The 72089-nt window shown below is 42.8% G+C and overlaps 1 protein-coding gene across 5 annotated transcripts; it reads left to right on the forward strand.

The window, feature by feature from the left end:
- The first annotated feature begins 11551 nt into the window (after positions 1-11551).
- On the forward strand, positions 11552-36005 carry kpna5 (karyopherin alpha 5 (importin alpha 6)). 5 transcript variants are annotated; one of them, XM_037074202.1, is made up of 15 exons: positions 11552-11703; positions 14931-15064; positions 23602-23703; positions 24377-24476; positions 25026-25120; positions 26687-26818; positions 27776-27864; positions 27943-28042; positions 29375-29538; positions 30668-30746; positions 30865-30990; positions 31082-31209; positions 32149-32327; positions 33250-33299; positions 34000-36005. In XM_037074202.1, the coding sequence occupies exons 2-15, from the start codon at positions 14936-14938 to the stop codon at positions 34066-34068; spliced, it is 1542 nt and encodes a 513-aa protein (XP_036930097.1). In that variant the 5' UTR covers positions 11552-11703; positions 14931-14935; the 3' UTR covers positions 34069-36005. The 5 variants fall into 5 exon arrangements, with proteins under 5 accessions (XP_036930097.1, XP_036930098.1, XP_036930099.1 ...); XM_037074203.1 differs by having other exon boundaries at positions 33253-33299; XM_037074204.1 differs by having other exon boundaries at positions 33250-33334; positions 34000-34159.
- Positions 36006-72089: the final 36084 nt, after the last annotated feature.

A 72089-nucleotide genomic window follows, 5' to 3' on the forward strand; every position in this document is an offset into this window, starting at 1 on the left:
TTGCGTAGAGGGTCCGGGGGAGGAGATATAAGGAGGCAGCAGGAGCAGAGGCAGTCATACCTGCTCTGACCCTGGAGGGAGAAGGATCTCTGTCAGCCAGATACACAACAGCTATCTTTTGTCCATTTTGAAGTGTGCTAGGCCTGAGGAAGACCATAGCATTGGTCGAAACGTCGCCACTTAGCACACTTTCTTTATATTCTGCAGCAGCTCAAGTGCGGAGCTTTTTTCTTTGAAAACCTTGTCTTTGTTTTGCGTTTTTCCATTCTTTTCTTTATTTTTTCACTTGTTTGTTTCCTTTTCTTTTATTAATAAATATCCTCACTAAACTTAAATATAACTTAGAACTCTGATTAAAACATACAGTGCATAAGCACATAAATTAAAACATACCTACCTATAAAAACCACAAATATAAAACATATAAACTAGTAATTAATTAAATACACCGTGAGGACAAACTTTTCCAGATGGACGGTGTATGGAAGAAGGTTAGTCACAAGCGCAGAGGGCAACGCGCCTATGATCCCGGCTGGGATCACGTGACAGAGACACAGTGGGGGAAGGACAGTGCACCTTCCCGTCCATTTTCGGCACGGGCTCAGTTCCCCGCACCTAACAGGCCAGTGCCTCCTCCACTGCTGTCTCGCAACGAAGGTGCCCCTGCAAAAACGTCCGCAGCAGCAGCAGACATGAGAAGACGGCCTGCTGACCCACAGTTTGGGCAGCTCGTGCGTAAAATGCATGCTGCAATTAAGATTGTGCACCACCTGCAGAAGGTGGCCATCAAGCCGGACCAGCCGGAGCCACGCATGATCTCCAGGATGGTGAATGTGCTTACAGCACTGATTAAACCCGCAGCCCCCTCGACCCGTACCACGGATCTAATTCGGGGAAATGCCAAGAACTGGGGCCACAACACACTGTTAATTCTGGTAGAGCACTACCAAGCAGAGCTTGACAGGGTGTTAGATGACCTTTCCGCAAGCATGGTACGGAACTGGCAACCGGCCTTTGAGGTAGCCACGAGGTGGGCCAGGAGGAACCTGCCTCATATCACAAGAGCTGCTTTAGATGAGGCAGAGGCGCTGATCGCAGCCAGAGGTGAGCTGGTCGCAGAGACGGCTGTCCCGCACCAGCCACCAGTCACCAAGCACGCACCAGTCACACATCAGACACCAGCCCCTCAGCAGACGCCAGCCATTAGGCAGACACCAGTGCCACGACCGCTGATCCCACAGCAGCCACGGGCTCCACGGGGGAGGGACACACGTAGCACGCCCAGCAGGGTGGAGAAGCCTTCTAGGCCCGAGCGGAGCCTTCCACCCCGGGAGCACCCACGAGGAGCTGGAAAGGGAGAAGCAAGGGGTTGTGGGATGAAAAAGAGTCCTCAGAGGGAGGAAGAAGGAGATGCAGACTGGAGCCCTCTGCTGGCAGTTAGGGGTATTCCTCTGGACAGGGAGGAGGAGAGTCCTCAGGTGGAAGACTCACAGGAGGCAGTCCGGAGCCCTCTGCTGGTAGATAGGGAGATTGCCAGGAAGAAGTCAGCAGACGGAAACAGGCATGGGTCAACAATCTTGACACCGGTCCCTGTGGCCTCAAATGTGGCCCAGGGGGAGAAAACAGTTGAGAGCGAAAGAGCGCTCAGACACCAGGATGGAGATTCAGGAGACAGCCTGACTCCCACACTCACTCCACAGCAGGCTAGAGTACTTAGTCGCATCAATACAGAACGCAAAAGGCTCAGACAGAGGACAAAAGAGCTCAGAACGGACAGAAGTCCACGATCTGGCATCCGTCTGGGTGGCCGGCCTTTGCGATAATTGCATTTGGAGGGGAGTATAGAGAGAGAGGAACAGTGGAGGCACATAGATGCCATTTCTGACTTCATTTCATCTTTCATTTTTCATTGTTCACGCCTAACCTCAACCTTTGATCTTTTCCTTCTATTCTAACCTCACCCTGAGGTGACCCCTGACCTCAACCTCAGTCTAGCCTTCGCCTAACCCCAACCACTCTTAAACCCCCCTAGAAATATCATATCATACAATTCATTATATATAGATACCTACTTATTATATACCCCTCAGAGATCATTAATTAGTTAATTAATTCTATAAATTTTAGTTAAAAAGAGATTAATTCATACAGCCTTAAGGCTGTTAGTATAGGACTAATTATATAAATAAATAATTAATAGATGAATAAATAGATAATTGGGAATTCATAGTTAGTTTAGGCATTTCCTACACAATTGGATCATTAAAAACAACACACACATCAACACTCACCTTTAAAGGACCATAACACTCAAAATACTTACCTGACAAAGAAAAACACACACTATATGCTCACCTTTAAAGGACCATTACACCAAAAATACTTACCTGACACACATATTAATTCATTAATACATAAATAAATAGATAATTATATAAATGAATAATTCATAGAGACACAATCGGACACACTCACTTTATTTGATCATTTCATACACAATTGGCTCATTAAAAACAACACATATGCAGATTCAAATTTAAAGGACCATTACACCAAACATACTTACCTGAAACATACACACACATAGTATATTCACATTTAAAGGACAGTTACACATAGCATACTTACCTGAAAAGAAAAATTACATTACAATACTTACCTTTAAAGGACACTTACACATTTAATACTTACCTGAAAAAGAAAAAAACATTAAAATACTCACCTGTAAAGGAAAAAACCTAACTAAATACTTACCTGTACATACTTACCTGAATGACGAACACAGCCTAACTATATATCTAACTAAATACTTACCTGGACTAACTAAACCTAACCTAAATACTTACCTGAAGCACCTGTAAAGATTATTAAAGAATATATTTGTCTAGAAATAAATAGGATCTCTGAGGGACACAGCTTTAAAACCAGTTTATTTCCAGCACTTTTTTAATCGGTTTACACGTTTATGTTCATTTATACATTTTCTAAGTTAAGCAAGACACTTTATTTTTTATATATTTTTATTTTTTTAACATTTGAGCAATAAAAAACGGTGGAAACACACAGAGTTCAGTCGGTAGATGCCCAGACATGTTGGAAGCCTTCACAGAGGAGACGTAGCAAGGGGGAGGGCTTACTTGCGTAGAGGGTCCGGGGGAGGAGATATAAGGAGGCAGCAGGAGCAGAGGCAGTCATACCTGCTCTGACCCTGGAGGGAGAAGGATCTCTGTCAGCCAGATACACAACAGCTATCTTTTGTCCATTTTGAAGTGTGCTAGGCCTGAGGAAGACCATAGCATTGGTCGAAACGTCGCCACTTAGCACACTTTCTTTATATTCTGCAGCAGCTCAAGTGCGGAGCTTTTTTCTTTGAAAACCTTGTCTTTGTTTTGCGTTTTTCCATTCTTTTCTTTATTTTTTCACTTGTTTGTTTCCTTTTCTTTTATTAATAAATATCCTCACTAAACTTAAATATAACTTAGAACTCTGATTAAAACATACAGTGCATAAGCACATAAATTAAAATATACCTACCTATAAAAACCACAAATATAAAACATATAAACTAGTAATTAATTAAATACACCGTGAGGACAAACTTTTCCAGATGGACGGTGTATGGAAGAAGGTTAGTCACAAGCGCAGAGGGCAACGCGCCTATGATCCCGGCTGGGATCACGTGACAGAGACACAGTGGGGGAAGGACAGTGCACCTTCCCGTCCATTTTCGGCACGGGCTCAGTTCCCCGCACCTAACAGGCCAGTGCCTCCTCCACTGCTGTCTCGCAACGAAGGTGCCCCTGCAAAAACGTCCGCAGCAGCAGCAGACATGAGAAGACGGCCTGCTGACCCACAGTTTGGGCAGCTCGTGCGTAAAATGCATGCTGCAATTAAGATTGTGCACCACCTGCAGAAGGTGGCCATCAAGCCGGACCAGCCGGAGCCACGCATGATCTCCAGGATGGTGAATGTGCTTACAGCACTGATTAAACCCGCAGCCCCCTCGACCCGTACCACGGATCTAATTCGGGGAAATGCCAAGAACTGGGGCCACAACACACTGTTAATTCTGGTAGAGCACTACCAAGCAGAGCTTGACAGGGTGTTAGATGACCTTTCCGCAAGCATGGTACGGAACTGGCAACCGGCCTTTGAGGTAGCCACGAGGTGGGCCAGGAGGAACCTGCCTCATATCACAAGAGCTGCTTTAGATGAGGCAGAGGCGCTGATCGCAGCCAGAGGTGAGCTGGTCGCAGAGACGGCTGTCCCGCACCAGCCACCAGTCACCAAGCACGCACCAGTCACACATCAGACACCAGCCCCTCAGCAGACGCCAGCCATTAGGCAGACACCAGTGCCACGACCGCTGATCCCACAGCAGCCACGGGCTCCACGGGGGAGGGACACACGTAGCACGCCCAGCAGGGTGGAGAAGCCTTCTAGGCCCGAGCGGAGCCTTCCACCCCGGGAGCACCCACGAGGAGCTGGAAAGGGAGAAGCAAGGGGTTGTGGGATGAAAAAGAGTCCTCAGAGGGAGGAAGAAGGAGATGCAGACTGGAGCCCTCTGCTGGCAGTTAGGGGTATTCCTCTGGACAGGGAGGAGGAGAGTCCTCAGGTGGAAGACTCACAGGAGGCAGTCCGGAGCCCTCTGCTGGTAGATAGGGAGATTGCCAGGAAGAAGTCAGCAGACGGAAACAGGCATGGGTCAACAATCTTGACACCGGTCCCTGTGGCCTCAAATGTGGCCCAGGGGGAGAAAACAGTTGAGAGCGAAAGAGCGCTCAGACACCAGGATGGAGATTCAGGAGACAGCCTGACTCCCACACTCACTCCACAGCAGGCTAGAGTACTTAGTCGCATCAATACAGAACGCAAAAGGCTCAGACAGAGGACAAAAGAGCTCAGAACGGACAGAAGTCCACGATCTGGCATCCGTCTGGGTGGCCGGCCTTTGCGATAATTGCATTTGGAGGGGAGTATAGAGAGAGAGAGGAACAGTGGAGGCACATAGATGCCATTTCTGACTTCATTTCATCTTTCATTTTTCATTGTTCACGCCTAACCTCAACCTTTGATCTTTTCCTTCTATTCTAACCTCACCCTGAGGTGACCCCTGACCTCAACCTCAGTCTAGCCTTCGCCTAACCCCAACCACTCTTAAACCCCCCTAGAAATATCATATCATACAATTCATTATATATAGATACCTACTTATTATATACCCCTCAGAGATCATTAATTAGTTAATTAATTCTATAAATTTTAGTTAAAAAGAGATTAATTCATACAGCCTTAAGGCTGTTAGTATAGGACTAATTATATAAATAAATAATTAATAGATGAATAAATAGATAATTGGGAATTCATAGTTAGTTTAGGCATTTCCTACACAATTGGATCATTAAAAACAACACACACATCAACACTCACCTTTAAAGGACCATAACACTCAAAATACTTACCTGACAAAGAAAAACACACACTATATGCTCACCTTTAAAGGACCATTACACCAAAAATACTTACCTGACACACATATTAATTCATTAATACATAAATAAATAGATAATTATATAAATGAATAATTCATAGAGACACAATCGGACACACTCACTTTATTTGATCATTTCATACACAATTGGCTCATTAAAAACAACACATATGCAGATTCAAATTTAAAGGACCATTACACCAAACATACTTACCTGAAACATACACACACATAGTGTATTCACATTTAAAGGACAGTTACACATAGCATACTTACCTGAAAAGAAAAATTACATTACAATACTTACCTTTAAAGGACACTTACACATTTAATACTTACCTGAAAAAGAAAAAAACATTAAAATACTCACCTGTAAAGGAAAAAACCTAACTAAATACTTACCTGTACATACTTACCTGAATGACGAACACAGCCTAACTATATATCTAACTAAATACTTACCTGGACTAACTAAACCTAACCTAAATACTTACCTGAAGCACCTGTAAAGATTATTAAAGAATATATTTGTCTAGAAATAAATAGGATCTCTGAGGGACACAGCTTTAAAACCAGTTTATTTCCAGCACTTTTTTAATCGGTTTACACGTTTATGTTCATTTATACATTTTCTAAGTTAAGCAAGACACTTTATTTTTTATATATTTTTATTTTTTTAACATTTGAGCAATAAAAAACGGTGGAAACACACAGAGTTCAGTCGGTAGATGCCCAGACATGTTGGAAGCCTTCACAGAGGAGACGTAGCAAGGGGGAGGGCTTACTTGCGTAGAGGGTCCGGGGGAGGAGATATAAGGAGGCAGCAGGAGCAGAGGCAGTCATACCTGCTCTGACCCTGGAGGGAGAAGGATCTCTGTCAGCCAGATACACAACAGCTATCTTTTGTCCATTTTGAAGTGTGCTAGGCCTGAGGAAGACCATAGCATTGGTCGAAACGTCGCCACTTAGCACACTTTCTTTATATTCTGCAGCAGCTCAAGTGCGGAGCTTTTTTCTTTGAAAACCTTGTCTTTGTTTTGCGTTTTTCCATTCTTTTCTTTATTTTTTCACTTGTTTGTTTCCTTTTCTTTTATTAATAAATATCCTCACTAAACTTAAATATAACTTAGAACTCTGATTAAAACATACAGTGCATAAGCACATAAATTAAAACATACCTACCTATAAAAACCACAAATATAAAACATATAAACTAGTAATTAATTAAATACACCGTGAGGACAAACTTTTCCAGATGGACGGTGTATGGAAGAAGGTTAGTCACAAGCGCAGAGGGCAACGCGCCTATGATCCCGGCTGGGATCACGTGACAGAGACACAGTGGGGGAAGGACAGTGCACCTTCCCGTCCATTTTCGGCACGGGCTCAGTTCCCCGCGCTTAATAAACAATTTGCCATGATTAATGCGGTCAAAGGCTTTGGATGCATCTAGAAAGCACATAAACATTGTTGAATTGTGCCTTTTTATATTTAGAGACAAGTCGTTTTAACACTAGATTGTATACTAGCTATAGCAATTGGTCTGGAGTTATTCATGCTTGATGCTGTGCAGGTTTTGTCTTTGATGACTGGCTAGCAGTACACATAGCATAGAGTCAGGTAATATGCCATGAAACAGCAATCCAGAGAAACACATAGCAAGTAACACTGAGGGTGTGTGGATTGCACATTTAAAGTGCTCAGCTGTTATTTTGTCAGGACCACATGCTTTGTTCGCAGCCAGTTTCCCAATTGCGCAATAGACTTAATTTGGTCTGATAACAACACCATCATTATTAACCACATCACCAGCCTTAAACTCAACACTCATGACATAGTTAAAAATTCCCCTAAAATGTGTTCTCCACAGCTCAGCACTATTTTCATCCCCAAAGATCCCATCAATACTAAATGGCAGAGGCATCTTACTGTTGTTGGAAACTTTAACTTCTTTCCAGAACTCATAGGCTGTGTCTCAGTTCAGGGGCAGCATCCTTCGGAGTGCGTATTTTAAGTGCAATTACGTCACTACGTTTCACGCAAAGCCTGTCCCAATTCAAAGTGTGCTCCAAATGCTCCCCACAACTGCCTCCTTCTTTTGCCAGTTCCTGGAGGACACACCACTACTATCCCTCGTGGCTACAAATTGCCCAAGATTCATTGCGCGACCAATGAGTATAAATAAATAAATAAATAAATAAATAAATAAAGCTGTATTGGAACTCTTTTGTCTTGTGAGGTAAACATATTTTACATTTCATTGTGTTTTTAGGGAGCAAACAGAGCTTCATCTCTCTGAGGTCAGAACAATATTTGTTCACAGGGCAAAACATTTCGCGGCTGGATGGAAGAAAAGCAATAATATATAATAATAAATAATAAAAAGCCGATTTATCAGTCCTGATGTCACTTTTTGTAAATCTTTGCATCCCTGGGTTAATGATGTTGTGTTTACCCTTTCTCTTGCTTTGAGGAGGAGGGAGGATGAAGGAGTACATGAGGCTGCAGAGGAGAGGTGTCTTCTCTGCTCCAGAGGACAATCTTTACATTGTTTCTGTTATTTCATTAATGTATGGGTTCTTTTTAAATTATTTGTTAACAATTGATCATTTTATATCATTCATGAAATAAATTATGGTTTTATTGTTACATGTTGTCTATTCCATTCAGTATTTACAACTTTACAACAGTACAATTTATAACAGCAAACAGTATCAAGTGCTACTTTTCAGAGACAACAAGGGATTGAATGTTTTCTTTTATCATCAAGGTTTTAACATTGACAACTACTGACAAAATTACAGCATAAATAACTATTTACAGATTATTATTCCCCAATAACAAAAACAATTATTATTAAAAACAATATTAAAACAGTTACAGATGATGCACAGTAACAGACTGAGCAGGAGTCCCTGCAGTGGTGCTGGGCTGGATGGTGTCAGTGGTCCATCATCTGGCTCCGTACTCAGGGTGTTTGGGGATCCAGTCTCCTCTATCCACCACATCGTCCATCAACTGGGTCTGCAGTTCTGACTCGATCCACGGCTGCCATGTCACTAAGAATGTTTTAAGAAAGAGGCAAGAATTATAATTTATTATTATTAATAATAATAATAATAATAATAATAATAATAATAATAATAATAATAATAATAATAATAATAATAAATTACAACAAACAAAACTATCTACCAAAACTTTTAAATTCTACGCATTTAAAATTAAAATAAAATCATATGTGATCAGCAGTTAACGTAATGTATCGGTATGTTAATTGCCCCAAACTGTTAGCTAGCTTATAATGATAATATTGATAACATTACTGTGGGATCAATAACAGGTTTACCTCTCCATGGTCGTCTCAGCCCGAGATAAACCAGCTGCTTCTCCTCTTTCTCCACAAGCAGGAGGATTAAAAAGGAAATCAGGAATTCCTGCAACTCGAACAGATCTGACAGTCAAACTTTACTGTGCTTCGAAGGCTAGGCTGTCCCATTTAACAACCGGCTGACGCGGCCTGCAGGTCTCTCTGAAGGACCCTGCCTTTGCTGGCGGCGAAGGATGGGTCCTTGAAGGATGCTGCCCCTGAATTGAGACACAGCTGTAGACATCATTCTGTAGCATTTTTCTACCCATGGAATTTGCCCTCAACATCTGCTCATTCCTTTTGATGAAATGTACAGCATATTTAAACTTGGCATTTGCCTTTTCCTTTTGTTCAAACTCTGGGCCATGCCTTATTTTTCCAGCTAATACCCAGCTGTGCACAGCTTCTTTAGCCCCTGTATGAAGCTCATATACATATTCATTCCACTCTGGCCTAATGATTTGTTTCCTTTTTTCTTTTATAAAATAGTTACTGTCCTTATCCAAGCAGTTTAAATTTTTTTTTTTGCTCATTGTTCTTGCAATTAATGTTGTTACACAAGATAGCGTCAATTGGTATGTCAATATTACTGAGACTTCGATCAGTCAGGGAGTTATACTTCCAGACATCATATTCTGTGAGTCTTGCCCAATCAACTTTCCTTTGTTCATGAGTCTCATAGCTGGACACCTCAGGCAAACTATCAAGGTCTAATATCATGGAGAGAGATATGTGATCTGTTGTGGCCAGACTATATAGAATCTCAGTCTCCATTAAGTGATCATGAGCATCAGCTGTACATATACAATGATCCAGCCAGGATGTTGTATGCCATGCTTCACTAATATAAGTATAGCTATTAGATGGTAGCATCACTTTGCTTGTTAGGACTAACTTGTTGTTTACACAGAAGTGATTCAGGTGTCTCCCAAATAAGGACCCATCATCTGAAATATCAGAATTCATATCATCCAACACAAATATGCATGTACATTTCACTTTCTTTAATAAAAGTGCTGATAAAGCCCAGCTAATTGAGGTATTCATTTTCATTTTAATAGTTTTCATAGGGAGTGTAAACATTTAAAATAATGAAGGTGCTCTTTTTGTATGATTGCTGTAGCCCAGTCAACACTATCGGTGGGTAATATTTCTTCCGCCAGAATATTGCCACCCCTCCGGGTATTCTACCACGTATTATTCCCATACTCAAATCTGTAGTGGACTCCCCTGCACCACAGAAGGTATCATGCACAGAATTAAGTTTATCTAGATCTTGTTTAGGTAACACAGTCTCTTGTATACATAGAAAGTCAGTGCTTACAAACACTTTGTCAACAACAATGCGTTGCAATTTGTCCCCGGCCGCCTGTCCAAGGTGTAAGCCACACGTGTTTTATGACACAACTTTCATGAAGGTAATAGTCCAGACTACACAGCAGTAGTTGCCCCAGCATTAGACACACAGTCATTCTTTGTCGCAGTGAGAGTTTTTATATCCACTGGTTTGCGCGCTTCATAAAGGCACCTATTATTGCATTCAGCAATGGCTTTGCATGAGTTATATCGCCTCTGGACACTGTCTATTTTTTGGCAGGTCACATCATGATGTAGATTGTCTTTCAGGTAGCCAGTGCTTCCGAATTTACATCAGGCGAGAAATTTGTGGCGAAGACTTTAGTAGTCTTTACAACCTGTATGGATGCCCCTGCACTGGTTCCAACAATGCCACTTTCTTCTCCATCCTGGGGGCATTCAATCTCAGCTTGCGCTGGATATCCCTGTGAAGACGTTGTAGACACCCATGCTTGACTACACAGTCACCCGAGCCTTCCACCGCTGCATTGGTACGCAGCACCGCGGTGGTTCCAGGCTCCTACCCTGCATTATCCAAAACCTGGCCTGCTTGCAAACTTTTGTGACTTCCTCACCTTTTTCCTATTAGGCACAGTCGTTGATATAATCCTGAGACAACCATATGGAGCTCCTCATATATGTCTGTTTGCACAGAACCTGTTTCATGGTTGATATATCCCTACCCAAGCGATCTATTTTCCCCAGTAAACGGGAGACATCAAGGCTGTTAAAAGTCACAGGTGGAAGTTCGTCCAAGTGATGAGATACAAAACGAGGAATGCTTTCGCAAGCCTCACTAAGCACTTTCAAACAACATTTAGCGTTGTTTGTGTCCTTTTGATGCCTTTTATGTGCAACAAAGCGTTGGGTGGTATGTGGACAGAGTTCAAACAAAATTTTCCTTGAATTCTCAATCCATTCTGACCCAAAGTGATTCACAGTCAGCAAAACGACATCATCCTGACTGAGAGTTTTCATTTTAATCATGAGAAAATTTAACAATTCATCTTCCGCCACAGTTTTACCATCAGCTATGATGTGAATCTCCAGTTTTATTCTACTTTTTCTCAGAGGAGCAGCACCTTTACCTGCAGTCTCTGCCATGACACCTCCTCGTTCAAAGTAGAAATGATGGAAACTCACCCATCACTCATATCCAGATAGTAACTGGCGCATGCAAGATAAAAAAAAACAAACAAACAAACAAAAAAAACATCGATGTTACCTCCAGGGCTCCGCAGAGGCGGATACAGGAGAAGAGGAAAAATGAAGCAAGGGAGGAGGAGGAGCAGGAGTATATGAGAGCATAGACATAACATTATGTCTATGATATGAGAGGAGGAGGGGGAGGATACACCCTACAGCTGAAGGAAGTAACGTCAGATGTTGACGTGAAGGGTTTCCTGCCTGGGAAAGTTTCTATAGGACGCCATTTTGCCTGAAAGAGAGGGAGAGCACCAAAGGTTGCAGCCGTGCGCATTTTGAGGTACGACCCAGCTGAGTCTCCGTGGTGAACAATCATTGATGTGAGGACGATTCATGGGGACGGACGGTGTTGTTAATTTAACCGAATACAGCTCAGATACTCGACATGTCCCCGCGTTAGCCGCCGAGTTAGCCGTGAAGCTAGTGACCAGGGATAGCTCCAACACATTCAGAGGTTTTGTTTAAACTCTGAAAAAGCAAGGAGCTGTTGGGTGGATAGTGTGTCAGCTGTGTGCATTCAGTCTTCATTTGGAGAGTACAGGCCGAGGCCATGATGTGTTTGAACGTGTGACTTAAGCAGGCGGGCTGTGATCCTGATGTGAGTGTTATTGATGATGAGCTACAATGTTAGCGGGGACCGCTCCAGCTTAGAGACTGTTAGATCGTGTTAGTTTGAGCCATCGACACAGAGACGACTGCTGTAAAGCTGCTCAACACAGTCCAGACATGTTTAAGGGCGTTTCGCCTCCAGTTTGGGTTGTGTTCACACAGCAGCATTTACAAGCGGACCAAAATGTGTGATGCGCGAGGAAACTACTCTCTAATTGGTTCGAATTTCGAAAACGACGCAGCAATTCCGCTGAATGTAGCACCGGACAGACAGGAAATCAGGCACTGAAACATCAACATGACATCCGGTTACTTTTCAAAATGAAAAACTCCGTGTTGACACCAGCACACACATCTCAAAAAAAGAGACAGTTTTATTTGTTGTTATGACACATACCAATAGCTCGAGAGTGATCACGAGATACTGCGCTGTGCCGGACTCAAAACGCAACTGGTGGTGGTTGCAGGGAGGCGGAGGAAAACCAGATCGGAGACGTGTGCAGCGGACACGTATCCAGTGGAAATTTGAGGTTAAGCACTGATGTTTTCTGTAGTTGGGTTGGATCAAAGTTGGATAATGTGCTCACCACAAACAAACTTTACCAGAGTTTGTTTGGAAGGGTGCGGACCAGAACAACCGGACCGAGACGTTGCTGAAGAGGTGGTTTCGGTCCGGTTGTTGTGGTCCGCACCTGAGTGCGATTGATGTGTTCACACCTTCCCAAACGAACTGTACCAAGGGAGTAAACGCTTCAGGGTTCAATTCAACCGAATTAAACAAGGCAGGAGTGAAAATGCCTAAGAGCACGTCCTTAGCCGCCGGTCATCGTCTACAACCCAAACAACTCCTCACCGCTCAGAGGAATTGACTTCATTATCTGTTGAACAGTTTCCAAGCTGTGCCGCTGGTCAGAACCCGCCAGAATGATGTTATAATGGACAAGACAGAGCAGTGGATTATCTCTGCTCCTAGCTAAGCTTAAGGGGATTTATTTCTGATTTAAACAATGTAAAGCACTTAATCTTACTGTGAGATTGAACAAAATCCCTCTTTATTTCTCGATGATCATCAGTCAGCGTTAATTGGTCCCTGAACTGTTTATCAGGCAGAAACGGGCCAGTGACTAAAGTGCCACAGGGATCCATCTTGGGCCTAGTCCTGTTGTTCATTAATTTACATAATAAAAGTTGATGTTCTATATTCTGTCCTGATTGTAATGTGATTTTGTTAGAAATGAAATATAAATACTCATAATATCATTAGTGTGCACACCATTTTTTTAAAACACTGCCCATGTCATACTGTCACAGTGCAATATCTCATATTATCCACCGTCACATTCTGTGTAAGACCTGCTGATCTTCCCAGCCACACAGATGTGCTGTTCATCTGTTGTTAGAAGTCAACATCTTTGGCATTTAATGGCTGTAGGCTATAATGGCTATAGTGTTGGTAAGGTGTGGAGAAATGTGACTATGGTACACTGTAGTTGGTATCATAGTTTCTAGAGGTGGAACGGTTCACAAAATCCACGGTTCGGTTCATATCACGGTTTCATGGTTGCGGTTTTCGGTTCGGTATACACTGATAGTTAGGAAAATCAATTATGTCTTGTATCGTCAGGTTAAAACTGAAAGAATGAGGCAGTCTGACATTTGATGCATCATTGTGACAGTCTTAAGTTAAAAGTAGGTAGATTCCGGCACTGCAAGAGAGGCGATATTGCTAGTTCCAACATGCTTTTCACTTATTTGGCAAAGAAAGTTATCTTTAACAAATGCTAAGTACAAATAGTTATTCACTGTCACTAATGTAATGTAATGGGCAGTCATAGTCAGGAAACTTTCAGTAGCCCTGGAGTAGAGCTGGTAAATGGTTCCTTTTAAGGATTCACGTCATTATGAGTCACTCACTAAACTGAACCAGGTTGTGCAAGTCACTTGAGTCAGTATTGCCTAATCACCATGGAAACTCAGTCCTAGCCCATTGTCTCTTAACCACTAACGTAGTAAAAACCACAATGCAATAAAATATACATGATTGGAAAAATAAAAGAGATACTAAAATAAAATAAAACAAAATAAATAAATAAAAGAGTACTGATGTAGGAATGGTGTAAATGGATAAAGTTCCCAAATAGAGATGATAATAGCCAGCTTACAATATACTACTTAATATTTATATATAATATTTATATATAAATGATTTTATTTTGCAAAAATTGATCGACCTAATTTCATTTTATCATGCTATCTATACACCAAACCTACAGTAGCCTCTGGCTACCTGCAGAGCATTGTGTAATATTATGTTATTTCAGAAGCGGAAGAATGGCTTCTGTTGTACACTGACCGGTATATGCTTTTCACGCTGGCTGGAGGAAGTTTAACCCAGAGACTTCACTCGCTTGTCTGCTACTCATTCAAAACGTAGCCGTCTGTTTGCGCTCTCCTGCTCTGACTCAATGACTTGATGAACCGTTCCACCCCTAATAGTTTCTATTTGTTTTTAGTCTATTTTGTGGTGACTGTGATGACCTACTCAAAGACTGCAGATCTTCCCTTGTCTGAGATTGTTGTAACTGTTTCTTGACTAACAAATGTAATAATAATTTGATAATAAAAATCAAATGATCTGCAGGTCTGCAACTCCCAGGATTTATATCCCTGTAGAGACTACTTTGCCTCATACCTGAATGCAAACTGTTACGTATCCTCTTTAGTATTCATGTCTGTGTTTTTTGCACAGTTTAGTGTTTGGTGCAGTGGTAAATAGAGCTGTGCTGCAGAAAAGATTAGATGGATCATAGTCATTTATTCTCAACGGTAAATGATGTATGCACTTAATGAGTGAATACGTTTTGATCTAAACTGCCTGCATTTACTTTGACTTTTCAGACACGATGGCAAGTCCGGGGAAAGACAACTACAGGATGAAGAGCTATAAGAACAAAGCGTTGAATCCTCAGGAGATGCGTCGAAGGAGAGAGGAGGAAGGAATTCAGCTCCGCAAACAGAAAAGAGAGGAGCAGGTAAACACTTACTCTTTTTGTGTGTGTGTGTAATATGTTGTATTGATTTTACAAAAAAATAACAACGAACCATACAGCCCAGATACCGCACATCACGCAACATAAAAAAAAAAGGTTTACATGGGCACTATACTGGGAAAAGAGAGAGAAAATAAAAGCATTGTCTGACTTACTGGCAAAATATGATCGCCCTTTCAGCAGCAAATCAACAAGATCACCAGGAAGGTAATTCAGGAAAGGTTGCCAGACACTATAAAACAAATCATCATTGCCCTTCACGCACAGAGGTGTTCCATAGGAAAAATCTTGAATGTTTCCCTGTACCACTGTGTGACTGATGTTTTTTTTTTTCTTTCTTTTTTTTCATTGAAATAGAACACATCTCCTTGCCAAAAGAAGTTTACCCATTAATGTCAGCTTTCCTGCAGATAATAAGAGCTGCCCCATAGGTATATTCAGAGGAGATAAGACTGGTTCCAGCTTTACTGTTTTGTGCTGAGATCCTTAGTGATAATTGTCCAACTAGTGCAATGCCCATAGGAAATATGTATTCCTATAGAAAAGTGGGAGGTTAAGTAGCTTTTTCATGGATGGGCAAATGAGGCTATGTTTGAAGGTGGGACATCAGGGGTATTTAGGTTTGTTGTGAAATCCGATATTCCAGGGCATAATTGGCCGTTTTTGACTATTTTTGATTTACCATTATATTTGCTTAAAAACTATCTATTTGGTGTCATTATTTTCAGCACAACCTCACATGTGACTGTACAGTTATTTTTTTATTTTGACATGCTGTATTAACACAATGGACCTAAAAGCCCCCCAAAAAACATAAAATCCGAGTAGAAAAAGTTAGATTTTTTTTTACTGTGAAAACCACAAGTATGTTCACCAAACCATTTTTTATTACTTACAATGCAAATATAAATTGTTGTGTGCTAAATATGTGCATAAACTTTACAAAGTTATATGTAACTACATTTAAATGCAGGCAGCTGAATAAAGAGCTGCACTGCCTACTCCACATCCAGCAGTCTCTTCATTGTTTTGACACATTAAACAAAAAACGACTCCACTAGACACGAAACACACTACACAACACACTAACTATACACTCCAAACACGCTAAATGTCACAAATCTCTCAACTCTCAATATCGCTGTCTCTATCGCTGTCTCTACACCGACCGTCATTGCCTGTCCACCTCCATCCCTCCCACAACTTCCCAAACTTGCTGCTTGGACACTTTCGTGACAGCAATGTTTGTGAAAAAGTGTGGCGGACATTATTTACCCCAAGTCCAGTTTTTGACATGCTGGTGCGTCCGGTCCGTCGATTAGGGACTTTGGCCATGTGGGTGGCCTAGCGGCTAGCAGCTAGCTACTCAGGAACAGATTCCGATTCCACTGTGTTGTCTGTGCGTCTCCGGATCTCCTCAGACCCGAACAGACTCAATCCGAACTCATTTAGTCTAATCCACAGCAGACAGTTTAGATGCACAGAACAGAAAGAGACTGAACCGCCGGCAAATTCCTGGTCCAGCTCCCGCCGCTGCAGGTATAAATTTGCTTGTTTCTTACGGTGGGGGGTGGCGGTGGGCTCTGCAGTGGTTGGCTCTGGTGTGCACATGACTGTGGTGGCTACGGTTAGCAATGCTTGTCTGTGTACTATCCTATACTGGCTTTCTCTGAGTCTATTACGTAAGGGATAATGCCCGACGAGGTGTCCATAATCAGGAATTAATGGACGGTGTGGAGGCCTAAGAACCATCCGACTCACAGTGGACGGTTGCCTCCGCGAAGTCAATTAATTCCTGATTATGCACACCTCAAAGGGCGTTATCCCACTTATACCATGGTCACTTGCCAAAGAAAAGAAATTTGGACCATTAATTTATATTTTCATGTGTTTTACAATCAAAATATTAAGTTTTTTACAAGCTATAACTATGTTTCCCTGGTAACGCCTGAGGGTTTACCAGTAACAATCATTACCCTCTCATAAGTTTCTTATGCAACGGAAACTGTTCACTCCTCCAGTAAATAGAACAGACCTTAGATACGTCTTGGCAATGGGAGATATTCTAGTCTGCTCAGTGATGAGCCAGAAAGCTAATGCAATGTTAGGAAGAGTCAAAGTCAATAACATTGTGTATGGTTGACAAACAGTAAATATAATTTGACAGTATGTTTAACAACATGACTAGCTAGCTAACCAATGTTGGGCCTCATGCCCTCTTGCACATGTCTCAAACAAAGAGACCAAGAGAGGCCTGTAGGTGAAGCCAGAAGCCTAAACTACTCGGACCTCAGCCACGAGGTCTACAGAACAAAGAACATGGAAAAAGGCCGACCAGGTGTGAAAAACGTGACCAGGTTGACCTGCCCCCAAGATGTTCACCCGGTCCCTATTGGCTGTGAACCTGGAATGGAAGCTCTGCCAGGATCACAATGACGTCACTCCCGGTTTAAAAGTTGTGAACCTAAAGTTCTTTGCAGTCCAAGGGAGCACTATGTTGTGGTGAGACCCCCGGTTTCACCCAACCACTACCATAAGGGTGTAACCTCGAGGAACATTTTCCACCCACGCTACCTCAACAAGCGGCAACCAAGTAAGAGGCTTTTGTTTGGGCAGAAACAGATTATATAGCGTGGTTTTTCTTTGTTCTTTTTATTTTGTTGTGAAAGGACTGCCGAGCCCGATTGATGGTTACCTGTGCTGTGTGCTAACTGTGTTTGCTACGCTTGCTAGGAGCTCATTCAGGCTAACCCAGCCTGTACAGTCTTGCCGCTGTGTGTGACCACAATACATCGTATTCCGGCTCGATCAGCGGACGATAAACGAACCTTGATTCGCTTGCCGGCCACTGTTCGAGGGAGAGACGACCGCTGTGCACCACATGGTTGTTGTTTGTTTCTTTGTTGTCTGCTAAGCTCCACTTAGCTTCTTTCCTCTTTGACTAACACACACACACACACACCGAGATACACTTAACCTTATGGATGATCTGTTGTAAACTTAGATAATAACCCCGCTATAACATAAGATGTGTGTCCAGCATATCCCCTTTATTGACTTTAAACATGGATTCCTTTCGGTAGGACGGCTACCTTTGTGGAACTGTGGGTATTATCCCTCTAAATTCACCTCTCATGTGACCAAACCGAACACGAACCCAAAGACGGCGTAACCACGCCTTTGTTCAAACCTCGCACGCACATGTTGTGATCACCCTTGGTCGATACAGTCACTGCCGCCATTTTTGAATTCCAGGTATATGAATCACTGAATCTGAATTCATCGCCTCGGAATCCACGTTCTCACGTGACACAAAGTCATGTCCGGTGTTTCCGGTAGTCTCTCCGACGAGACTTCCTGAGTCATGCCCACTAAACTGTAGTCCGGCAAATATGACTTCCCAAGCCATGTTCGGCCATCTTTGTAGTCTTTATTGGGGATTCCCTGACAGACACACACATTCACACACACACATACATACACACACACACATGCGCCTCCACCCAGTTACATGTTTGGCTTGCTTATGTTTTGATGTTACTAGTTGTTAAAGGAAACTGTTGTTTGTTAAAGTAGGTGGTTCGTTTTGTGGAGGAAAGCTTTAATAAACACTGTTGATTTTAACTGAGCAGCATCTGTGATTATTTTGCACAATCCCCTATTGTTATAACTGCTGGTTGAGATGGTCACTGCTCGGATTCACGCCTTTCCTCTTGTCTAATTATTGATATTTTCATAATATTGACAAGTTGACTAATTTTCAAGCTATGAGACTAAAAAGGTAAATCATTTGGTTATTGATCCCTGATTTCAGGGTGGTGCCCCATGTTCATTAATGACTCATGGTAACCAAGGTGTCATTAATCAACTGTGATAATTTTAATTAATTAATAATGTATTAATTAATAATCAATAATCAATGTCGATTCCCAACACCAGTCATGTCATTGTTCCCAAGTCAATATCAAGATTTTCACGAACAAATGATCAGCCGTGTTTAAAGTTACTGTGGCTGCAGCTTGAAGTAGCGAGTTGAACACGGACAGGATGTGAGATTATGCTTTAGAGGGGAAGAGTACTTTTTGCAGTTTGTGTTACAGTCGCCACCCTGTGGTGTTCAGAGGATAAGGCACTGAAGGACTGCACAGAGTGTTGGGAATAAAATATTGAAGATTTTTTTTCATGTGTGTAGGCCAGCTAGCGCATTAATTTAGAGCAGTGAACAAACAGTTTGACTGGAGCTACTTAGTAGGTGTCCATATATCAGGGGTTAATGGACACCCTGCTGCTCATCAGAAGCAAGTATTCCCCCAGACCATGGTATAAAAGTAAATATTTTCTTTACAGATTCAAAGGTGTCTGACCATGCATTGGCATCAAGGTCAACCTCCAAGTCCTTCCTCCATGACTCCATATACCTGCTTGCAATGACAGGATAAACAGAATATAGTTTTGCATAAAACAGGGAAATACATTTTCTGCTGTTCATGGCAGTTAAATTAAAATTAAGAAGGAAGCTATCAACTGGGCTAACTATTGGTTGGTCTGTTGGGAATGTAAGATTAGTTTTTACAAAGTGTCTCACCTGGAGAAAACCAAAAAAGTGATTGTGTGGTATTCTGTATTTAGTCTGAAGCTGTGTGAATAATGAAAAATTGTCATTTTCAAATAAGTCAGCTATAAATGTCAGGTCTCTTGAGTACCAGTCACTGAAAATACTTTTCCCTACACCAGGAGGAAAGGTTTTATTGTCTGGTCCCCAAAGTCGCCCAATGGAATGGCTTCCGACTTGCTTTAATTAATTTTGTACCCTGAAATCTGACCAAACTGACTAATGATTGATAACAAGTTAGGAATAGAACTCTCTGGGTTAGTAATAAACAGCAAAACATCATCAGCATAGAGTGAAATTCTATACTCATTGACTCCCAATAAAACCCCAGACATACCATGGTGGCTCCTAATAGTTGGCGAATCGCTCCAGTGAATAGTGGTGTAGAGGGGGCAGCCCTGTCGTGTACCTCTACTCAAGGCAAAAATATCAGACATAGAGCCATTTACAAGAACTCTAGCAGTAGGAGAGCTATATAAAAGTTTAACCCCTTCAATAATCCCTCCGGGATCAATAAAGTATCTATCTATCTATCTAAAATTTGAGCCTAAGCCAAATCTATAGAGAACATCAAAAAGATACTCCCACTCTACGTGAACAAATGCTTTTTCAGCGTTTAATGAAACGGCCAGGACGTTTTTCTTTGTTCTATGTGAAAATTGTATTACATTCAGGAGCCTGCAAACACAGACCTGAATGGACTCTTTCTCTAGATTGAAATTATTTTATATTTTTCAATTTGAAGTTTAATTAGTAAAGATAAAACAAAGGTTACAATGGAAGATAGAATTCCTGCTTTTGTTATTGCGTCCTTAAAACACCCATATAGAGAGCTTAAGTCCCGCCCCCCTCATGGGACATTATTTCAGAAAAACATTGTCTGATAGTGACCGTTGAGAGACAAATAATTAATTGATCCTGTGTGAATTGTGTCTTGAATCACACATGATGTTTGTCAAACTAGTGAAATATCAGATGGTGAAAATAGGTCACTATAAATTCTACTCAGCCAACAGTCTTGTTAGTGACGTTGTCTTGTTGAGTGCTCACCAAAACCCATAACTTAAACATTGTAGATCTTCTCCTGTATATTAGCAGCTCACAGAACTGAACCAGAACTAACTCTCCTTCACAGAACTGCAGTTGTCAATATGAGCAGATTCTTTGTGATGTTCATCTTTTTACAACCTTTTCTGAGCCCACTGGACTCCATGTTGGTGTTGGTGATGTGTGTTGATGAGACGATGTAGTTAACTGAGTGCTTTAACTCAAAACTACAGTAAGTTTTACTGTAATTACAATAAACTGTCTCTTTACTAACTTGGAAAATTATCTTTTAAATTCACAAACATCTGATGTGTGATTCATAACACATTTCAAGCAGGAACATTTATTTGTCTCACTCCATTAACTGCTAGGGGTGGGACGATACAGGTAACTCACGATATGATACTGTGACGATATTTGGCCCACGATAATGATAACATCACAATACACGACATCTGCAAAATTCGATATATTGCAAGAAATTTCATTAACGATTTATCACGATATGTGTCTGAAAAAGAAAAAATACCCATAAGAAGGAAAACGTCTTATGCATTTATGCCAAAACTTCGTACAATGTACAAATGAATAGACACTGTACAGCTGGACACATTAAAGTGCATGAACATTAATAACGTCTTATGTAAACCAGGACAGTGCTTTCTGATACTGAAAAGTCAGTAGCAGCTTGTTTTATGTAAACTTGGGCCTGTTTTAGTTCAACAATAGCTGAACAAGATAAGAATAAAATAGAAATTAGAGTTTGAAGGACGTAGGTTTGTGCATCCCAGTTTTCGTCCATGAATTGGGCAGTAATAGTTACAAAGGATTCGGTGGCCCTTTAAGTCCAGCCATCGCAGGTCCATCCTCAACTTTTGCTCTGGTCTCCGCATACAATGCAGGGATGACTTTTTCGGTGAAGTGTCGAGGACTCAGTACCTCGTATCTCAGTTCCAGTGTAGCGAGCATTCATCGAAAAGCATCATTTTTGACCACACCATAAGGGTGAAGGTCCTTGCAAATAAATTTGGACTTGGTGATACTCTGGCGACCCAAAGGGAAACTTTATTTTTAAAGCAGTAGTGATTGTCGGCTGACTTGGTTTGCCTTTTTTATCACCTGAGAGTAGTTCACCGTGAGAGCGAACAAGGTGGCTTTGCAGATTCATAGTGTTGCTGTTATATTTTACCTTCGCAAAACAGTTCTTGCATATTGCATATTCTTTATCCAGTGTTCTCCCGTCATCTGTCTTGTAAAAGCTAAAGTGGGTCCACACTTTAGAGTGGAAACTTGTTCTTCTTCTGTTGTTAACTCATCTTCTTCACCAGCAGCTGCTTACGCCTACTTGACCCTCATTTACAGGATTAGCGCCCCCACAAACAGGACAGGAGAGATTAAGTACTGATGGTGACAACTGGGTAAATCCATAATGTGTGTTGTAATAAAATATCGATATTTGCCGTCAGTGTAACAATTATTTATAGTGACAGAGAGCATAACAATATATTGCAATATCGATTTTTTTTCTCACCTCTATTAACTACCATAAAGATATTTTACAATCCGGGAAGCCAGAAGTGGCATGACTTCGGCTCTCTATTGGCTCACCATTTAAATTAGTGTCTCAAAACATCAACAGTTGGAGTCTAGATTTAGAGCATGTGGGTTCTTGCAATATAGTGGTGTAAGGAAAACTTATTTTGTAGCTAACCCTGAAGTCAGCATGGCTTTGGTTCCTCTGTGGGATTTTTGATTTTTGCAGAAAATAATCTCTGTCTCAAACAAAAGTTTGGGCAAGGATAAAGTTTACAACTCTCCAGATCCCCAAAGACAAAGGTGGGTTAGCCCTACCAAACCTCCTAGAATATTACTACGCTGCACAGATCTGACCTTTGGTGTGTTGGTATCATTCTGAATATACTGCAAAGTGGAAAGATATTGAATTAAAAACAGAGGGATGTCATACCCAAATCATGCTAGCAAACAGGGACATGTTTAAGAAAAATGAGAATACACTTGATTCAATCACTAGCTGAATGATGGAACTGTTACACTATGTAATGCATGTAGAAATAATACTGGGATTTCAGCATTGTACCAGGGTCTTGTGAAGAACAGAGGAACCCCCACACTGTATATTCGAGACAGATGGATAAAGGAGAGTAAAATACCCCTAACTGAAGAGGACTGGTTCAATATATGTGATGTGCAGCGAACCACCACCAGCTCCAGGATGTGAAAAGAATTTTGCTGGAAAAATATATTCAGGTTCTTCATTACTCCTAAAACAAAAAGCTAATTTTCATACACACAACAAATGTGGTGGAGACGGTGTGGGGAGCAGAACGCAGATAATACTCATGTATTTTGGGAATGTACTAAAATGCGAAATTATTGGAATTATATATGGGTGGAATTGAAAAAAATACTGGGATATGAGCTACCAAAGTCATGTGAGATTTTATACCTGTGTAACCTGACAAGTGAAAATGTGCAAAGTGAGGAAGATACCTGGTCAAAATATGGGTAGCTGTGGCTAAGAAGGCGATCACAAGGAAGTGGTGCAAAAGAAAATGTAATGACTCTGACAGTCTATATTAGGAGTAAATATTAAGTATCTGCTTATTCCAGTCTTTTGGAAAGCCACATCAGTGGATTTGACTGCCTGCTGTTCACATGAAACTACCTTTTTATTTGACCAAGTGTCTGGAGTCAGTAAAAAAGTCTTAAAATGCTTGACCTCATGTTTTCATTGTTTAAGTCATTAAATGCTCAGTTACAGTAAAATCTGCGTTTTTGGCATTTGTGCTGGTGTGCTAGATTCCATAAGCAGGTAAATCATGTGCCTGTCTGCCCACAGCTGTTCAAGAGGAGAAATGTATGCGTACCTTCAAGTGATGAATCGATGCTGGAATGTCCAATCCAGGATCCAGACATCAGCTCCACAGTACCTGTTGCAGGTGTAAGTGTTGGTTTACTGTTTTGCTCTTTCATTAAAGGGATGTTTCACCCTAGAATCAAAACAAAACAAGTAATGTCATAGCCTTTTCATTGATATCTACCTACAGGTAAGAGGATGAGCTGTCACTTTGAATGTACTTCTCTGGCCAGAGCCCTGTGCTATGAAGTTAGTTTGACACAGCCAAACTTTCTTTCTGTGAGCTTGGTCGACCAAACCTAAAACCCAAATGTTTTGTGGAGTTCTTGGTGTGTCATTTGACTCATCTTCCCCACAGAATGCAAATAAACAAGTATTTTCAATAAATACCAGAATCAAGACTTATTGCTGCAAACAGCAACACTATCACTGCAAATAAAGTTAGCAGTTAGCAGAAAATTACTTAATGTGTAAAGTTAATAGGCTTTAGGCTATTTTCTCAGTGTGTACCGTTTATTTCAATCTTGAATACTGCAACAAAAACAGCAGCAATTGAGAGCCTCGTTCATGACAAGGCAAACTCTGTCATTAGACTCAACACACCTTCCTAATACACTAATCTCGCTTCGTAGTACACCCCTCTGGTAAAGCTCAGATATCTGTCTATGGTCACTTGTTTTCTATGAATATGACTGGCTTTGATCTAGACGTAATTATTCTAACTTTACATATTTTTCTCATGTTGACATTTGTGCAGGATGGGGTCATAACCCCAGACATGATTCAGATGATCTTCTCTGAGGACCCAGACCAGCAGCTCATTGCTACACAGAAGTTTAGAAAGTTACTCTCCAAAGGTTTGTGTTGCATCCTGAGAATTCAAATATTTACATTGGAGTTATTGGATCAGAAATTGAGAATTCATTTCTCTTTTTCATGATTCCTATCCAAGAAAATCCATGCCATGATGAACCGGAAAAAGTTGGCATGAAATTACCCTATAGCAGTTTAACCAAAAGATTGCCAACTTCTGAAACTTGTTCTGGTCACATCCGTGGATTAGACAAAATGTTTTCTTTTAAAGCACCACTTGAGATTGAACAGTTAATTAAAACCATTAAAGACACATTTTAATCAGGATATCTTGATTTGAGGAGCACAAAATTTGGGTGCAAGTGATTGGACACTGTTAAGGAAGGTTCACGTGGGTGGGCAAGTGGGATCACTTCACTGTAATGGTTTGTGTCAGTTACAAGTTATTTATCACACCATCTCATGAATACGAAGGTAAACTGGCTTCTAATGTCAGTGTGCTTATTAGTTGATCAGAACCTTTAAATCCCTTTCATGCTTTGAACCAGGTTAAATTCTATGAGAGATGATTTCTGCTCTGTTCTTCTGCGCAGAGCCGAACCCGCCCATAGATGAGGTTATTTCCACTCCCGGTGTCGTGAATCGTTTTGTGGAGTTCCTGAAGCGAAGTGAAAACTGCACACTGCAGGTAAGAGCTTTCTAGTAGTGTCTGTCAAATGAACAAGTTATGTGGTCCTGCACACACGATGAGTGACAGGTCATGCTAAATAAGGCTTCTGAAAAAAGCACTTTAAACAACTTTTCGGCTTTCATAAGAAGGATTATTTTAATCTCCTTAAAAGCTTTTTGACAAGAAATTGTTTATTTATTACAGACATCTGAAAAAAATCAAGATGTTATTACTCCATTTATAGTGTATTGAAAATATCTTATTTTTAACTGTGCTTTTTACTGGCTGCAATATTAAATGAAGTGTTTTTATTTCATGGTTCGATATTTGTATTGTGGTGACAGCAAGGTTTTTATCTACAACTGCAAAAATATGGCTTTGGTCTTCAAAGTATAATGTGTTCATGGGTACTTACTGGTCAACTGGTCAGTTGACTCTCAAAGTCTCAAGTATTTATCGCCTCCAGCTCCTAACAGATCTGACGTCAACACGACTTTCGGGTGAACTTACTAATTTACTCGCCCTTTCAGCCGCGGGCTATGATGTATGTTGAAGATGAACATTGTTCAGTCAGAGTTTGAAAGAGAGACTGAAGTTCAGAACTGTGTCAGCTGCCCGCACATCTGCATCTCTCAACAGAGATGAGAAAAAAGCTTGATCACAGAGGGTGTCTCATTCAGAATATTATTGATAAAGACTTAATTAGACGAGTTTAATGTTTTCAGAATGTAGTCTGATGAGGTATGTGATCTGCTGCGTTCTAGATTTCCCTGTTGTTGCGGCATGTTCATGATGACAAATGTGACACACAAGAAAAAACTAATCAGAATAGGCTTCTGGCAGTGTTGGTAGAGTCGATCACCTATTTGAGCTGATTGACGTGTTAAGAAATCTGTAAAAGGGGTGTGTACGCAGAGCAGTTGCCCTGCTCATCAGAATGCACAGATTTGATTGGCTGAGTAGCAGCAGGCGTGATGATTTATAACAAACCCAATTTGTCTGTCACAGTACCGCTAAATAAGTATCGTAAAGGCAGGAAATAGAAACTCAATGATTGGGTCTGGATAGGACACCGGTTTGGACGCAGACCACTGTCTGCCTTGCAGTGATCTCTGATCTAAAAGATTCCTGTTTAGAATAACTGACCACTACTTAGTAAATAATGTTTTGAATTTCTCTGAAATGTCACTTGGATCCTTACATGCTCTATGATGTTTGATCCCTTTATAATAAATGTCATGTCATTGTCCGTAACCGCTTATCCCTTTCCATGGGGTCACGGGGTGTTGCTGCTGGAGCCAATCCCAGCCTTGTCTCAGGGCGAGGGCAGGGTACTCCCTGGACAAGTCGCCAGCTCATCGCAGGGCCCTCACTAATGAGCAATGTGGGGTTCAGTATCTTGCTCAAAGACACTTCGACATGCAGCTCAGCCTTGCCCTGAGCCGGGATTTGAACTAGCGACCTTTCGATCACTAGTTGACCTGCTCTACGTAAAGATGACCTTTTTAGCTTGGTGGGTGGAACTGTCATACTGTGCATACACTGAAATGTCATTTTTGTGTGTTGTTTGTGTGTTTGCAACAGTTTGAGGCAGCCTGGGCTCTAACCAACATAGCTTCTGGAACTTTTCTGCACACCAAGGTGGTGATTGAAACAGGAGCTGTTCCCATTTTCATTGAGCTGCTGAACTCTGAGTATGAGGATGTCCAGGAACAGGTGAGAGCCTACAAGAAAAGAAGTTAAACATGGGCTCAAGTGCCATTATAGGCCATTAACCGTTAAAACCCCAATTAGGGGACCTTGGGGTTTTAAGGGTTAAGACATGCAGAAGAACCACAGAACCACTACTGCACTAATTATGAAAGAATATAGTCATATTTTACATCAAATTAAACTGCAGAAGCTGGGCTACAACATGTAAAAAACATGTCTACATGACCCAAACACAGCCCAAACACTAATCAAATAAACAACTAAACATCAAATTTCCTGAATCACCCTAACCCTAACCCTAGACAATTGGCTTAGGGCTTAAAAGGTTACGCAGTGCCATTTCAGTAAGTTCAGGCCTCAGAATGCAAGATTACTATTACCAGCTGCAACACAGTCAATATGTTGACGTTTTGACCCATGATGACTGCATTTTTAAACAACTGGCTTCGAATTCGACCTTCATTTTGATCTCAGCTACACACCTGTACAGTTTTGTGACTCCATTCTACGGTCTAGTACAAAGTAAACCATCCTAGACATTTTGCAAAAGATTAGGTCAAGGATAGATATACTCTTGTGACAAAGATACATACGCGACGGAGGTCAGGATATTTCACAGTCTGCAATAAACCTTATCATCGAAAATGACTTCAGTGTACTGAAACAGTAAATGTCACTGGGGATTTAATAGTTAACCACCTCAGCATGCTACTTTTTCATCATTTAAATTCCTTGTGTATTCAGAAAGTCCGTCCAACAATCAGACTACAAAATAAAAGCTACATCTTTTTTAAAACATAACAAAAACAAAACATGTATCCATCTGCAGTGCCAGAGCTTTAAGATAAGTAATCTATTGATTCTGCTGCTCTGTGTATATGTGTGTATGTATATATAAATTACTACATGTAGTGTATTTATACACCAGGTCTGTAACTGCTTGTTTATGAAATGTTCCAGGCGGTATGGGCTTTGGGGAACATAGCAGGAGATAATGCTGAGTGCAGAGACTATGTGCTGAACTGTAGCATCCTGCCGTCTCTTCAACAGTAAGTGTCCTCTATCTCTCTGTCTCAATGTGTCAACTATTGTGTGATAACAACTGAATGCTGTGCTGTCATGTTCAGGCTACTTGCTAAGTCGAACCGTCTCACAACGACCCGCAATGCGGTCTGGGCCTTGTCCAACCTCTGCAGAGGGAAAAACCCACCACCAGATTTTGCCAAGGTGAGTGTACGTCATAAGCAGAAGGGTGACTCACAGCAAGAAGGTCCTGCGTTGAGCACGGCCCTTCAGTGTGTGTTAGCACATACATCCACCCACTTGATTGTGTGGGTTTAATGCAGAGAAACCAGGTATACTAGGCTGTACATTGTATTATTGTATGCGAGGTTCCCGCGGATCCTTAAAAAGTCTTAAAAAGCATTGAATTCATTAATCTAAATATAAGGCATTAATTGGTATTAAAATGTCTTAAATTAATCTTTAAAAGGCTTAAAAACATGGATTAAAGTTCTCCATCATTCAAACTTCACAGAGGCGACTTATGAGATCAATGTAGATCGGAGTAGAACAAGTGTTGGCTGATCTTTATTGACAGATTGTTTATAGTCTGGACTTTGTCTGGAGTGTATCTGTGTAAACGGCTTCATTCAGCATCTGTCCCTCCCCTCTGGCACCGTGAGTTACCATGGTTACAGGAATGCCCTGAAACTTAATGATGATCAATAAGAAGTTTTTGGTTAGTTTGACTGTACAAAATCATGAATGTTGTCTGATTGTAGCTCATACAGAAATCTAGTATTATAACATTTTGAACAAATGTAAAGCCTCAGAACTTCTTTGCTGTTGCTGTTTGTACGATGTATTTTTCTGTTCAACAATAAGAGGCTCACTTTAAACAATATTATTATTATTAATGTTATTATCATTATTATTAATAATAATAACAAACAATAATACTAATAATTATTATGATTATTATTATTGTTATTGTTATTGTTATTATTATGATTATTATTAATGGTAATGATGAGAAGAATAAGTAGAAAAATAGCATGCTGAAAAGTTCTGTCTGTGGTTGATTATATGAAAGAGTAAAAATTGAGAGAAGCTCGGCAAAAAAAAAAAAATGGCACAGTTTGATTTCATGGATTGAAAATTACACTGAAAAGACAAAAAACAGTGCTAAGGAAGCAGTACAAAGAAATAATGCAGAATTGCAACAGGTGGAGGAGGAACTAAAGAAAGCCTGCATCTCCATGCCATAGCTGGAATGTGTCATGTTTTTCAAGTGAAACTTTTTTCACTGGACCCAAAAGTCATGTTTTTATGTTGAAATATGTTTTTTCCATTTGTGTTGATTGTGTCATTGGTCTTACAAAATTCTTAAATTTAACTTGGATTAAGCTGTAGGAACCCTGTGTATGTGATCAGTAGACTAGTCTTCTGAGCAAATTTGAATGCTGGAAACTGTTTGCCCTCTTTCTTGGTGTTCATCCAGCTCTGATATTGAACTGTCCCTATGTCTTTGCTGTCCTTGTCTCTGGTGTGCATTAGGTGTCTCCTTGTCTCAGTGTGCTGTCCAGGCTTCTGTTCAGCAGTGATCCAGATGTTCTGGCTGATGCTTGCTGGGCTCTGTCGTACCTATCTGACGGCCCTAATGAAAAGATCCAGACAGTCATTGATTCAGGGGTCTGCCGCAGACTAGTGGAGCTGCTCATGTAAGTAACTGCCTGATCCAAATTATAGGGGAGATGCATCATATGTCAGTTCACAGGCTGACATGCATGTGACAATACATGGCAGTGTCCTGTTTCAGAAAAATTGCAGTAGAAGGAAAAAGGGAAACTGTGTTTTAGTTGTCAGTTTTACATTTGGGTTAATTCCTTCGGTATGTCTTTTCATGTTGTAGTGTAAAGCAGAGTGTTAGTGCCGCGGTTGTAACTTTCGGACTGATAGGGAACGGTGATTTAACCTGAGATGGCACTTTATTTAAAGGACGATTATGTTGTATTATATAAATGAGCCTATAGTGGCTGTAGGGGTCATGCAGACTTTGCATCTTCTTGTATTGAACCATTAACTGGTTATACATTTCCTTCGAAGCACCATAGTCTGCTGTTATCATGTTCTAGACTTAATGTGATTTATTCGTCATCATACAACACAGGGTTGCATCACAACATCTCTGTTTGTTACTCCTCATGCTACAGACATGCCTGGGTGATTAAAATGATATGAAAATGATGATGTTGATGATAAAATGGTCATCATCTTCTTCTTCTTAAAAGTTCAATGTCAGGCTAACACTGTCTATCCACTCTGATTGTGTGTGAGCACCAAGCATTGATGATGTAAACCTGGTGATTAGCCAGGAGCAGGCTAAAGTCCAAGATGGATTAGTATGGCTCATATCCCAACTTGCTTCCTCTCCTCTCTGGTGTGGTGTTGGATGGTTGAAAGATATTGTGGGCAGTCATCATCTCCAAGTCCACGGCTCTTACTACATAATCCCCACTTTCATCTCAAAGTTTTAAGGACCTACCAGTCGTTGCATCTGCATGTGCCACCACTGCCAGGTCAGGAAGCTGCCCTGATGTAGATCATATGCAGTTAGCCACTACTCATCCAGTCAATTTGAGTTGAACAGAGAGACTATTTAAAAAGGAAAAGCCTGAATATTGTCTGCACTGTTTTGAACAGTTTTGGAGATACTGAATATCTGTATTTGTACAGTTACAGTATCTCCATGTTTTGACAGGAAAACTGTCAAATTCTAAGAAATTGAAGCACCAAATTCTTACTATCACCTATATGAAATTATAAAATTGTGAACGTTCTTTTTTTCAGGCACAGTGACTATAAGGTAGTGTCTCCTGCATTACGTGCGGTGGGCAACATCGTAACAGGAGATGACATCCAGACTCAGGTAGGGGCTCACTTGGTCACAGTAGGAACTGATTCCCTTACATTATGTCTTCAGTGACTATTGTATATTAAATGTGAATCTTGTCATCTGACATGCAGTTATATGGTTTTCATCCCAGGTAATCTTGACCTGTTCAGCACTACCATGTTTACTCCACCTCCTCAGCAGTCCCAAGGAGTCCATCAAAAAGGAAGCATGCTGGACAGTGTCCAACATCACAGCAGGAAACAGGGCACAGATCCAGGTACAGGCTGCTCCACCGGCTGCACTGGGTCATCTGGAGACGGGCTGCTGTTCTGTGTCTGTTTCACTGACAAAATGTCTTCTCTTGATAGAATGTGATTGATGCCAACATCTTCCCAGTACTTATTGAGATCCTTCAGAAGGCAGAATTTCGTACAAGGAAGGAAGCGGCATGGGCCATCACTAACGCCACCTCTGGGGGCACTCCTGCACAGATAAGGTACATTTAGCAGATGTGAAGTCTCTGTTTTCCCCCATAGTAGCCTGAATGTATGACAACGAAGAAAATTTGACCATACCCCATCCTACAAAGTGGACACTGATACTCCAGACATGAACCACGTTTCTATCCAGATTAGCGGGTCTACATTGGGTTTTTTTTTAAACATGGTTCGACTCGCCCCCTTCGACCCATTCCCACTCCTTACAGGTAAGACAGCCCGTCTGTGATTGTTATCTGAAATATTACATTGTACATCACTCACGTCATGTTTCACATCACAAATGTGCTGGAAACAGTTGTAACAGAAGAGAAAACAATAATAGACCCATTGTGAAAGAAGCGTTTGTAAATTGGTGGATAAATTATTTGGAGTGTTACAGCCACCGCAAAATGACTTGTTGTACTGTCATAATTTGAGCCATTCAATCCAATGTTTGAAAGGTCTGGAAGAGCTACACTTCCAACATTAAGCCCTCTTTTTTGGCTTCAAAATACCACTGGAGTCTTCATAGGAGTTAACTGGAGTCCACCTCTAACACTATGTCCCATAATAAAATATTCTTAATACATGCATCCCATATTCCTTCCTTATTTAAGCACTACCACCAGATGTTGATTACACGTCATCACCTTCGTGTGGTGGACTTTGGCATGTTCACCATACAAGCTGAGTTAATTAAAAACCTGTGTCTACTGCAGAGTCAGCAGACCTGGGTGTGATGTTTACACATTCCTATTGCACACTAAAGCCAGATCTTAGTGGGTTAAGTGGGATTTTTAACCAGTGGAATGGGTATAATAGTTAGATCTGCCCGGCGGTTATGTTTTGAAACTGAACAGGGTTGCGGCCCATCAGGTTTGAAGGTTAAAAAGCATAAAAGCAGTTTATTTAAAACAAACTGACATACTATGATTTTACTTTCCCTGTGTGAGCAGATACCTGGTGTCTCTGAATGCCATCAAACCTATGTGTGACCTTCTTACCGTGATGGACTCAAAGATCGTGCAGGTGTCTCTGAATGGTCTAGAGAATATCCTCAGGCTGGGAGAACAGGAGGCCAAACAGAATGGGACGGGGATCAACCCATACTGTGCTCTCATCGAAGAAGCTTACGGTACAGCTCAGCAACACAAAACACAGCTATTACCCATGGTGTGATTCTTCCGGATTCTTCTCGTAAATCATGCAAATCCGTATTTTTTTTTGGGGGGGGGCTGTTGCGCAAGGCACGGGTCAGATTTGGTAAACATAATGACGGGCCACCACTGTCAACATTTTTTGTGCCTCTAATTCATGTCTTCATGTCACTCGGCAAGTAGTCCATTCATTTGTCACGACGGAACGTCATTCAAAGCAGAGCTCCACCAAAGAGCCTGCAGTCGTTGCAGAACATTATCTGATGTGTCACTGTTTCCCCAGTATGCATTCTGCTGCTGGATTTTCAGCACTGCAGCAAAAAAAAAAGAAAAAAGACATGATTTTTGTAGGTTTAATATAACGGGCGAATGGCGAATCTAAGTTGCACACAGTCAAAGCACTACACCCTAATGTGTCTTGAAATCGATTATTATTGTCATTACTGCTATTTGTATAATTTCTACAAGTCACTGTTTAAGTTGAGTGACTGAAATCCTCGTCATCCTATTCAAAGCTTGCAACAGGCGACTCATCGAACCGGAGTGAAGTTAGTTTCAGGTTGGATATTCGGCAGCTATTCACTCGGGTCCAGCCGCGACTTTACTGAGGTTCGCCCAGAGTAAGCAGCAGGATGGTTAGCTCACCTCCCAGAGCCTCGCGCTGAATTGCTGTAAAGTGATTTAGGAACTGTCATTAAATTATTTTGCATAAATATTTTAATCCAAAATAATTGTAGTTTTTTCGATATCTTCCATGTCATGTGGCCCAGTGACTCCAAACCAGCAGCAGATTGCATTAGTAAACTGGACAAATGAGGCACACCTATCGTTATTGTACTTTAGTGCTTCCTCTAATATATATGAATATTAATATGCTGAAATTATGATTTTTTTTCTCAGTAGCTTCCATGTCATGTGGCCCTCTGACTTCTGAAAGAGATTCTGAAAATGTGAGGAGAAGCAAGAGGGAAGTCAGATGTCAGAGGTAGTGGGGGAGGGACTGGATGGGGACACTTTACACAAAGACTGATTTATGAATAGTAGACAGGCAGGCATTGTATTTCCTGAGCTATTTCAGAGTTAAGATTTTTATGTCTGGATTTTTACTCGTACTTTTTAATAACTATGATCGGCACGTCATAGAATTCAACACAAGCATGTTGTACCTTTTCTTTAATAAAATATTCCATGGTATGTTCATAATAAGTCAAGGACTAAAATACATTAACTCCATAATGGCACTAGATTGATTTATGGTTGACAATAAGTTGTTAATTTTAGAAAAAACTATTTACAGAAAAGCTTTAGAATCTAGGTTTATATTTATGGTTTTGGCCACAAGACTAAAAAAACTTTTTATAGAACAAGTTAGCTCAACTCATCTCAAGCTAACTTTAATAAACTTGGGCATATTAACATGCATCTCTGATGAACAGCTGCTGCAACCCAGTCCAAACAAACGCTCAGTTAATGCCCCGGTCCTTACACCCAGCCTATGAATTCTGCGTTGAATAAGTTGACAAATTATTGTTCAAAACTGAGGTCTAGAGTTGCAGCAGCCGTGTTTGTGTGCAGGGTCTCTCTGCAGTTTAGTTCTATAACTTATAGTTAGAAATAGATTGAGCTGTGTGCATGTGTTTCACCTTTCAGGCCTGGACAAGATTGAGTTCCTGCAGAGCCATGAGAACCAGGAGATCTACCAGAAGGCCTTTGACCTAATTGAACATTACTTTGGCGTTGAAGAGGAGGATGCCAGCCTGGCTCCACAGGTGGACCAGAGTCAAGGCCAGTTCGTCTTCCAGCAACAGGAAGGACCCATGGAGGGGTTCCAGCTTTAACCCCCACCTTACATCCACAGCCGGTCCTCTTCCTGGTCTCTGAGACTCTGCCAGAGACAGCAGCCTGCTCGCCGCCTTTCATTTCATGTCTGCTGGGCCAGCTCCATCAGCGCCGTCCCAAACCTCCACCTGTACTTTGTCTTCACAGCAACACCGACCCTGGAGAGACAGGGAGAGATTTGTGAATATGGATGAAAAGTTGGAGCACATATGGCACATCGATGCTGTTGGAGCATGAACGGAGGGGCTTTCCATCCCACTGATTGGATGTCTAGGTCACGTACAGTCAGTTCATGTTCAAGAAAGAACCCTTGTTTCTTTCGTGACACAGTATGATGTTCCTTCGACTTCCAGTGAGATTATTTTTATCATTCTAAACGATGTTAATGATATTTGTCTCACAATTAGAAACTGGTGTTACTAAGTCTGCAATCTGCTTTCACTATGAAACTACCTCTTCAGTCTTCAGAGAGAAACAGAAGGAAAGAATAGTCTAAATGATTTTTTAAATTCTATATTAAATAACGTGATTGGTATTCAGACGTGGCTGCAGTAGTTGAGCTGTGTGAGGTGTGCAGGCAGGAGAGAATGTAAATACTGTACTAATGTACGTCCTGGTGTTGCCATACTTAAAGTCTGATGCAGCTGCACGTGCTCTCTGGGCTTTTCTTCATCTCCTGTCCATTTAAGAGGACTTGATGAGCGCCTGGAGACCTAGCTTTTTTATTTATTTGGTTTGTGATCTCTGTGGAGGAACTCCTCTTTCTCTTTTCTAACTGAAGGCAAGTGCTTCCTGGATCATGTCACCAGCTGACTTGCCAAAGTTGGTTTGAATTCTGTCACAGTGTTTGTTATTCACTAGTGTTTTTGCTGCTTATTTTGAATGTTCTATATTTCAGATAAGCGGTATCAGGCTAGACAGCGATCATTACATGATGCAGTGTGTGCAACAATCTTGCTAGTAATGAGATTTATTTCTTCTTTCCTAGGTTGTGTCTCTGAACTAGCAACAAAATGTCTCAAATTATTTTTTCTGCCTGCGATCATTTCCTTGATGTGATGGGATTAGTCAACTGACTAGGGGGTTTGTATATTATATATACATGTAAGAAAGTGTAAAGAAAGTATTTAATTGGCTGTGGGAAGGTGTGATATGCAACTATGTTTTGAGACTGATGCAGCAGTAGTATTTTCTGTCCTTCCCTCCTTCTCCTTCATGACTGTTCTGATTTATCTTGAGGAGGTTTGTTTCCTCTCAGGTTTTGACTTCTGTGTCTTGATTTTTATTTTCCATGTTTTGATTTTGTGGTTGAGGTCTATAATGGAAGCACATTGATTTGTTTCCCGACTTTTGACTCTAACCCCTGAACCATGATTTGATGTAGATCAATACATGTATATTTGAGTACAGTGATCGGTGGCGAACCAAACAAGAAATCAATCCATATTTACATGAAAATGGAAAATACTTGTAATGCAGAAATTACATCAAGCACATTAAATCATGTATAGTTTTCTAAAATTTCTGGTTTGTATGATTCCATTTAGTTTTTTAGGTTTCTTAGTGTTCGGTTGTTTTCTTCTGTTTGGGAAAGAATTTGCTGCGTTTTTGTGGCTTTCGTTAGAAACTCCAGCAGCCTGTGTACAGGAACAAATCACTGTAATCAGCCACAGTCTCTGGTTCCTCACACTGACTGGAGCACAGATATGACAGTGCAAGTGATGCCTGGCTCCCCTGTGTGGGGACACATACATACATTGTGTAACAAGAATGAATAAATTAATGTGTTGGATACAAACCATGCACAGTTGACTGACTGCATTTTAGTCTTCTCTTAAGGAAAGTTCTCAGACTGAATCACTTTACACTTTAATTGAAATGACTGAAATGTGTGTGTGTGTGTGTGGGGGGAAGATCTGCAGATCAGGATCAGACTGACCTGAGATTTTAAACATGGCTGCTGCATGGTTCAAGTGTGTGCAATGTCACATTTGTTTAGACTACAATGATACTGTTAATAAATTATTTCATAAATGTTTTAAGAATTCCGCTAGCATTGTCAACCATAGACACCATAGTCACGTGCGCACCAGAGTCAATACTTTAAGAAACAAGCAGATTTATACCTGCAGCAGCAAGCTGGACCGGGATTGAGCCGCGGTTCGGTCTTGTTCTGTGCATCTAAACTGACTGTTGTGGATTAATGAGACTTAACGAGTCCGGACCGTGACTGTTTGGGTCTGAGAAAATCCAGATATGCAAGGACAACAAAGTGGAATCGGAATATGTGGATGTTCGTGTGTAGCTAGCTGCTAGCCCACCCACAAGGCCCACCTCCCGAGTCGACGGACCGGACGCACCGGCATGTCCGAAACCGGACGGGTAAATAATGTCCGCAACACTTTTTCGCAAACATTGCCATCACATTTGCTTTGTGCCTGGTGCAGGAAGCAATGGTAAAAACATGTTTTTGTCACGAAAGTGTGTGCAAGCAGCAAGTTTGGTTGCTGAGGAACAAGGGAAGACAGCGACGGAGATCGCGAGTTTTGAGAGTTGAGAGATTTGTGACATATAGCATGTTAGTGTATAGTTAATATGTTATATAGTGTTAAGTGTGTAGTGTAGTCATTTTTTGCATTGTGAGTCAAAACAAGGAGGAGATGTGGTGAATGTGGAAAGGCAGGAATGAGCCCTGAGCCAGAGACATTAAACATATTTGTGGTTCTCACTGTAAAAAACCTTTTTCTACTGTTATTTTATGTTATTTTGTGAATTTAGGTCCATAGTGTTAATACAGTATGTCAAAATGAAAAAAATAACTACAGTCACACAAGTGAGGTTGTGCTGAAAATAATAACACCAAACAAGGCAAGGTAAATAGTTTTTAAGGTGAAATATAATGTTATAATCAAAAGTAGTCAAAAACAGCCAATTATATCCCTGATGTCCCACCTTCAAACACAACCTCATCCATGATAAAGCTATTTAACCTCCCACTTTTCTATAGGAATACATGCTTCCTACGGGCAATTCACTACTTAAAGTTAAAATTGGTTCCATCTTAACCACACAGTAAACTCTCTCATCTCTCAGCTAACTCATCTCACAGGGCCAGTTGTTCAAAACGTTTAATCTGGATCAAAATTATCTGGATTTGGAAATCCCATTTTTTGCTATTCAGGATCAGGTAATCCATCTTACTTTTATGCCAGTTTTTCAAAGCAACGTTGGATGGGATCACCCTGATCCAGATACAGTTTTCAAGATGACCAAATCCGGATTACCAGTGCTCTAAACCAACCGACTGGATGGCATAATATTTTGAGACAGTGCCTATCCACTCCTACCATGGCCAATGACTCCTTTTCTTGCAGCAACCACACCTGCATAGGAATGCTTCAACACTGCTCATTGCAAAACAAGATGTGCAATTGAGCGTTTAAATGGAGTTCTGAAGAGATGCTTTGCGTGGAACCACAGGGAGCATGCAACGTAATACTTGCATGTATTGTCCTGCACAACATCGCTACCAGGCTCAGTGTCCCTCTCTGTGATGATGCACCTGAGCCTGTTGAAGAACTAGATCAACCTCTGGTGTTCAGTCAGAATGAGGGACTGACTGGACATGTAGTAATGGATGCAACTGTTAGAAATTATTTTTGACAGGTTCATCTCTGATGATACTGTATCTGCTTTATTACTGTAACGGTTAAACAAGTCAAGTGCAAAATATAAATATGTATAAGTATTTTCTTCCTGAAATCCACTTTGCAATGCTACCCCCTGTTGGGATCAGGATAATCTTGTTTTTTGGATCAAAGTTATCCAAATCCTACTGAAACGTTTTGAACAACACAAACTGAAGGTTTGATCCAGATTAAAACTAGAATTGGATTCCGTGATCTAATCTGATTTCAGAATCCTTCTTTCCCTTTTGAGCAACCCATTTTCAAGATCTGATCCAATCTCATAACCAAAATCCGATCAGATTACCTTTCAACAACTGGCCCAGACAGTTTTTGGAAATCACTTGCACTCCAAACCATCAGGTTAGTACAGTAACATGAAAGGTTAGAGTAATAGAAGTGTCACATGACCCTGTTCTGAATGGAAGTTTGATAAACAACATCAAACTGTCTTTGAGCATTTAGTTCTATGCACCAATAAAAGGAAATGTTAATGTAATAATAATGTAAATTTATCAGTGTTTTTTTTTATGTTTATCAAACCCAATCAGAATCAGAATCAGAAAAGCTTTATTGCCAAGTACGATTTTACACATACGAGGAATTTGTTGTGGTGATGTTGGTGCATGCATCAAATAACTATTAAGTGAAAATATAACAAATTAACAATATAAACTATTTAAAGAGTAGAAAATATAACAAATTAACAATATAAACTATTTTAAAAAGTAGAAAATATAACTATACAATATAAATATATATACACAATCTGTTTTTTGGGTAAAAGGATAAAAGGAGCAGACCAGCTGGCAGTGAACAATTACAGAAATGATGTGCAAATGAAAATGTGCAAATGAATAGGTAGTTCAAGCTGAGCGTTAATGTAACGCATAGAGTTATGGTGCTGTCAGTGTGACAGTAGAGTCAGTGGTAGAGGTGGAGTGTGAGGAGTGTCAGGGGGGATTCAGGCCTTGTTGATAAGGCTGACAGCAGACGGGAAGAAACTGTTCTTGTGGCGTGAGGTTTTGGTCCTGATGGACCGCAGCCTCCTGCCAGAGGGGAGTGTCTCAAAGAGTTTGTGACCGGGATGGGAGGGATCAGCAACAATCTTTCCTGCACACCTCAGGGTCCTGGAGGTGTACAGGTCCTGAAGAGACGGGAGGTTGCAGCCAATCACCTTCTCTGCTGACCGAATGACACGCTGCAGCCTGCCCTTGTCCTTGGCGGTGGCAGCAGCGTACCAGATGGTGATGGAGGAGGTGAGGATGGACTCAATGATGGCTGTGTAAAAGTGCACCATCATTGTCTTTGGCAGACTGAATTTCTGCAGCTGCCGCAGGAAGTACATCCTCTGCTGTGCTTTCTTGATGAGGGAGCTAATGTTCAGCTCCCACTTGAGGTCCTGGGAGATGATTGTTCCCAGGAAGCGGAAAGACTCCACAGTGTCAATAGTGGAGTCACAGAGGGTGATGGGGGCAGGTGAGGCTGAGTTCTTCCTGTAGTCCACAACCATCTCCACTGTCTTTAGAGCATTGAGCTCAAGGCTGTTCTGGTTGCACCAGGTCACCAGGTGGTCAACCTCCCACCTGTAGGCGGACTCGTCACCATCAGAGATGAGTCCAATGAGGGTGGTGTCGTCTGCAAACTTCAGGAGCTTGACGGACTGGTGACTGGAGGTGCAGCTGTTGGTGTACAGGGAGAAGAGCAGAGGAGAAAGAACACAGCCCTGGGGGGATCCGGTACTGATAGTCTGTGCATCGGAGATGTGTTTTCCCAGCTTTACACACTGTTTCCTGTCAGACAGGAAGTCAGTAATCCACCTGCAGGTGGAGTCAGGCACGTTCAGCTGGGAGAGCTTCTCCTGTAGCAGAGCTGGGATGATGGTGTTGAAAGCAGAGCTGAAATCCACAAACAGGATCCTGGCGTAGGTTCCTGTAGAGTCCAGGTGCTGGAGGATATAGTGGAGGGCCAGGTTGACAGCATCGTCTACAGACCTGTTGGCTCTGTAGGCAAACTGCAGGGGGTCCAGGAGAGGGTCGGTGATATCCTTGAGGTGTGAGAGCACAAGGCGCTCGAAGGACTTCATGACCACAGAGGTCGGGGCGACGGGTCTGAAGTCATTAAGTCCGGTGGTCCTTGGCTTCTTGGGGACAGGGATGATGGTTGAGGTCTTGAAGCAGGCTGGCACATGACAGGTCTCCAGTGAGGTGTTAAAAATGTCTGTGAACACTGGGGACAGCTGATCAGCGCAGTGCTTCAGGGAGGATGGGGAGACCGAATCCGGTCCAGCAGCTTTCCGGGGGTTCTGTCTCTTGAAGAGTTTGTTGACGTCCCTCTCATGGATGGAAAGAGTCGTCACTGAGGAGGGGGGGCCCATTAAGGTGGGCATTGGTGGAGGTGACTGGAGTTGGAGCTGGAGCTGTTGGGAGGTGTCGTGGGGGATGGTTTCAGGACTGTCCCTTTGTCTTTCAAAGCGGCAGTAGAACTCGTTCAGGTCGTTGGCTAGGCGTCGGTCGTTAATGTAGTGGGGGGCTTTAGGCTTGTAGTTGGTGATCTGCCTGAGCCCTTTCCAGACAGGCGCAGAGTCGTTAGCTGAGAACTGGTGTTGGAGCTTCTCAGAGTACTGTCATTTAGCCTCTTTCACCGCCTTGCTAAACTTGTACTTCGCCTCTTTGAATCTGTCTTTGTCCCCACTCCTGAAGGCCCAATGATTACACAAAGTAACTGACATTTATTCAGACTGGGACTTTAACAACAGTCTAGGTCATCTTCACACACACTGGGTTTTCCTGTTGCAAGAAATCAAACAGAGGTGACTGCAGAGTAACAGCTTCCAAGTATAATATGTATTAATTCTGCATTAAAATGTTCAGACAACTCAACCTCTGAGCTATATGTTGTGTTCTTACATTATCGTCAGTGTTGAATGTATGTTCAAACTAGGGCTTTTTCACTTTTTAAAAAAAATCAAGTTTGAACGAATTCGAAAGGACACGGAATTTATTCGCATGAATTCGAATAAATCCCCCTGGTGAGTTTGCCGAGTAGTAGTCCATCAGTCGAGGTTGTATACTCCACTGCTGACGTTAGCTTACGTGGTTGTAAGATAGCAGGTGAGTCCGCAGATTTGTTGTTGTTGTGGAGTAAGACAGCTGCTTTGTACAAAGTCGACGAACAGCTTCGTTAGTTACTTTTCCATCTACGGTGTAGAACAGTAAATACTTCCGTACACTACATCTCAGATGCTTTGATGTTGCAATTGTCCATGCAGGACGACTTTGTTTGCTAGTGTCCTCCATTTTCATAGCAAACAACATAATACTCCTAGCTGAATTGACAGGTCAAGAGTTAATAGTGTATGCAATAGGTCAAGCTTAATTAAGGGCGCCCTCTGCTGGATCACAAGTCGAATTACTTCAAGCGGTCAAGCAGCCCAGTCAGACTTTGTCACTGTACACTTCACCAGTTCCAGAAAGACTTCGACAGCAGAATCTGCTACAACTATCTGAAAGTATAGATTTAACAAGTGTTGGTTTAAAAAAACAGAATTCAGTTGATTAAAAGTGCACTGTGAAAATTGGTAGAGTTGTTGTGAACAGCAGCAGCACTGACCAGGTAACATTTGTGGTGATTTAGAACATTTACCTCGGCTCATGGCCCCAAACACATCGTCTCATCAGATACTGGCCAACATGTTTCAAAATACAGCATTTGAATTCAAATGTATTATTCTTAATGTTTAGCCTAGGCTTTGGGTCTGTAATATGACTTTGACTTCAGTTTCAAGAGTTTGTGTTTTGTGCTTCCATAGCGTCTCTCTTGTGTGCTTGTCTGGCCGAACATTTCTGTACACAAATCTTTTACAACATATATAATTTTAGTTGTATTAATAATTCTATGTTTTATTTCTTCTCAAAGATTTTAAGTGACACAAAATGTTTTTGCAATTATGTGTAGAAGGAAATATGTTGGTTAAAACAGAAACATATTTTGGTGTAGCTCTTGTTCATTGAACAAGAAAGTGATGAAATGTATGAACAAAATTAGTCTACATTACTCTATTACTTTTAGCTCATTAAACTATCATAATGTATGCACAAGATGTATGGTGTCAGTTGGACTTCAACTAATTAGACCAAGTTCCCTTTTAAACTTTTAGTCAAATAAACTCACAAAATGTTGAATTACGATAAAAATATGATGTCAAGTCTACAACAGAAGACTTTTGTGTCAAGTGAACTTAAAGTTGTCATGTCATCATAACAGTTTGGAACATTTGATAATAGAATGTTGTGCGTGAATCTATTATCTATTATCTATTAGGGTCGACACATCAGGAGCAGTTTGAGGTTCAGTGTCTTGCTCAAATACGCTTCGACATGCAGACCAGGGGAATCAAACCAGCAACCTTCAGATAACAAGATGGTGGCTCTACCCCTGACCCACAGCCACCCTTCTGTGTCAAAAGATCTCAAAACAAAATATCCAGTTTTAAAAAACAAAAATCTTGTGCTGCTCGTTTGGCTTGTAACATCAATATTTTAACTGAAATGTATACTGTACATGTACCAAAACGTCTAAGACAGGGATGTAATTGGTGCATTCCTTTATGTGTGAATGAATTTCTTGCCTGAAAAATGAGACATTTATCAGCATCAGCAACAGTATTACACACTATACTGCCAAAAGTGTTCACTCACCATCCAAATAATTGAAATCAGGTGTTCCAATCACTTCCATGGCCACAGGTGTATAAAAGTTAGCACCTAGGTATGCAGACTGTTTCTACAAACATTTGTGAAAAAATGGGTCGCTCTCAGGAGCTCAGTGAATTTCAGTGAGGTACTGTGATAGGGTGCCACCTGTGCAGTCCAGTTGTGAAATTTTCTCACTCCTAAATATTCCACAGTCAACTGTCAGTGGCACCAAGCTGCTATCCTTGCAAAGGAAAGGAGTAACCAGTTTCCTCCCCTGCCGACTTTCATCAAACCTGCACTGCAAGAACAGCTTTGTTCAGCTTTGGAGCCACAACTTTCTCCTGCAACCACCAGCAGGGCTGTACAGTGCGACATATATGTCACACGTGCTACATCAAACATGCCTGTGCTAAGAATTAATCTGCCCTGTACCATGGGTGCTACAGGGCAGATTTAGCCACAAAAAAAAAAAAAATCTTGCTCGGAATCTTGTTTTGAAAAAAAAAAAAGATCCTTCTGTGTAGAACCAAAGTAGAAAGATGATACTACGGATATCTTCCTGGTAGTTGTAGTCAACTGTGGTCAGTGATTAATGTTATGTCTTGTATATTGGATGCCAATTCCCACAATTCCTCACGATTGCAGCTTTTACTCCTGCTCTGTCCCATGTGGCTGGTTTGGCACACAGTGGCTAACACTAACGGTACTCCCAGTACTCGAGTCAGCAACATGAAGACATTTTTCCAACCTGTTCGCATTGAGAACACAAAACGAACTGAAGAGACCCCAGGCACCCCGGACAACACAGACAGTAACGTAAATGAAGTTTTCGAGGACCGACCAACACTGAATGACAACACACCAATGACAAAAGTGAAAGCTAAAACATACAGCTACAACACTGAGTGAGAGCAGGAGTTCGCCAGGCTCAAGTTCGATGCCACAAAGCAAGTAATGTATTTCTCCTTCTGTCAGACAGCACCGCTTAAAATAATAAAGGATCATCCCTATGTTAACGGCAACCAAATACTAAAAAAAGACAACGTGCAAAAACACAACCTATCCCACCATCACATCCTGGCTCGAGATGCCTATCTTGCTCAGCAAAACCCAGAGCAGCCCGGTACCATTCGCCACTCCATCGCCACCAGTGTCGCCCAGGCAGGCAAAGCGGCCCTTGAAGAAGTAAGTTAAACGTATTATAGGCAGCTATATTCTTTGTTTGTCTGTGTGTGTCTGTCTGTGTGATCCATTCATTCAAAGATATAGCATTCATTCATTCATTCATTCATTCATTCATTCATTCATTCATTCATTCATTCATTCATTTTTTTGATTACTTTTTTTTTCAGATAGAAATGAAAATGAATGTGGCCTACTGTGTGGCGAAAGAGGAGCTGGCTTTTATAAAATTTAGGCCTTTGTAAAAAGAATGGAGCAAACATTACACCATCCTACGATAATCATGTCCGTTGTGCCGAGATTATCTCCACCATAGCTGAAGACATGAAGTCCACTCTGGCAGAAAAGGTCACAAGGAGCCGTTCTGTTTCTGTCATGATTGTTGGGGACACTGACACATTCAACAACGAGTGTGAGATGGTGTACGTGCGCATCATCGAAGATGGAAAGCCTACCAACAGACTGGTCGGGCAGCAGGAGCTGGAACATGCACATGCTCTAGGTGAGTATAGAGTGATACATAGAGCAAGTTAGCTGAGTGGCTTTATCTGTCAGCTCAAGACCAGGCTCACCTGCACTGTAAAAAAAAGAAAAAAAAAAGAGTACATTTTAGATCCTGAAAGGTATCTTCCTTGTACTTCTGATTAATATCATCCTTCTTATTCAAGGAGTGTTGGAAGCAACTAAGCGTGCTTTTGAGGCACTTGGGGAGGACACTCGATGGAGAGACTGGTCGGGTTTGGAGCTGATGGGGCGAGCGAGGGAGGAGCTTCGGGACCATATCGTTGCGTTCCACTGCATGCCTCACAGGTAGCCTACATTAAAATTATTATTAAATTATCTTTATTTTATTATAGTTGTTTATGCACAGACCTAATATTTGATATACAGTAGCCTACATAATGTGGTGGTATATATATATATATATATATATATATATATATATATATATATATATATATATATATATATATATATATATATATACACATATAAACACACACACATACATTTTATTACATCTTTTTATGATCAATTAATTGTACTCTGTCATTTAGATTGGAACTCGCTATGCTGACTGTCCAAAAGAATGAGCCCTGGGTGGATAAACTCTACGATCTCCTACACCTTCTCTGGCAGACTTGTCACTACAGTCCAAGGTCTCAGAGGGAGCTGAAGGCAGTGTGTGAAATGCTAGGTGTGAATGTCAGCAATCCTTCCAGTGTGAAAGGTAATTGTTTATCACTGTGGAGAAGGGTTGGAATTGTCAGAGTTCCTACTCCTTATCGGACAGGATGACATGACAATTTCTGACATCCTCAATATAAAGATTTCATTTTCATTCAAAGGGACACGCTGGATTCTGCATGTTGAACAAGCCTTGCATGTTCTGCTCAAAGAAGTTGGAGAAGAGCAGGAAGAAAGCGAGCAGTATGCTGCTACACTGCAGCATATGTCTACTGAGATTAAGGGCAGGGCCAAGAAGGTAATACATTCCCTTTAGTCCCTTTAATCATGTTGCTCTGAGAAATCATCTCTCTGGGCAAATTGAATTGTAGACAACTGGACTTGTATTTGTATTTGTTACAAGTCCAGTTGCCTACAATTCAATTTGCCCAGAGAGAACAATAACCTGGATGAACGAGAATATCCATAGAAATTTGAGAAATCATGTCTGTAGTAATTTTGCTGCAATCTCTGAAATTACTTTTACATCAAAATGGAGATGGAGAGTGCACCGTTTTGTGCCTTCAGCCATTTAATGGCTGATGTCTTTACTGTGCTTGGGAGCCTAAGCAGGACCCTTTAGGCCAATGACCAATACTACCCAAGGCTACTGCTGAACTTGAGAGAACAGGTGGGTGCTACTTATATGTTTGTGATGAGATCTGCCCCCTTCCTTCCCCCTAACCCTCCCCCTGACTTTATCTTAAACATGTTCAGTGTAATAAACAGCATGATGTTTGATGAACTGAATTACTATTATTATTATTATTATTATTATTATTATTATTATTATTATTATTATTATTATTATTATTATTATTATTATTATTATTAAGTGTCTGAACTGGAAGGGTTGAAGCTGAGGCCTAAGCCAGGAGGGATGTTGAGTTTCTGAGCAGGCAGTCAGCAGGAGAGAGTGTTACCTTTCAGGTGTAGTTGATGTCTGAGAGCCGATGAAGGGTCTCTGGCAACAAATGACCTCGGCCAGACCCCTGACCGAGGAGCAGGCAGTGGACTTGGCGTGGGACTCGGCCGGGCCCCCGATCGAGGTGCAGGCACTGGGCTTGGCGTAGAACTCGGCCGGGCCTCCGACCGAGGTGCAGACACAAGACTTGGCATGGGACTCGGCCGGGCCTCCGACCGAGGTGCAGGAGCAGGCGCAGGAGCTGGCGTGGGACTCGGTCGGGCCTCCGACCGAGGTGCAGGAGCAGGCGCAGGAGCTGGCGTGGGACTCGGTCGGGCCTCCGACCGAGGTGCAGGAGCAGGCGCTGGACCTGGCGTGGGCCTCGGCCGGTCCTCCGACCGAGGAGCAGGAACAGGCGCAGGAGCTGGCGTGGGACTCGGTCGGGCCTCCGACCGAGGTGCAGGAGCAGGCGCAGGACCTGGCATGGGACTCGGTCGGGCCTCCGACCGAGGTGCAGGTGCAGGAGCAGGCGCTGGACCTGGCGTGGGCCTCGGCCGGTCCTCCGACCGAGGAGCAGGAACAGGTGCTGGACCTGGCGTGGGCCTCGGCCGGTCCTCCGACCGAGGAGCAGGAACAGGCGCTGGACCTGGCGTGGGCCTCGGCCGGTCCTCCGACCGAGGAGCAGGAACAGGCGCTGGACCTGGCGTGGGCCTCGGCCGGTCCTCCGACCGAGGAGCAGGAACAGGCGCTGGACCTGGCGTGGGCCTCGGCCGGTCCTCCGACCGAGGAGCAGGAACAGGCGCTGGACCTGGCGTGGACCTCGGCCGGTCCTCCGACCGAGGTCTGGACTGGGAGCTCGGCTGTGGCTGAGGCTGAGGCCTGGGCCGAGAGCTCGGCTGTGGCTGAAGCTGCGGCCTGGGCTGAGAGCTCGGCTGTGGCTACGGCTGGGACTGCGGCCTGGGCTGGGTGCTTAGCTGTGGCTGAGGCCTGGGCTGGAAGCTCGGCTGTGGCTACGGCTGTGACTGCGGCCTGGGCTGGGAGTTCGGCTGCGGCTGTGGCTTTGGCTGCCGCTGTGGCTGAGGCCTGGGCTGGGAGCTCGGCTGTGGCTGTGGCTGCGGCTGCGGCTGGGAGCTTGGCTGTGGCTGCGGCCTGGGCTGTGAGCTTAGCTGTGGCTGAGGCCTGGGCTGGAAGCTCGGCTGTGGCTGTGGCTGTAGCTTCTGAGCCTGACTTCAAGGAGCCAGGACGTGGACGTGCTCGTCGCTTTCTTGGTGGGGGCACTTTGTAGGCCAGCCGGGTTCCACAAAAAGGGGAATCTGAGGGCTTGTCCGGGATTAGGACAGAAACCTGGGCTGATAGCTGGGCTGAGGCATGGCCTTGGGCTGGTAGCTTGGCTGTGGCTGAGGCATGAGCTGAATCATAGGCCTGAAAGAAAAGTTTGCTAGCCGCGATCTGATGAGCCCGGCTAGCAGGATTCGTTACAAAATCCTGGTACCACCGGATTATCTGCATCCCCTTCACTGCTGGGTCCATGTTATTAGGTCCAGTCATTCTGTCAGGTTGGGGAAAAAGGGAAAACTATGGAAGGGAAAAGGTGGACACAAACGCAGTAGACACGTGAGGCAGAGATGGGGATGAACAAAAGGCGAGCTTTATTAAAAGCTGATTACAAAAACAAAACAGACCAAAACAGGGCAAAAAAGCAAAGTAACAACTTAAAGGGCAATAGGGGCTGGGTCACCTGCACTGGGGATGGAGAGAGGAAGAGGGGTAGCCGTAATTTTTGTTGACTGCTTTTGTTCTGTTCTTTCATTTGGATACACATTACGCAAATAATAAGTGTACACGTTTTTCCATCTGTGCGCGTGTGTAACATTGAAAGCCGTTGAAGTCTCGTTTGTTATTAAATCCGTTGAAACTTACCTGGACTCAACGTGCTTCTCTGGATCAGCAACAGCGTGTCACAAATATACAGGACCTATTCTACCTCTCAAGCGACTTTAAGGGACTGGAAAGTCGCAACATTTGTCAACAAAAAGGCATCAACGAAAGTGATCGCTCGCAGCGCAAAGGAATCTGTGAGACGCCCAGTAAGTGCAGCGGTGCCAAACAAAGTAAGACAAAGCGCCGCGCCATACATTTGTCATGGAGGACAGGTAAGCTTACCTGTGTATGTATGTGTGTGAAGAAGGAATCCGGATTGCATCAATGTCGAAGTGTCTCCGTGTTGGAACATTTGAATGAAGGAATGCTGGTCGGATATGCGTTGTCTGTGCTTTACGGTTGCTCTGGGCTCTGAATGACGTCTGCACTTTGTCGCTTGTGAATGTGAAGCTTTATGATGTTTCAAGGAGGAACGCTGATGCTGCTGTGTTGAGATGGATTGTTTTGATATGTGGATTGTGGATTGTGCATTGTGGATGGTTTTAAATGCAACGGTTCACTGAAAACTGAATGAAAAGGGGTCAAAATGAGTCAAACAAATGACGCTGCCTCGTGCTCTGACATGGAGTCTGGGAAAAGGGTGAGGAAACTCACTGAAAAGGCTCTGGTGAATAAAATTGAAAAACTGCAAAATGATCGCAAACATGATGTTGATAAAATTAAAGGCTTGATACCAAGAGTGAAACAGTGTTTGGGGAATTTAAACTCACTGTGTGAAAATGCCACAACCGCACACAATCAACTGTTGCCTCTACTCCCTGAGGATGAACTCATAAAACAAAAGGAATGGTTTTCAAGTATCATGAATTATTGCAATACCTTTCAAAAGGACACTCAGAAATGGATTGCTGATACCGAACAACATATTTCTCAGGAGCAACAGGATTTACCAGAAATTCCATTGCACTCTGTGGAAACGAAGGACACAAATCAAATGGAGGATGACACAAATCAAATGGAGGATGACATTAACCCAAATGACAGTGTTTCAAATGTTGGAAGCCACAAAACATCACAGTCAAAATGCTCTTCAACTTCTTCTGCACGTTCAAAGGCGGAAGCTGAGTTGGCAGCTTTAACCATGAGGCACAAATTATTAAAGGAAAAACATGCTTTGGAAGAAGAGGAGCAACGCCTGCGCAAAAGGAGAGAAGAGCTGCAACTGGACACTGAAATTGCAGAAAAAATGGCAAAACTTGAAATTCTTAAGATAAAAGGCACAACAAGTGGAAAAAGGACATCAAAGGTCTCAGATGGAATGAAATCATATTTTGAAAAGGCACAATCTAAACAGTTACTCAATATCAATGCAGATGAATTCATTCCTAAACAAAATGAAACAAATACAACTTCATATGAACAAAACCAAATGCAATTTCATATGGATCCATTCAACACACAAGATTCACGTGGACAACAAGAATTTAACACAGTGGATCTGGAAACCAGAAATGACGTTCTTGGCATCATGAGGAAGCAAAACGAAATAACAACATTGCTAATGCAACAGCAATGCCTCTCATCTCTACCTAAGAGAGAGATTCCAATTTATGACGGTGATCCATTGAAATATCACACATTCATCAAAGCTTTTGAGAATGGGGTTGAGAGGAACACAACTAACAGCTGCGATCGTTTGTACTTTCTGGAACAACACACAAAAGGTCATGCAAAGGAGCTCGTAAGAAGCTGTCAACACATGAATCCAGAACGAGGATATGCAAAAGCAAGAGCTTTATTAAAGGAGCAGTTCGGGAACGAACAAAGGGTTGCCTCTGCTTACATGGATAAAGCCCTCTCATGGCCTCCAATTAAAGCAGAAGACGTAAAGGTCTTGCAGGACTACAGCCTCTTCCTCAGAGCCTGCTGCAATGCCATGGAGGATGTGCAGTATCTTTGGGATATGGATATGCCTTCCAACATGTTGAGCATCATTAAAAAACTTCCCTACAAACTTAGAGATAAATGGAGAAACCGTGCCTGTGAGCTGCAGGAACGATACAACCGGAGAGCCAAGTTCACAGACATTGTTGACTTCATTGAAAGGCAAGTGAAAATCATGACAGATCCGGTGTTTGGCAACATACAAGATTCTCAACCAATAACCATGAATAGAGGAATAAACAGACCCAAGCCACAGTTTCATCCTGGAAACAAAGGGAGCAGCTTTGCTACCACTGTAGGCCCCGTGGAGAACAAACATCAGTCTGCAAGGAAAGAAAAGCAAATTAAACAAACGGGAAGGAAAGCATGCATCTGCTGTGGAGGAGAACACACATTAGATGTATGTGTACAAATGGGAAGAATGCCTCATGAGAGGAAAATAGGCTTCTTGAAGGAAAATGGCATTTGTTTCGGCTGCTTGTGTACAGGGCACATCAGTAAAGATTGCCGTAAAAGGATTTCCTGTTCAAGGTGTAGCCTTAAACATCCCACTATACTTCACAAGGAACCCGTTAATGATCCTGAGCAGACGGAGAGGAGGCCAGAGCTGCATGTTGACAACACACTGGTGTCAAGTGGTCTTACAGGGGCTGGAGACCAGGACTGCAAACTGCCAATTGTTCCGGTCCAGATTAAATCTAACAAAGGGACCAAAATTGTCATTGCTTACGCTTTCTTGGACCAGGGGAGTACTGCAGTGTTTTGCACTGAGAGCTTAATGCAAAAGCTCCACCTCACAGGGAGGAAGGGCCGCATTCTCCTTCGAACCATGGGCCAGGAGAAAGTTGTAAGCAGTAACATCGTGTCTGGACTGGAGGTTGCAGCACTGGAGGGGGACAATTTTCTTGAGCTGCCAAGAGCCTACACACAGGAGTCCATGCCGGTGCACAGAGGAAATATCCCTACTGAAAGAGATATTAAGCAATGGTCATATCTGAAACACATTCACTTACCCCAGATTGATGCAGGAATAGAGCTGCTTATAGGAACCAATGTTCCTAAAGCACTGGAACCACTGGAAGTCGTGTGTAGTGTGGATGATGGACCATATGCCACTCGAACTTTGCTGGGCTGGACGGTTAATGGTCCACTGACAGGAAACAATGGAGAGACTGTTAACTGGGAGCATCCACAAATAACTGTCAACAGAGTTTCTGTCGTGAACCTGGATGACCTCTGGCAGCAACAGTATAAGAATGACTTCCCCGAAAGCAGCATTGATGAGCAACCCGCAATGTCAAGAGAGGATCAAAGGTTCCTGGATTTTGTCACCAGCTCAGTAAAACAGGTGGAGGGGCATTACCAGATTGCATTACCTTTAAGGAACATTGACATCAGCATGCCAAACAATAAGAGAATTGCTGAGCAGCGCTTGTGTTGTTTGAAAAGAAGGTTTCAGAGGGACTTAATGTTTCACACTGAATATAGCATGTTTATAAACGACATTCTGGCTAAAGGTTATGCTGAGAAGGTGCCTGAGGAGGAGCTGGACCGTGGCGATGGAAAAGTATGGTACATACCACACCATGGAGTTTACCATCCCACCAAACGAAAGATCAGAGTTGTGTTTGACTGTGGAGCAAGATATCAAGGAACATCGCTGAATGCTCACCTTCTGCAGGGCCCTGATCTTACCAGCTCGCTGACTGGAGTGGTGACCCGATTTAGGAGGGAACCAGTTGTGATCATGGCTGACATCGAATCCATGTTCCATCAGGTACACGTCCCTCCTGATGACAGAGACCTCCTCAGATTCCTCTGGTGGCCAAAGGGGGATTCGAGTCAACTACCCACTGAACATCGGATGAAGGTGCATTTGTTTGGGGCAACATCATCTCCCAGTTGTGCCAATTTTGCTCTGAGAAGGTGTACAGAGGACTACGGGCATCACTACAGTGAGGAAACAGTGGAAAAGCTATTGCACTGCTTTTATGTGGATGATTGCCTTGTGTCAGTAGCCACAGAGAAGGAAGCAGTGTTGCTTTACAGGAGCCTGGTCTCCTTGTGTTCCAAAGGCGGATTTTCACTCACGAAATGGATGAGTAATAGGACTGGAGTGCTGGAAGCCATCTCAGAGAACCACAGAGCAAAAGGTGCAGAAGGGTTGGACATGGAGCTGGACTCGCTAGGGTGGCGAGGGTGCTGGGTGTGGAATGGAGTATCAAATCGGACTCCTTCAAGTTCAAAATTGTACTGAAGGATAGACCACTTACCAGAAGAGGAATCCTCTCGACTGTCAGTTCCATCTACGATCCCCTTGGAATGCTGAGCCCTGTGGTTTTAACAGCAAAGACGATGCTGAGAGACCTGTGCAGGAGAGGGATAGGCTGGGATGACACTGTGCCTGAGTCGGTCTCTAAAGAATGGTTGGAGTGGCTGCAACAGCTGCATCTGTTGGACAAATTTGAGGTGAGCAGATGTTTGAAGCCACCAGGCTTTGGAGAAGTTACTTTAGCTCAGTTACATCATTTCTGTGATGCCAGCGAACACGGATATGGAACAGTGACTTACCTGCTGTTGAAAACCAAGAACTCTGAAGTACACAGTGCATTTGTGATGGGAAAGGCCAGAGTAGCGCCTTTGAAATGTGTTACGATCCCCAGGATGGAGCTTATCGCTGCAACTATGGCCAGCCGCATCGACACGCTGTGGAGGAAAGAGTTACAGATGGACCTTTTGGACTCTGTGTTCTGGACGGACAGCACATCTGTTTTGAAATACATCAGGAACGAGACTTCACGGTTCAAAATCTTTGTTGCAAATCGGGTCTCACAAATCCTCAAGGTTTCCTGTTCTGCTCAATGGAGGTATGTGGACACCAGCAGCAATCCGGCAGATATAGCCTCCAGGGGAGTGAAAGTTGATGTGTTCATCACAGATGCTACATGGGTGTCAGGGCCTCACTTTCTTTTGCAGCCAGAGAGCGAGTGGCCTGTCGAGCAGGAAGATCTCAATCACCTTTCACTTGGCGACCCTGAGGTCAAAAGAGTTGCAGTGAATGTTGTCCAGGCCAGCGAAGGACCTATAACTCGCTTGATTGAGTACTTTTCCTCCTGGACAACTCTAAAGAAATCTGTGGCATGGCTCTTGAGGATTAAAAGCTGGCTCATGTCCTGTGTAAAGAAAAGAAGACAGTTACATCTGACCTTTGCGCAGTCCGACATCAACAAGGAACAATGGGCATCATCTGTGGAGAGGCAGATGAAGGATTTTAAGAGGACAGCGGTGCACAGGAGTCTTACAGTGACAGACCTGGACCAGGCTGAGCTAGCCATCATCAAGTTCTGCCAGGGAAAGAGGTTTCCTGAAGAGCTAATCAGTCTGGGGAAAGGGCAACCTGTTAAGAAGTCCAGTCACCTCCATAAGCTCTGTCCACAGCTGCAAGATGGAATCCTGAGAGTTGGTGGTCGGCTCAGTAGATTGTCTATGCCTGTGGAAGAGAAACATCCTATAATCCTAGCAAAAGATCTTCATATCTCGGAGCTCTTACTTAGACATGTACATCAGGAAGTGGGACATGGTGGTCGTAACCATATGCTGTCTAAGTTGAGAGAGAGATACTGGATAGCTGGTGTGGGCTCAGCTATCAGGAGAGTGCTAGCGAAGTGTATCGCCTGTCGTCACCTGAATGCTCTGCCAGTTCACCAGCAGATGGCAGATTTGCCTTGTGAAAGAATCGTTCCAGATGAACCACCATTCACCCGTGTGGGAGTTGACTACTTTGGACCTTTTGAGGTCAAGAGTAGAAGGAGCATGGTAAAGAGATACGGTGTTCTGTTTACTTGCCTTGCCATCCGAGCAGTACACATTGAGGTTGCATCATCGTTGGACACCGACTCTTTTATCAATGCACTCAGGCGCTTCACTGCGAGGAGAGGACAAGTTCGGGAGCTGCGCTCTGATAATGGAACGAACTTCGTAGGAGCTGAACGAGAGTTGAGGAAGGCCATCGAACAGTGGAACCAGGTGCAGATTCACAATGTAATGCTTCAAAAGGGAATTCAATGGAGCTTTAATCCACCTGCAGGCTCACATCATGGAGGAGCTTGGGAACGGCTGATACGATCTGTTCGAAAGGTTCTAAATTCAACTTTGAAAGTACAAAACTTGGATGAGGAGAGCCTTCACACAGTGCTTTGTGAGATTGAAGCCATAATGAACAGCAGACCAATCACCAAAGCCTCCATGGATCCAAATGACTTGGAAGCACTGACACCAAACCACCTGCTACTGTTGAAGACCTCACCAACATTGCCACCAGGAGTGTTTGAACCCTCAGACATTTATGCACATAGGAGGTGGAAACAGGTTCAATATATGTCTGACCTGTTTTGGAGGAGATGGGTGAAGGAATACTTGCCTCAACTGCAGGAGCGTCAGAAATGGACAGGAGTGAAGAGGAATCTTGTCGTGGGAGACCTGGTCATCATCATGGACAGCACGGCGCCTCGGAACTCTTGGCCTGTGGGACGAGTAATACAGACCTTCCCCGACCGAAGAGGATTTGTTCGTCAGGTGCGGATTAAAACCGGAGCAGCTGCCTGGACCGGCCTATCACAAAGGTTTGCCTTCTGCAGGAGGCTGAAGCCATTTGAGGACATGCTGGCTTCAGTTGTGACTTCTTTGACTTTGTTTGGACTGTTACTAGACTCTCCTTGCTGGATTTTGACTGTTTGATTTTGACTGATGAGACTGTGGACTTTTGAGTCATAGAGATATGATTCATGAAGAAAGAAGATTTAAGCATGGATTATTGATGAACATTAAGTGTGGAGCTTTGTTGTTGAAAGTCTCTTTCATATGTATGTCTCCTACTATGTGAGTAATTATTTAGATTAACTTAATAATTAGGGGCTGGTGTTGTAGGAGCCACACTTGGTTTGGGATAATTTGGGTTTCAGTTTGCTTTGGTTTGGTTGTCATGGCGATATGGGCGTCACATGGGTGTCACGTGGGCACCTTAGATGACAGGCGCAGGTTACAATAGGGGCTGGGTCACCTGCACTGGGGATGGAGAGAGGAAGAGGGGTAGCCGTAATTTTTGTTGACCGCTTTTGTTCTGTTCTTTCATTTGGATACACATTACGCAAATAATAAGTGTACACGTTTTTCCATCTGTGCGCGTGTGTAACATTGAAAGCCGTTGAAGTCTCGTTTGTTATTAAATCCGTTGAAACTTATCTGGACTCAACGTGCTTCTCTGGATCAGCAACAGCGTGTCACAAATATACAGGACCTATTCTACCTCTCAAGCGACTTTAAGGGACTGGAAAGTCGCAACATTAGCTTTTCAGCTTTTTCAGCTTTTCAGCAGTACATTCAGCAGATTTCCCTTCGGCCTTCAGCATTCACACTGTATTTTCGCAGGAAATGCAGTTTGTCTAGTTTTATTTTATTTATTTCTAAGTAATTAGTGTCAGAATGAACTTGAAATTGGCAGAATAAATCGGATGAGAAACTTTACTCTGTATGAAATAAAATAGTGGAAGCTGTCTGAGGCCCCCCTCACCCCTCACAATACATAATGGTTCAGTCCACCCCTGCAGGTGCAGGAAGATGTGTCTTTAAACAGCTTAACGAGCAGAGTGGCTGCTCCCTATCAAGACATGTCTTTCCCCAAGAAAGCAAAATCAGGGAGCCTCAACTGAAATGAAAAGGCAGAAAGGTAAAGAAAGCAAGGACCATCCATCCATCCATCCATCCATCTTCTTCTGCTTTATCCGGTACTGGGTCGCGGGGGCAGCTGTCTGAGAAGGGACACCCAGACTTCCCTCACCCCGGACACTTCCTCCAGCTCTTCTGGGAGGTTCCCAAGGCGTTCCCAGGCCAGCTGGGCAACATAGTCGCTCCAGCGTGTCCTGGGTCTTCCCCGGGGTCTCCTCCCAACGGGACATGCCAGGAACACCTCCCGAGGAAGGCGTCCCGGGGGCATCCGAAACAGATGCCCGAGCCACCTCAACTGGCTCCTCTCGATGTGGAGGAGCAACGGCTCTACTCCGAGCTCCTCCCGGGTGACAGAGCTCCTCACCCTATCTCTAAGGGAGCGCCCTGCCACCCTGCAGAGGAAACTCATTTCAGCCGCTTGTATCTGGGATCTTATTCTTTCGGTCATGACCCAAAGTTCATGACCATAGGTGAGGGTAGGAACATAGATTGACCGGTAAATCGAGAGCTTCGCCTTTCAACTCAGCTCTCTCTTCACCACGACAGACCGGTATAATGACCGCATTACTGCGGCCGCCGCACTGATCCGCCTGTCAATCTCACGCTCCATCCTTCCCTCACTCATGAACAAGACCCCAAGATACTTAAACTCCTCCACCTGAGGCAGTAGCTCTCCCCCAACCCGGAGGGGACAAGCCACCTTTTTCCGGTTGAGAACCATGGCCACGGATTTGGAGGTGCTGATTTTCATCCCAGCCGCTTCACACTCAGCTGCAAACCGCCCCAGGACATGCTGCCAACAAGACCACATCATCCACGAAAAGCAGAGATGAAATCCTGTGGCTCCTGAACCAGATCCCCTCCGGCCCGTGGCTGCGCCTAGAAATTCTGTCCATAAAAATAATGAACAGAACCGGTGACAAAGGACAGCCCTGTCGGAGTCCAACATGCACCGGAAACAGGTCTGACTTACTGCCGGCAATGCGAACCAAGCTCCTGCTCCGCTCGTACAGGGACCGTACGGCCCTTAACAGAGGGCCCCCGACCCCGTACTCTCGGAGCACCTCCCACAGAATGCCACGAGGGACACGGTCGAATGCCTTCTCCAAGTCCACAAAACACATGTGGACTGGTTGGGCAAACTCCCATGAACCCTCGAGCACCCTGCGGAGGGTATGGAGCTGGTCCAGTGTTCCGCGACCCGGACGAAAACTGCATTGTTCCTCCTGGATCCGAGGTTCGACTATTGGCCGAATTCTCCTCTCCAGTACCCTGGAATAGACTTTCCCAGGGAGGCTGAGGAGTGTGATCCCCCGATAGTTGGAACACACCCTCCGGTCCCCCTTTTTAAATAGGGGGACCACCACCCCAGTCTGCGAGTCCAGAGGCACTGTCCCCGACTGCCATGCAATGTTGCAGAGACGTGTCAACCAAGACAGCCCTACAACATCCAGAGACTTGAGGTACTCAGGGCGGATCTCATCCACCCCCGGTGCTTTGCCACCGAGGAGCTTCCCAACTACCTCAGTGACTTCGGCCCGGGTGATGAACGAGTCAACCTCCGAGTCCTCAGCCCTTGCTTCCTCCATGGAAGACATGCCAGTGGGATTGAGGAGATCCTCGAAGTATTCCTTCCACCGCCCGACAATATCCCCAGTCGAGGTCAACAGATCCCCACCCCCACCGTAAAGAGTTTTGGTGGAGAACTGCTTCCCCCTCCTGAGGCGCTGGATGGTTTGCCAGAATTTCCTTGAGGCTGACCAATAGTCCTCCTCCATGGCCTCTCCGAACTTTTCCCAGACCCGAGTTTTTGCTTCTGCGACTGCCCGTGCTGCCGCTCACTTGGCCTGCCGGTACCCGTCAGCTGCTTCAGGAGTCCCCCGGGCCAACCAGGCCCGGTAGGACTCCTTCTTCAGCTTGACAGCATCCCTTACTTCCGGAGTCCACCACCGGGTTCGGGGATTGCCGCCACAACAGGCACCGGAGCCCCTACGGCCACAGCTCCGGACAGCCGCATCAACAATAGAAGTGGAGAACATGGTCCATTCGGACTCAATGTCCCCAGCCTCCCTCGGGATCAGGTCCAAGCTCTCCCGGAGGTGGGAGTTAAAGACCTCTTTGACAGAAGGTTCTGCCAGACGTTCCCAGCAGACCCTCACAATACGTTTGGGTCTGCCAGGTCTGTCCAGCTTCCTCCCCTGCCAACGGATCCGACTCACCACCAGGTGGTGATCAGTTGACAGCTCAGCCCCTCTCTTCACCTGAGTGTCCAAGACATACGGCCGGAGGCCAGATGATACGACCACAAAGTCGATCATTGACCTCTGGCCTAGGGTGTCCTGGTGCCATGTGCACATATGGACACCCTTATGCTTGAACATGGTGTTCGTTATGGACAAACCGTGACTAGCACAGAAGTCCAATAACAAAACACCACTCTGGTTCAGATCGGGGAGGCCGTTCCTCCCAATCACACCCCTCCAGGTAACACTGTCGCTGGCCACGTGAGCGTTGAAGTCCCCCAGAAGAATGACGGAGTCCCCGGTTGGTGCACTCTCCAGTACCCCTCCCAGGGACTCCAAGAAGCCCGGGTACTCTACACTGCTGTTCGGCCCATAAGCCGAAACAACAGTGAGAAACCTATCCCCGACCCGAAGGCGCAGGCAAACGACCCTCTCGTTCACTGGGGTAAACTCCAACACATGGCGGCTGAGCTGAGGAGCTATAAGCAAGCCCACACCAGCTCGCCGCCTCTCACCGCGGGCAACTCCAGAATAGAAGAGAGTCCAGCCTCTCTCAAGGAGTTCAGTTCCAGAGCCCAGACTGTGCGTAGAGGAGAGCCCGACTATCTCTAGTCAGTACCGCTCAACCTCTCGCACCAGCTCAGGCTCTTTCCCCCCCCAGTGAGGTGACATTCCATGTCCCCATGGCTAGAGTCACCATCCGGGGATTGGGTCACCGGGGCCCCCGCCCACGACCGCCACCCAAATCACACCGCACCTGCCCCTTCTGGACCCTCCTGCGAGTGGTGAGCCAACAGGAGGGCGGGCCCACGTCGCTCCTTCGGGCTGGGCCCGGCCGGGTCCCGTGGGCTGAGACCCGGGTCGACGTATCCAGGCGACGTACGCGTCCTCGTTTTTGTCACTATCATTGGGGGCTTTTGAACCGATCTTAGTCTGACCTGTCACCTAGGACCTGTTTGCCTTGGGAGACCCTACCAGGGGCATTAAGCCCCGGACAACATAGCTCCTAGGATCATTCAGGTGCTCAAACTCCTCCACCACGATAAGGTGCCGGTTCAAGGAGCAAGGACACGGAAGACAACTACTCCCAAATTTCTTTCAGAAGAACGGTGTGCACACTTCACAGCTAACACAGTTTAAGAACAGTTCAAGCTAATGTCAGCAGCTGTAAAGACTGAAGGCAGTCAGACAGCCATGAGTCTAGTATCTTAGTTTGAGCAGCAGCAGGTTCCTTATCATCATCTCATCCCTCATTAAAGGACAACTTCGGTTGATTTAAACATGCAGCTTCATTGCTCAACCGAAGACGCAAACACATTTGGTCCAACCAGTACAGGGCTCCGTGAACGGAGCGTTAGCAATGACAGCTAACAGCATGGGTTTAGAACTTTACACTGTGTTTTAAGCATCTTAACATGGTCCAAATCTCACCTCAAAATTCATGCAACAATAACAGACACCTTACAACACAGCACTGTAGTGTGTATGACTCAAAATAAATTAAAAAGTAGATAAAACAGTGTGTTTGTGCAAGTAGCCACATACTGTTTTGTTGACATCCGTGTCCTCTGGTAGCTAGACTGAACTAGTCAGTCCTTTGCAAGCTAGCTTTAGCACAGGTCTTGGTTCTAGTATCAAAATACTTTTCGCTACTCTATTGTGTACATAAATAAGATAATGAAACATGCTTACAAAGCTTTCTTTTTTTAAATAATATTTTAATTACATTTTCTGACAAACACAGACAACAAACAACAAAACAAGGCCACAAAAAAATAAATAAATTCTCTGATTACTTGTTATCAGATATACATAGCACCATACACGCAGAGAAAATCATCTCCTTATATCAAAAAGCAGTAAAAATATAACAGAGAATATGTGATCCAAGTATATACACAAATATAGACATTCACACATAGACATAAGGAAACGCTCAGTCCTGTTATAATTGACAGCGATGTAGCAAATACAAATCTAACCCTAACCCCTAACCCTAATATCAACTGAGAGAAAATGCTATGTTGAAAATGCTCTGAAAAAACCTTATGACCCATCCATCTATCATCCCTTTTAGCATAATGGTTGTGAGTCTTTTACCTGCATATTTAAAGAAAGGGGTCCAAATCATACAAAAATCAGCCATGTTACATTTGAGTTCATCTAAGTTAGATAGTCCATTGGTAGTAAGTCAAATAAAACTTTGTGCCAACCCCTAATTGTAGGTGGAACATTATCAATCCATCAAAGCAATATATTTTTCCGAGCAGCAAGTGTGAGAATACTGAGCAGTATCTTTGATGAGACCCTTTAATATGATGACTACGCAGACCAAGAAGCAGAACCTGAGGATCAGCATCAAGCTGGGCATTAAAAATCAAATTAAGATTGCTAACAAATTTTACCCCAGTACTCCTCAGCATGGATGCATGTCTACATACAGTGTCTATAGCTTCCCACCTCTGCTTGACATTTAGGACACTTTTCAGACAAACTTTAGTTCATCCTGTGTCTGAGCTGTGGTGTTATCTGCAAGCTATGTAATATTCTAAACTGGGTCTCAGCATTCCATTTTGCATCGAAGATACTAGCAGAGTTGAGCTCAGCATATCCCTGACCGAGAACTGCTTTCTTGCCTGTACCGAGGAGTAAACATTCCATCCGTGAGGTCTGACAGTCAAAGTTATATCTGCTTTGATTCTAAATGAAGCTGCAAATTTTCAGATACCTGAAGAAGTGATTGCTGGGGAGATCATATTTCTGTCGGATTTGTTCAAATGTAAACTCCTTTATCAAATAGATGTCCCAGAGTTAAAATCCCCCTCTCTTTCCACATCCTAAATCCCATGTCTGAGCGGGCTGGGGCAAAATCCATGTTCCAATATCCATGTTCCCATATCGGAGCTAGCGAGGACAATATTTTAGAACGGCCCTCAAACTTTTTTATTGCTAGGCTTGCAGACTTGTTGTAATTAAGATGTTATTGTCTCGAGGGTGCCGCTTATTTTGTCGTCTGGTCGTGTACTGTAGCCCTGTTCACAGTCTTGCCATCCGAGCTAAGTATTGCTAAGCTAAGTTTTGTTTTCTGCTTTTGTTACCTCTTTTGAAGAGTGATTTTGATTTCATATTTTTCTGGTTAGATTTTGATTTTCAGTTAGCCTTTTTATAGGCATTTGTTTTCCTCCTTGTGGAGTGCTTTTCGTTGTACCTTTTGTATATATTCAGAGTAGATATTTTTCATAGCCTGTGAGCTGACCTCTTCGGAGCGTTTTTGTTTTTTGGTAATTTTCATAGATAAGAAATTTAGTACAGTGTAGGTTTTCCTCCTTCATAGCCTATTGATTTATCATTCTGTCAGAAGAGTTGCAAAACAGTAAATAAAACCTGACATTACTTCTGCCATTTTGCATCTGAGTCCTCTCTATTTTGTCCGAGCCTGACACATTCATCAGCTGCTTTTCCCTTTTTAAGTATGAGACTAATATTGGCTTCTGTAAGTGATCTGGATAAGGAGCCTTTATCGAAGATTCGTTTAGCATCTCCAAAAAAGGACCTATAAGCTTTGAATTAAAATACTTATAGAATTCATTGCCAAGGCCTTCCGCACCTGGAGACTTCCCTGATGGACCTCCTACTTCGTAACTGGTCCATTTAGCCCGTTTTTGTTCCTCTGTTAGTTTAGGTAAAGTAAGCTTTGACATAAATCTATCAATCAGGTCCTGTGCCTCCAGGGGCTCTTCACTGCTATATAACTGACTATAAAATTCCCTAAAAACCTTACAAATATTAACTGTATCAGATTTACTGTGTCCATTTATGTCTTAAATAGATGTAATTGTCTGAGTCAGTCCTCTTGTTCACTAGTCTTGCAAGATATGGTTTATTGAATGGTTTATTCCCATACTCATATAGTCTTTGTTTAGCAATACTTAAAATACTCTGCTCAGCTCTGAGTAAGAAGTGAATTTAGAGATGCTCTTGTAGCCAACATTGCTTGCATTAAATTAATATCAGAGGTGTATTTTGCATATGTCTTCTCCAAATCATGCAAGTGTGCCTTCTAATTTTCTTTGGGCTGCTAAAGATTTACGTTGTTTACTTCTTACATAGGAAATAATAAGGCCTCTAACATAAACCTTACAGCCAGGGATGCACCAATACTACTTTTTTTCAACCCGATACAATACCGAAACTTAGATCTGAGTACTTGCTGATACCGAGTACCGATGCCGATACTACTACTACCAAAACAACCTCTGCTTGTTAAAACAAATGATGATAAAAGAAAAATAAACATTTTCTGTGAGAATTATTGCAGTTTCCACATTTTAATCAAACAAAATATCAATTAACTATTTTACACTGTCCCCAGCTTTCAGATTGACAAAACATTGACAAACCTATTGCAGAGTGTCCATATTTGAATTAAACAAAATATCAAACTTCAGTCAGCATGCAATGGTGTGGTCTCTGAACTAAGTTTTTTTAGGAAAGTGAGAGGCAGGTTCTTTTTGATGAAAAGAATCATCTCTGCATGATCAGCTTTGAGCCTGTTTCTGCTTTCACTCACAATGTTTGACATTGAGCTGAACAGCCTTTCACTATCAACAATAGTGCAAGGTGCTGAAAGGTATCTGCCCACCAGTTTAGCCAGAGTCGGGAACCGCACTTTATTAACCATCCAGTGTTGTAGCGGTTTGTCTTCCTGTGAAATTGTGGCCTCTCCAAGATATGTCTCTGTACACTACAACCTACTGCAGCTCTGCCCACTGATGCAGATGGCTGCTCATCTGCAATCTCATCAAATATGCTGTCTAGACTGCTAGTGGCCTGGCGTGGTTTTCTTGAAGGTGGTTCATCCAGGTCATGATCCTCCTGCTGGTCTTCTTCTCCAGGCAACCTTAGCAGCTCAAGTTTCAGCATCTCTTTGGCATTTGCAGCAGTGGTGGGGCTGGAGAGAAAAAGATATTTATACCTTAAACAGAGAAAGAAAAAAAAAAATTTAGCTGACAATAAGCATGCTTGCCACAGTCACACACATTTAGTCACAGTCACACACACAGTTGCAGTCACACACACAGACACACACAATCACAGTCATAGTCACACAACACGACACGGGTCGAATAGTGTTGTGATGCTTGTCAGGTCGGGGTTTTAAAGGGAGAGGGAGGTGGACCCAAATGCAGTTAATGGAGGCAAGATAAGGAGAACAAAGGGCGAGCTTTATTTAAAGCTGTTACCAAAAAAACCAAAAGCAGACAAAAGGTCAAAAGGCAAAGTAGCAAACAAAACCAACAAGGCAAAGTAGCAACAAAACATCAAGACAAAGTAGCAAAATAAAACAGTTCAACAAGGTGCAAAAGAAAAAGGCAAAGTACAAATCAAACATGGAAAACTCAAAACCAAAAACATACCGAGCATGGACAGGAGCATGGACAGGAGCATGGACAGGAGCATGGACAGGAGCATGGACAGGAGCAAGGAACAGGAGCAAGGAACAGGAGACAGAAAACAGCTAACAGAAAACAATGACCAGACAAAGAGTGAGGGGAAACACAGAAACTAAATACACAGACACTAATGACATGACGAGGCACAGGTGAGGAGAGAGGAGGAAGGAAGCCAGGTGAGATAATGAGGGGGAGGAGCACAGAGGAACAGACCAGGAGGGAACAAGACAACAGACAGAGGGAGCCAGAGGGGAGAACATGAGAGAAACTTAAAGGACACATGAGGGCATGGAAAATCAAATGCATGACACACAAGACAAGGAAAAAACATAACACAAGACATGATACCAAGATGTAAATCATAAACAAGAACCCAAAAACCAAATACAAAGACAAACACAAACAGGAGTCATGACAATGCTGTAGAGTAGGTTTTCCTCCACGTCAGTGAATCACCTCCTGACAGATGCAGCCAAGGTTCCCTTCATTGCTTTGATCCCATGGTCTTCATCAGTCTCCCTTCTTAGAAATCTGTGCAGCACAGTGACTGCTGGAATGATGTCTGTGTCTATGGCATCTGAAGATCCATAAAACTTTTCAAGTTAACACCTCGAACGGACCCAGAACAGATAGCACCTTCTTCAGCAGTATCCACTGGTGAGGCTGAGTGTATCAGGGAGTCCGTATTCAGACACAAATATTCCCAGAGCCGTTTGTGCTCAGTCAATGACTGTACCATATAGAAGGTGCAATTCCAGCGGGTCTGTACATCTTGCTGGAGCTGCTTTGCAGGCTGGTTGATTTCTGATTGAATATCCTCAAGGCGGGAGTTGGCCAGAGCATAATGTTTAAAATGCCCTACTATTTTCCCCCTGTCACCGCATCAGCAACACTCCTCTGTGACAGAAGGCGAGTGTGACAGACGTCTTTGGAATGTCCGAGGTCTGGAGCATGCTATCAAAAGCACCTGCGATGGTTTGGCTGGTGTGTGAGCCCCGGAAAAAACTTTGCCTGTAGTGTGACTTGATGCCGAACGAACTCATCATCAATCCACTGTGCCGTTAAACTGAGCAGTGACATCGGGCACACACTGCTTGTCCAAATGTCTGTAGTGAAACTTAAGGCGGAAGCCTCGTTCACCAGATTGCGAACGTGTTTTTTTACCTCGTCAAAAAGTGGGCTGAGAAGATGGCAAAATCCTACGTTTTCCACAACCGACAGTGGCTGGTCATCCAGGGCAATAAAATGAGTCAGGGTCTCTGTTATTTTAACTGCCCGTGGGTTTTCTCTTGACATTTTTTCTTGCTTTTCCAAAACTTGAGTTAAAGTTGGCTGTTGTGGTTTTGCATTAGTCTTGGCAAAGTCGGTATACTCAGGTTTATGGTGTGTCCTCAGATATTTTATCAAATTGCTCGTGTTGAACGACTTACTCTCCTCTCCTCGACACCTTACCAGTACACAGTTATAGTACACATTATCACATAATTTGAAATGAGTCCACACTGCTGACATGTCGTAATCCTACAGCAGTCGCTGTTTTTTCAGCCGCCAGTGTTACTCACTTAACCAGGCTGTGTGTCTGATTAGCTTGACATATCCCCCTAGCCGCCAATCTAAAAAAATGCAACAAAAATGACAAGCCACCCTCTGATCACGGTCTTAATGCAAAACAATTGCATGCAATAAATTGGTATCGGTTCTTGGTATCAGCGAACTTTAACGAGTATGAGTATGAATGTATTAGAACAGTATCGACCCGATTCCAGAGACCAGTATCGGTATTGGTGCATCCCTACTTACAGCTTTCCCATAATATAGATGGGGTTATATCTGGGGTTTTATTTATTTTTGTAAAATATGTTAAATTCTGATTTAAAATAAGAAATGGATTTGGGATCACTAAGTAAGTGTGGGTTGAACCTCCAGGAATTAGAAGGGCACTGTTTTTAGGTAAAGAGCAATTGTAAAAATATTGGGCTGTGTCATGACTCCTGTTTGTTTTGTTCTTGTTTCTGGTTTTTGGTTTCTTGTATTTGATTTTCATCCTTGTATCTTGTCTTGTGTTATGTTTTGCTTTTTCCATGTCTTGTGTTGTGTTTTGCTTTCTCCATGTCCTGTGTTATGTTTTGCCCTCTCGAGGTCTTGTGTCTCATGTTTTGATGTTCCATGCCCTCTTGTGTCCTTTAAGTTTCTCCTATGTTCTCCCCTCTGGCTCCCTCTGTCTGTTGTCTTGTTCCCTCCTGGTCTGTTCCTCTGTGCTCCTCCCCCTCATCATCACACCTGGCTTCCTTCCTCCTCTCTCCTCACCTGTGCCTCGTCAGGTCATTAGTGTCTGTGTATTTAGTCTCTGTGTTTCCCCTCACTCTTTGTCTGGTCATTGGATTCTGTCTTGTGCTTTCTGTCTTGTGCTTTCTGTTTGCTGTCTCCTGTCCATGCTCCATGCTCCATGCTCCATGCTCCATGCTCCATGCTCCATGCTCGTTTGGTATGTTTTGGATTTTGATTTCTGGTTCCTGCTGTTTGATTTGAACTTTGAATTCTGATTTGTTACTTTGTATTGCTGGTTTTGCTTTGATACTTTGCCTTTTTCTTTTGCACTTTGTTGTCTTGCCCTTAAGTTGTTACTTTGCCATGTCATTTTGGTTGTTACTTTGTTTCTTGTTCCCGTTTTGTCTGCCTTGGTGTATTTGCATTCAGCTTTTGCTTTATTAAAGCTCGCCTTTTGTTCTCCTTATCTTGCCTCATTTTCTGCATTTGGGTCCAACTCCCTTTCCATAGTCCTTCCCCTTTAAAAAGTCCTTCCCCTTTAAAACCTCTACCTGACAGAATGACCAGACCTAATAACATGGACCCAGCAGTGAAGGGGATGCAGATAATCCGGTGGTACCAGGATTTTGTAACGAATCCTGCTAGCCGGGCTCGTCAGATCGCGGCTAGCAAACTTTTCTTTCAGGCCTATGATTCAGCCCATGCCTCAGCCACAGCCAAGCTACCAGCCCAAGGCCATGCCTCAGCCCAGCGATCAGCCCAGGTTTCTGTCCTAATCCCGGACAAGCCCTCAGATTCCCCTTTTTGTGGAACCCGGCTGGCCTACAAAGTGCCCCCACCAAGAAAGCGACGAGCACGTCCACGTCCTGGCTCCTTGAAGTCAGGCTCAGAAGCTACAGCCACAGCCACAGCCGAGCTTCCAGCCCAGGCCTCAGCCACAGCTAAGCTCACAGCCCAGGCCGCAGCCACAGCCACAGCCGAGCTCCCAGCCCAGGCCGCAGCCATAGCCGAGCTCCCAGCCGCAGCCGCAGCCACAGCCACAGCCACAGCCGAGCTCCCAGCCCAGGCCTCAGCGGCAGCCACAGCCACAGCCACAGCCACAGCCACAGCCGAACTCCCAGCCCGGAGTCGGAGGACCGGCCGAGGCCCACGCCATAGTCCTTCCCCTTTAAAACCCCTACCTGACAGGCTGTGATCAGAGATAGAAATAGTTCCTATATTGCAAGACAAACTTAACTTAGGGATGAAAAAATAATCTATTCTAGAACTACTCTTATAAGCACTGGAAAAAAGTGAACTCTTTAGACGTAGGATGTACAGTTCTCCATACGTCAATAAAGCCATGTGTCTATTAATGCTCTGGCTCTTTTGGATGGGACCCTAGGATCTGCAGGCATTCTGTCAATAAGCGGGTTCAGGTGGCAGTTAAAATCCCCACCCACAATACAACATTCAGTTTCAAGTTCAGCAAACTCCAACAATGCATATGTGATAAAATCAGTAGGGTGATATGGAGGCGCATAAACATTAAGAATTGAAATATATTTCCTGTACAGCAGACCCTTGATTATAATGTATGGTTTAAAGGGCAATGTGTTATCCATCAGGATACATACCCCTCTGCTGTTTGAAGTACAGGATGAGAAAGAAGTCTGACCAACCTAGTCCCGCTTAAGTTTAAGATGTTCTAGATCCTTCAAATGGATTTCCTATAGGAGGGCAATTTCCACTCCCTCCTTTTTAAGAGAGGTGAGAATCTTCTTTCTCTTCACTGGATGATGAATGCCCCTAACCCTAACCCTCCACATTCCAAGTACAGAGTTTGATACTGGGCATATTCAAAGTTAAATTAAGTACATAACATATCTTAAATTGTTGCTGCTCATCATTGTCACACATTTATCATTATCCATAGCCCACATCCAGCATGTCTATGGGCAACAGAAATAGTATATCAACGGAACTGACCATGCTGATAACATGTAGCAAATCAGTGGCCAGAGAGCAAGTTCAGACCCTCCTTTCAGGTGGAGGATCCCCTGCCTAACGCTAAATGCAAGCACACTCCCTACTTGTCTAGCACAGTAAGTTGCAGTAGTGGTGGCTCAAAATATAGACAGACACTATCCCTGCCATTCAAAAGTGATACTGACAATAATCATTATCTAAATCCAATAGGAAAAGAAAAAAAAATACAAAGAAAAAACACAACTGGTAGGGCACTAGTCCTGATGGCAGTGAGAGTGATCATAATATCAAAAAAAAAGGTAAAACCCACAAAACAAAAAAAACAAAACGTTCAGACCTGCCTCACAATTCTCATAGCTTTTTTTTTTTTTTCAATAATATTTTTGTTGGATTTTTTAACATAACAACCCTAGGGCTGAATGAAGGGACAATGTACAACAATATATCAAAAAAGTACCATATCAGCCCGTCCCACCCTCCCTCCCACTCAACCCACCCCTACAGGTCCGACCATACATCCCTACCAAGTGTGTACCAAGTCATATTAGTAAGAATAAATACAAGCCTTCAGTACATCATAAAACAGACAAACAAAAACAAAAATTACCTAGAACAGACTGTTGCAGAGAGGGAATAAATAGTAGGGAGAGGTAAAAAAGGAAAATAAAACAGCCAAAAATAAAGCTAGAAACAGCACCAAATGTTGAATAAGCAAGTTTAGCCCTCACTTCATATTGTCTAAATATAAAGAGTTGCTATATTGTGAAGTCAGCGTCCATATATTTTAGAAAACCACCCCAAATCTTATGAAACTCTCCAGTTTTACCCTTCAAATTATATAATATATATAATATATATATAATCTTTTCACTTGGTATGCATAATGCTAGTTCATTCGTCCATCTAGCAAATGTAGGTGGTGATACATCTGTCCAGTGCATAGCTATACATTTGTTTGCTGTAATAAGGGCAATTCTTATACATTTGAGATGGTTTTTATTAACTTTCATCATGGATGTGTCACCCAGGAGAATTACTCTTGGCTCTCTGTGGGAATAGTTAGTCCTGTAATATCATTAAGCACTTTAAGTATAGACACACAATATGAATTAAGACAAGGGCAAGTCCAAAACATATGTACCAATGTTCCTATTCCCGACTTGCATCTTGGGCAAAACTGGGAGTACTGAGACTTTATTTTATGTAATCTGACAGGGGTGTAGTATGTTCTATGAATAAGATTATATTGTGTAATTTTGTGTCTAGAGTTAAAAGAAAAGGTCTGACTACTAGTGCACAATAATTCCCAAACCTCTTCTTCAAAATTACACTCCAAGTCCTCCTCCCATTTACATTTCGCTCTTAGCTTTTCCCAACCTATGATCAGAGAAATTCAAGCATCCAGTAGCAATAACAAACATTGAACATACATTGAACATACATACAATATCAAAGAATGGTAAGGAGGGATTAGAGTGAAAAGGAGATTTCTCATAAATAGGATACAGCCCGTTTTCTTCCGATTTTTGCTGCCAAATCTTATAAGTATGGACAATAACTGGGTTTGCCGTTGCAACCAAAAGAGAGCTAAGCGAGCTGATATATATGGAACTGATTCCAACTTCAACTCTGTTAATTGGTTCTGTTCAATTTGTTTCCACTTAGGATAGTGGACTTGCCCTGTTTGCCAAACCCGTATTGCTCTAATTTGTGCTGCCCAATAAAAATGCTCAATCCACCTTTCTCTAGTGGGTTTTGCAATATTGTCATCTTTATCCTGGGTGGTTTGTTTCTCCATATAAACTGTGTGATGCAAAGGTCAAGTTGTTTAAAGAATTGCTTCGGGACAGGAATTGGTAACATCTGAAAAAGATACAAGTATTTTGGTAATACATTCATTTTTATGCAGTTAATATGCCCAATTAAAGAAAAAGGTAAACCATTCCATCTCTTACAGTCCTTTTCTGTCTTTTTTAGTAATGGTGCATAGTTCAGGGAGAATGAATTATGCTCTTCATTTGGAATTTTAAGACCAAGATATGTAATGTGATTAGGGCTCCATTGGAACATAGTGTCAGGAGGATCAGCTTTAGATTTGGCGTTCAGAGGCATGACAACACTTTTATTTATATCAATCTTATATCCAGATATATTATCATATTCTGTCAGTGTATCCATAAGAGCTGGAATAGATTCATCTGGTCTTGAGAGGTATACCAATATATCGTCCGCATATAGAGACAAAGTATGAATACAGTCGCCAATTTGTATACCTTGAATGGCTGGGTTAGACCTTGTGGCTGTAGCTATCAGTTCAATCACTATAGAAAATAAAAGAGGCTAAAGGCAGCAGCCTTGTCGGGTGCTATGTGATAGAACAAATTTGGCCAAAATGTCTTTGTTAGTTTGTATTTGTGCTGTAGGGTGTTTGTAAAGCAGTTTGACCAAGTTGGTGAATTTGGGACCTATGGTCATGCTTCCCATCGTCTCAAACAAATACTGCCACTCTTCACGGTCAAACGCCTGTTCTGCATCGAGTGATACTGCAATGCAAGGGTTTTGGTCATTTGGAGCTGTAAATTATGTTAAAAAATAATCGCACATTGTCAATTGAGGATCTATTCTGAATGAATCCTGTTTGGTCCATGTTGATAAGGTCAGGAAGTACTTTTTCAAGTTGTAGAGCAAGGACTTTAGAAAAAATGTTATAATCACTGGGCAAGATTGAAATCAGCCTGTACAAGCTGCAGAGTTTAAGATCCTTCCCTGGTTTCGGTAAAACAATAATCAGTGCCTGCTCCAGCGACTCTGGGAATCTACCTGTTTCTATGGCATAATTAAACATTGAGAGCATAGGCTCTGTCAATTTGGGAATAAATGCTTTGAAAAATTCCATGGGGAATCCGTCCTGACCCAGTGATTTTCCTGAGGCAAGTGAGGTCAGAGCTTTCATCACTTCCTCCTTTTTAATACTGCCCTCTAGTCTCTCCTTCTTATCATCAGATAGTGTCGGAAGGGTGAGCTTATCCAAAAAATGCTGTATACTCTCAGTGTTATATTCTTGAGATGTATACAATGATTCGTTATAACTTAAGAAAGCCTCATTAATCTCTTTAGGATTACTAGTAAATGTGTCGTCCATTTGGATAGTGTATATTGCCATGTTTGTTTCCTCTTTCTTTATCTGCCAAGCTAAAAGCTTCCCTGCCTTGTCTCCCTCTTCATAATATCTATGTATTATTCTTTTGATGGCATTTTCTATCTTATGTAAGCATGTTATATTCCAGCTGTTTTGATTTCAGTTGTTGGAGAATGATATTGTCATATGACTGTATGTGTTGTCTCTCTAGTTTCCTAATATTATTTTCAAGACATTGGATTTTGGTTAAAAACTTTTTGCGTTTGCTTGAGGTGTAAGCTATTATTTGACCTCTGAGATAAGCTTTCATGGCATCCCACACAATGTTAGGGTTTACAGTGTTTTGATTTATATGTAAGAAAGAGTCTATTTCCCTGTTAATCATATTCACAAATCCTGAATCATTAAATAAGCGTGAGGTAAATCTCCATCTGTTACACCTGGTAATTGGTGTGGATGCCGGTACAGTTACTAACAAAGCAGCATGGTCTGATAGGGTCCTTGCGAAGTACTCACAAGAAGTGAATCGGTGTATCTTAGAGGAGGGCATCAAAAAAAATCTATATGGGTATAGCTATTGTGGACCGGAGAATAAAATGAGTATTCTCTAGTATCTTTATTTAGTGTACGCCAAATGTCAACAAGCCCCATTCCCAACATCTCTTCTTTTAAATATATAGCACTCATGTTAGAGAGCTGGTTTTCTGAGAAGACCGATCAAGGATTGGATCCAAAACTAAATTGACGTCTCCTCCCATGTGTAGGTCTGATAAGGTGAAGAACAGTTTCTTGAAAAACTGAGGATCTGTGTTAGGCCCATAAACATTAACCAGTGTTATGGGTTCCAAGTGTAATAACCCTTGTACTGTCACAAATCTTCCAAAAGGGTCCTTAATCACTGAAATCACCTGGAATGGGACATTTTTATGAAGTAGTATGGCCACTCCTCTAGCTTGAGATGTAAATGATGAGAAAAATACGTGACTATAACCACCTTGTTTCAGTTTAGCATGTTCATTGTCTGTCAAATGTGTTTCCTGCAATAATACAAGGTACACATTCTTGGAAACTAACCACAAAGAAAAATAAACCTCTGTCGAACTCTAGACCCTGACCTCTTTTTCTCGAACTTAAGAGGTAAACCCTAAAACTGTGACATCCGTCATGTTGAGGTAGCATTATAGAACATACAGGAATTGCTCAGCTCTCTGTTATAAATGTAGACATAACCCGTTGCACCCACTTACCAATCTTTGTACTGGGATCAATATGAAAAAACACAGACTTTAACTACCATAACTCAGTATCAATAACCTCTTTTACCTTTAACCAGAGTTCTGCCAGACTTACTCAACCTAAACAGTCAGAGGTGAAAAGCAAGAACACTAAAGAAAAAAGAAAAAAGAAAAAAAAATACACTGGGCCCTGACATCAAACTTTATACCCATAAGAGTACATTTTAGTTCAAACAGTCCCTCCTACTCGCTGAAAAGATCCTGAAATTGAACAAATTGACCAGATAAGTGTTATTAGATAGGGTTTGTTCAGCAACATGCTTGGTCCAGTAAGTTATTTTCAAATGTCC

The sequence above is a fragment of the Acanthopagrus latus genome, chromosome 17 (genome assembly GCF_904848185.1).
Source record: "Acanthopagrus latus isolate v.2019 chromosome 17, fAcaLat1.1, whole genome shotgun sequence".
NCBI classification, from domain to species: domain Eukaryota; kingdom Metazoa; phylum Chordata; class Actinopteri; order Spariformes; family Sparidae; genus Acanthopagrus; species Acanthopagrus latus.

Coding starts and splice junctions, on each gene's coding strand:
- kpna5 (XM_037074201.1), top strand. CDS start 14,936: ATGGCAAGTCCGGGGAAAGACAACTACAGGATGAAGAGCTATAAGAAC. Junction 25,121..26,686: donor GTGAAAACTGCACACTGCAG/GTAAGAGCTTTC, acceptor TGTTTGCAACAG/TTTGAGGCAGCCTGGGCTCT. Junction 30,991..31,081: donor GAAACAGGGCACAGATCCAG/GTACAGGCTGCT, acceptor TTCTCTTGATAG/AATGTGATTGATGCCAACAT.